General features: G+C 35.5%; 3 protein-coding genes across 11 annotated transcripts; 2 read left to right on the top strand and 1 right to left on the bottom strand.

Moving 5' to 3' along the window:
* Positions 1 to 21,316: 21,316 nt before the first annotated feature.
* Positions 21,317 to 29,732, top strand: LOC100818452 (carnosine N-methyltransferase). 9 transcript variants are annotated; one of them, XM_014766361.3, is made up of 19 exons: positions 21,326 to 21,593; positions 21,989 to 22,112; positions 22,738 to 22,810; positions 23,832 to 23,875; positions 24,729 to 24,771; positions 24,882 to 25,070; positions 25,189 to 25,305; positions 25,993 to 26,070; positions 26,432 to 26,476; positions 26,589 to 26,668; positions 26,750 to 26,833; positions 26,925 to 26,981; positions 27,134 to 27,247; positions 27,822 to 27,895; positions 28,664 to 28,761; positions 28,898 to 28,957; positions 29,038 to 29,106; positions 29,187 to 29,240; positions 29,536 to 29,732. In XM_014766361.3, exons 2-19 carry the CDS (start codon positions 22,018 to 22,020, stop codon positions 29,602 to 29,604), a joined length of 1,443 nt encoding a protein of 480 aa, XP_014621847.1. In that variant the 5' UTR covers positions 21,326 to 21,593; positions 21,989 to 22,017; the 3' UTR covers positions 29,605 to 29,732. The 9 variants fall into 9 exon arrangements, 8 of the variants coding, with proteins under 8 accessions (XP_014621847.1, XP_014621846.1, XP_040863819.1 ...); XM_014766360.3 differs by having other exon boundaries at positions 21,329 to 21,593; positions 24,852 to 25,070; XM_041007885.1 differs by having other exon boundaries at positions 21,335 to 21,593; positions 26,769 to 26,833; positions 26,915 to 26,981.
* Positions 29,733 to 32,340: 2,608 nt separating this feature from the next.
* LOC100787960 (protein QUIRKY) lies at positions 32,341 to 35,780 on the top strand. The gene has a single exon (XM_003542119.5). It carries the CDS (start codon positions 32,601 to 32,603, stop codon positions 35,628 to 35,630), a length of 3,030 nt encoding a protein of 1,009 aa, XP_003542167.1. The 5' UTR covers positions 32,341 to 32,600; the 3' UTR covers positions 35,631 to 35,780.
* A 13,016-nt stretch (positions 35,781 to 48,796) lies between these two features.
* On the bottom strand, positions 48,797 to 57,801 carry LOC100786898 (heat shock 70 kDa protein 17). Its single transcript, XM_003542117.5, has 13 exons — positions 56,434 to 57,801; positions 55,022 to 55,181; positions 53,809 to 54,054; positions 53,539 to 53,675; positions 53,073 to 53,409; positions 52,784 to 52,945; positions 52,114 to 52,188; positions 51,935 to 52,035; positions 51,777 to 51,846; positions 50,578 to 50,634; positions 50,420 to 50,481; positions 49,523 to 49,595; positions 48,797 to 49,418 (listed from the first exon to the last, which is right to left on the bottom strand). Exons 1-13 carry the CDS (start codon positions 57,420 to 57,422, stop codon positions 49,212 to 49,214), a joined length of 2,676 nt encoding a protein of 891 aa, XP_003542165.1. The 5' UTR covers positions 57,423 to 57,801; the 3' UTR covers positions 48,797 to 49,211.
* Positions 57,802 to 72,089: the final 14,288 nt, after the last annotated feature.

Genomic DNA, 72,089 nt, shown 5'->3' with positions numbered 1-72,089 from the left:
TTGATGTAGAAGCAAAGCTTCATGGTGAATCAAAGGTGATTCAAAGGTGTTTTGATGATAACAATGATGATGACAAAGGTGATGACAAAAAGCTCAAAGATCAATCAAAGAACAACTCAAGTGAATCAAGAACAATTCAAGAGTTCAAGAATCAAGAAGAATTCAAGACTCAAGAAGAAAGCCTAGAATCAAGAATCAAGATTCAAGGTTCAAGATCTCAAGAATCAAGATCAAGATTCAAGACTCAAGATTTAAGAATCAAGAGAAGGTTCAATCAAGATAAGTATGAAATTTTTTTTTCTCAAAACTTTGAATAACACATGAATTTTTGACAAAACCTTTTACCAAAGAGTTTTTACTCTCTGGTAATCGATTACCATATTGTTGTAATCAATTACCATTAGCAAAATGAGTTTGAAAAAGTTTTCAAACTGAATTTACAACGTTCCAATTATTTTCAAAAAGCTGTAATCGATTACAATGTTTTGGTAATCGATTACCAGTGCCCTTGAACGTTGAAATTCAAATTCAAAGGTGAAGAGTCACATCCTTTCACTTAAAAGCTTTGTGTAATCGATTAAACTAATTTGGTAATCGATTACCAGAGACTATTTGTGAAAAAATCAAAAGATGTAACTCTTCAAAAGGTTTTTGACTTTTTCAAATTTGTTTTAAGTTTTTCTAAAAGTTATAACTCTTCAAAATGGTCTTCTTGACCAGACATGAAGAGTCTATAAAAGCAAGGCTTTGATTTGCTTTTCAAGATACTTTTTGCTTTTCCAATCAATCCTTTACAAGCCTTGAATCTCTTAGAACTTCTTCTTCTTCTTTGTACCAAAAGCTTTCTGAAGTTTTCTGGTTTTCCAAACCTTGAAAACTTGTGCTATTCATCTTTTCATTCTCTTCTCCCTTTGCCAAAAAGAATTCGCCAAGGACTAACCGCCTGAATTCTTTTTGTGTCTCTCTTCTCCCTTTTCCAAAAGAACAAAGGACTAACCACCTGAATTCTTTTGTGTCTCCCTTCTCCCTTGTCAAATAATTCAAAACGACATAGTCTGAGAATTCTTTTGATTCTTCCCTTTCCCTAATACAAAAGTGTTCAAAGGATTAACCGCCTGAGAATTCTTTTGTATCCTCATTCACAAAGTATCAAAGGTTTAACAGCCTGAGATCTTTGTCTCAACACATTGGAGGGTATATCCTTTGTGGTACAAGTAGAGGGTACATCTACTTGGGTTTGACTGAGAACAAGAGAGGGTACATCTCTTGTGGATCAGTTCTAGTGGAGGGTACATCCACTAGGTTCAAAGAGAACAAGGGGGGGTACATTCCTTGTGGATCTTTGCTTGTAAAAGGATTTTTACAAGGTTGAAAGAAATCTCAAGGACCGCAGGTCGCTTGGGGACTGGATGTAGGCACGGGTTGTTGCCGAACCAGTATAAAACTCTTATGTGTTTGTTTTCTTCTTCCCTACTCTTTTACTTTCCGCTGTGCATTTAATTTCCGCTTTTACTTTCTGTTAAGTTTCTTTTCTACTCCTCATTCTCTTAACAATTTAGTAAAAGCCTTAAAAGAGTAATTTTTTAATTGGTAAAGGTTTAGGAATAATTAATTCAACCCCCCCCCTTCTCAATTATTCTGAGGCCACTCGTTCCAACAGTTGAGATGATGTTGTTTTATGATTAGAGTTGACTTTATGTTGAAATCATTAGATTCACATTTATATGAGTTTTTTGTTAGTTGTTTGCAAGAATTCAAAATATTGGAATGTTTTGCTATGCTTATTGAACTATATGTGGGCGAAATATAATAAATCACACTAGAAGGAGGGTTTGAATAATGTAATGGAAGTGGTTTATAAACAAAACAGTTTACTAGGACTATTGTCCAGTGACAAATAACATTACTAGGATCAACGCATACAATATTTGTTTGTTGTTAGTCTTTATGGCGTATTGACAACTGGTGATGCAAATCTTACTAAATAAGGCAAGATCTTCACGATTCCAACAATGGATTGATTTTGAATAGATCCTTTCTAAATCTATCTCAATCATGCTAGATTCAAAATGTTAGTTTAAATCAAGTAATAAAGAACAATCTAAAACAGACAGATTATAGTATGAACGAATCCACTCGTTATTGTACTACACTAATAAAAAATAGAAATATTTATGTAAGTATTTAAGAGTCCTTTTGGACGTGTGGTAAAAGCATATTGGATGATCCACTATTTTTTATTGTTTGTTCTAGTAGCAATGCATTGGACGCTAGATATTACTTTTAAGAAACGGGTATAGAATTGTAGAGTGGACGATAATCATAAACATAGCCGAAGTATAAAACGTTATTACCATAATGTTTCCATATGACGTGTCTTGTACTTTTGCATGTAAATCATTAGTAATCATAAATTTTTATCTTTTTTATTCATAAAAAACAAATGGAGTGAATGGATCGTCTAGTTGTAACAGTGGATTCATAAGTGTGATGAACATATGAATGGTGAATCTATGATATTATAACCTCTTATGGTGTTGAGATTGGTGAATGAATTTTTGATGATGTATGATATTGATTTGAATGATCATAACATGCATGAATTGATGAATGACATTGCATGTAAGTAAGCACGTAAGTTAAAGGTGCTAAGAAGGCCTTCAACTAGTGTTGGAGGTTATTGTGGTGGCTAACGCCGAATGGGCCTATAGAATGAATGGAAGGGTGAATCTCTAGATAGATTAAGGTCTTTGAAAGCTTTATCGAAGTAAGCCACTACTCACGCTCATCAATTTTTGATAAAATCGCACTTCCTTCGCAAGGTTAATTCCAGTCTCCCCAAATGGTCAGATCATAGAGTACGACTATGTTAAGGGATGTGCTTGGGTTAACTACTCGAGAGGTGAAATCTTCCGGGAGTAAAGAGTTAGCTTGGCATAACATAATAGATAGACATGTGCATTGATAATTGTGACTTGAGAATGATGTGTTACTTGATGAGTCATGGAAATATTGTGCTATTTGATTATTGATAGATTGATGATGATGATGGCAATATGATAGGAAAACCATCTATAATGGCCTAACTAATGAGATAACCATTTATAATGAGGTGAAACCTTCTCTTAGGTTGGCCATGGCAATATGATAGGAAAACCATCTATAATGGCCTAACTAATGAGATAACCCTCACCCACCTTGGAACAAAGTTTGTGTTGCATCCTCAAACACCTTCACAGGTGGCCAAAGATCAACTAACTATGAAAGATATGAGGGATGAGGAAGAAAAACTAGAAAAACAAAAGAAAAAGAAGGATAGTAAGGCCTTGTCTTCAAAGGCCAAGGGGAAGGAAAAAGAGGAAAGGATTCCTCCAAGAATATTGTTAAGAAGGAAAACCATTTTGCAACAAAAGGTGATATCAAAAGAGCACTTCTTCTTAAACAATCCTTCTACCTTTTCTTGTCAAGGGAAACATCCCTTAGCATTGCCATACCTCTTGAGCTTAAGGTTATTCCACAAGTAAAGGAGTTGTTGAATGAGGGTTTGGTTCATAAGAGCTTAAATCCTTGTGCTTTGTTGGTGCCCAAAATAGGTATTATGAGGCACCAAATCCCTATGATAGGTGGTATGATGAATGTGTTGAGTGGTGCAACCCTCTTTTGTAAAATCACCAATGCATCCAACATCTTCATGATTCACATACATAGGGACTCATTAGGTAGGTTTGTTCTTATTTTTAGTTTCAATACAAACTTAGGTGCTCATATGGGACACCTTAGGTTTGTTGTACTTTTTGGTAGGAATAATCAATATGAAAATACAGAAAAATGTATTTTTTATTGCATTACTTTCCTTAATTTTTTAAATAAAGATCAAGGGGTTCTCATGGACCCTAGGAGAATAAAGGTCATTCCTGAGTGGCCTACTCCACCAAGTATAAGGAAAATTTAGGACTTCCATGACTTAACAAACTTTTACAAAAGGTTTGTCCCATATTTTTCTATACTTGTAGCACAGCTCATTGAGTTGGTGAGGAACCATGTTCCCTCATGGGAAGATTCCCAGGAAAGGGATTTTCAGACCTTACCCTACTCTAACATACCAAATACCACTAATATATATGTTTTTATTCTTTTTACAGGTGTTGAGGGAAGAAGCCTAGAGCTTCAAGAACCGCTGGATTTAAGGTCAAATCCTTTTCAAGGGGGGGGAATGATGCAATCCTACCCCCTAAGGGCATTGGATAGAAGACTCCAAGAAGATTGGGCCAGAGATGCAAGAGAAGGCCCTAGGGTTCTCATGAGCCTTAGGGTAGATTTTGGGCCCATGGGCTAAGTATGAGTCCACTTATCTTTGTACATATTAGATTAAGGTTTCATTATTTTTGGGCCTTGTATTTAGGGCTCCATAGTGTAGGGAGGGTACCCTAGTAATGTAGGATTTTTCAGCCCTTGCATTTTAGCGCACCTAGACTAGTTTTTGTATTAGGGGTAGTTTTGTAATTTCAAAAGCATTAAGTGCACTATTTGATGTGTGTGTTGGGAGATAAACTTAATTGAATTGGGAGAAACCCAATCCGATTAAATTTTGGACCATCTTAAGGGGGAGGTGAGCATTTACTTGCTACACCCCATTGCCACATCATATAGTCACACTTTGTGCATGTCCTTCATGCTTTACATGTCTCATGACACCTAAGCACACTTAGTGGAGAATCTTGGACTTGATCTTGGGTTAGTGGGCTGAACCATAGCTAAAACTCACTAATCATAATTAGTGGAATTTTGGCTCCAAAATATGGCTCCACAAATTCAATTTCAAATTCATGTGAAATTTGAATAGAAATTCAAATTTCCCTCCAATATTGTGTGACACTTAGGCTATAAATAGAGGTCATGTGTGTGCATTTTTTCAATTTTGATCATTTGAGAATTACACTTCAAAGTTCAGACATCATTTGAGACATAAAATTTCGTACTCATTCTCTCCCTCTTCCTCCACTCATCTTCTCCTACCTTCAAGCTCTTATCCATGGCTTCCTATGGTGGTGAGATTCTTCTTGATTCATCTTTTCCTAGAAGTGGCGTCTCCCATAATTTTTCTTCCATCTCCATTCCGCTGCCATTGATCTTCAATAAGCAAAGGATTCCATTAATGAAGAAGATCCAAGGCCTACAAGCTCCACATGGAGCTACGTCACCTTGTTAGTGGGCTTATTTTGGTAAGCTTACCCTTGCATTTTTTTTGAACTATGATGATTGTGTCATTTGATATGGGAGCAGATTATGATGTAACTTCTAAGGAGTATGTCACTTGTGGTTTATATGGACTTGGTGGTGGACCTAAGGACGAGATCCAACCCTTGGCCTTTTATTTATGTTTTGTCTTAGTGGGGACCGACTTAAGATTTATATATATTCATGGATCTATATTGTATTTATTCCCTTAATGAGACCTTTGAGATTCGTTTATGATGTTTTGATGATGTAGTGCCTTGGGGCACACGTACCTTTATAATTTAAGACTTGAGGATCCTTTTATGGGTAAAGTTTATATGAGATGCTTGTATTCATGAAAAATTTACTCGTATTTTCATTAATTAAACTAATTCAAGAGTTTTAAAGGAACTAAAAATTAATTTTTCCATGTTAAAGTTTTAATGTTTCAGGTAATGGAATATGGGGTCATTACACATCTCAATAAAAAAATTATTTTTACTTCCTTAATCAGTGGTCTTAGAACAATGATTAGTATTTGCAACAAAAATAAATTACAAAATACTTAGAACTTTGGGTTTTGATTCAAATTCAGTAAGAAAAGCAATATGTCTATGTTAATGCGGGTTGAGTTTTATTTGTGCTAGATTAAAGTGTTGACCTAATTTTTTGACAATTCAAATAAGAGTTTAATGGCTATTAAGTTAATAAATACTCTTGGTAAAAAAAATTAATAAATACTTCCTCTGTTTTATTGATAAAATTCAAATTAAAGTGATGTTTATTTTCTGTTATAAGATTCAATCCATATTGTCCTTTACATTAGTTATTTTTAAACTAAAATACCCCTAATTAATTGTATTAAAAAAATTAATTAAAAGAGAGAGAGTCCATACCAAAAAAAAAGAAGAAAGAAAGAAGAATATTAATGACATGTATAGTTTTGAAAAAATATTAAAAAAAAATTAAGATTAATTTATTGATATTAACTAAATCAATCAATTTTCTTAATCCTAATAAATTAATTAAGTCTTATAAATAAGAATAAAGAGACTACAAGAGTTTAACAAAAGAGTTAATAAATCTTTTTTTGTCAAATACCAATAAAATAATACTAACTATTAATAATCAGAGGAAGTATTTAATATTACTCACAAACTACATAATTAATATAAAATATTCTCATTTAATATCTATGTCGAGAATAGTTGTGAAATAAATCATAATTATCTATGTCATATTTAATTAGGATAAATGTGAAAGAAAAGAATTAATGAGACTTGGTGTAAAACATTAATAGTTTCTGAACAAGAACAAGAATTCAATATAAAAGTTTTGGTTTGAAGGGAGTAAAATTTTTTACATTATTAATCAATTAATCAAAAATCATTATTCCTATGACTTTTAAGATAATCTTTATCTTTATATATATAAAAGAAGTAGGTAGGAATAGTTGTTGAAATATATTTTTGGTAAGTAAATGAAAGAAAAAAAAATAGGCTTTAATTGGCTTTAATTAGAAATGCTAAAAGTAAATGAAAGTTATGTGTTACAATTTTATTATTATCAATACCATGTTTTAATTCTATTTAATGATTCAAATGTTTTTAATTTGTAAGGCTAGACTTTCAATGATTATCATTGTGGTGGTAATGACTATTAAATACATATTAAATATATTATTGATGGTAGAATACCTATAAAATACCTATAAGCAACCGTTGTTGGTCCCTAAGTTTCATACTCAAAAAATTTAATACACCATGTGAGTGGAAGCTTAGAAGAATCAAGAACGGTAACTTTTCACAATTGTAATGGTTAATAGTAATTTCGAATCAATTTTTTCCGTTTTATTTCTATTATGTACTTTTTAATTAGTTCCAAAAATGCAACGAATATCAAGTTTTTCTAACATTTAGAAAATATAACAAACTCTCTCTCCCTCTCTTTTTATATTATATATGTCATATCATATGTCGAATATTATAATAACTATTATATCTATAATTATATTATTATTTAATTGTAATATATATATATATAATGGAAATTTTATATACTGAGTGATACTTTTTGTAAAATAGTTTTATTGCACTATTAATTCAAACAATGATTAATCCATATATAATAATAATAATAATAATAATAATAATAATAATAATAATAATAATAATAATAATAATAATAATAATAATATTTAAACACCATTTTTCAACTTCATAACCGTCAAAACAAGTAAATTACTTTTTTGTCCTGCAAAGAAAGCCAAAATTGTTCGGTTCCATGGGGTGTACCCACCAATAAAATCTGTTGTCTCCCCTGTTACCAAGTTGATTTCAGGAAATGATGCATCTTCTTGGGATTGAAATGCCCAGAGATGTTTGCATTGCATAGTACCCGGATTGCAATAAAATACAATTCTTTAACATACCATGTAACTCTTGGTCCCTAGGCAAATAAAAAATATATTAGTCATATCATATCACAATGATTGTATATTTCTCTCCAACAGGAGAGTGGCTAATATATTTTTTTCTAACACATATGTCATTATTAATTGAAATTTATTGCAATCTATAAAATTAAGAAAATATCACTAGATTAATGTGAGATCCACAAAATTTTATAATTTTTCATAAATTTTAATCAATAAAAAGATATACTAAAAAGGTGTGATAAAAAAATGCTTTTAGTTTTGGACTAATATGCTGAGTAAGGCACAATTAATATTGGTTGGTGTTAGGACTTTCTGCAACTGTATCAATTGTCATGGTAGGTTTCATATTTATAAAAGAGTTCGTCTCCACAGAGACTTGAGTTTACTTAATTCATTCGGATAAAGATAATCAGTTTAATAGTTATATACAAATTTAATTGAATGTCATTGGTTTTGGTTTGATTAACTAAAGACAACTTAAACTAAAAGAAAAGTAAGAATAACAGATTTAGGAAAATAACAGAAATACAGAAATAACGAAATTTAGTGCGTCAAAAATACGTAAATTATGGAAATAATAATAGTGACTTTAAATTAATTTAAGAAAACATAGGATTGAATTTCATCATTCATACCCTTAGTATTCTAATAAGATTAACATGTATAAATCATTTTCTAACATTACTGATGCATACATAGTTATCCTAAGTCGATTCCTCGCACTTGGAACCTAAGAATATTTACTAAATATCAATCCCTCGCATATGCAGTAAATATCCCAACATTACAATTATATTCTCGTGCTTTTTACAATCAAACACGTTATGCTCTATTCCTAGTGTCGCAACCTACTTCACGACGGGATGACAAAAGCAAAATAAATAAAATTGCCTCAATCATTTCCAAATATGCATGTGAATTAGGAAGCATCAATAATAATCAAGCCAAGGCTATTGTGCAAGCAATCAATGGGGCAAAACACACCAAATGATTATGATGATGGATGACTCAAATTCTCACAAAGGTAAACTTATCACTTCCAAATTGAGCTTTCAAAACTATCATGACATGTAGAGGAAAAACAAGGACTTCAAATCACAAAATGTCAAGAGACTTTTATTTTCAAAACAATTACCCATTTCTTGAACATATCCTATAATTCAAAGAAAAACATGCAAAGTTGTACATGCAAACAGAATTGACCTAAAATATTAAACTAGGAACCCAACACAACTAACAAAATTAACAAAACCAACAAAACTAGCAAAACCAAAGAACACTCTCCCCATACTTAAACAACACATTGTTCTCAATGTAGCACAATTAAAAGATTAAAAGCAAGTAAACCATCAAATAGAATCGGACAAATGTAATAAAAGTAAATAAGGAGATAGGAAAAGAAAAACTCCCTAAGTCATGGTGGAGGAAGAGTAGGGTGGAGTAAGGAAGTCTCTTCCACCACTACGTCCACTAAAGAAGGGTTTGTGAGGAATGGTTTAAGTCGGTGTCCATTGACCTTGAAGCTCTTGTTTGTGGAGTCGCTTTTGATCTCAACTATACCATAAGGAAAAACATTAGTAACAACAAAAGGACCAATCCACTTAGACCTCAACTTACCACTCATGAGTCTAAGCCTAGAATTATACAATAACACTTTTTGCCCAACCATGAAGTCCTTCTAAATTATCATGCTATCATGGAACTTCTTGGTCTTTTCTTTGTAGAACTTGGCATTCTCATACGCTTCTAGGCGGGTCTCATCTAACTCACTCAGTTGCAACTTTCTTTCCTCACCAGCTTGATCCATAGAAAAGTTGCAGGTCTTCACTGCCCAGTATGCTTTGTGCTCAATCTCCACTGGAAGATGACATGCCTTTCCAAAACCCGATAAGGAGACATTCCTATGGGTGCTTTGTAGGCAGTCCGATGTGCCCAAAGAGCATCATCAAGCCTGGTACTCCAATCTTTCCTGCTTGGCTGCACAATCTTCTCTAAAATTCTCTTGATCTCCCTATTAGAAATTTCTGCCTGTCCATTGGTTTGGGGGTGGTATGGTGTGGATACCATGTGTACAACACCGTACTTTTTAAGCAAGGCATGCATTGATTTGTTGCAAAAATGGGTTCCTTTATCACTAACGATTGCTTTAGGTACTCCAAACCTGCAAAACAGATTAGATCTGACAAAATCTGCAACAACCTTAGCATCATTAGTTCTAGTGGGCTTGACTTCCACCCATTTTGAAAACATAATCAACTGCAAGGAGAATGTAAACATAACCAAAAGAGACAGGAAAAGGGCCCATGAAATCTATGCCCCAACATCAAACACCTCACAGAATAGCATAGGTTGCTGAGGCATTTGTTGTCGCCATGTAAGTGCACTTCCTACTCTCTGACACTGCTCACAAGTGCTACAAATCTTCCACGCATCTTTAAAGATGGTGGGCCAATAAAAGCCACAGTCAAGCACTTTGCGAGCTGTCCTTTGAACACCCAGATGACCTCCTGGTGCGGAAGAATGATAGAATCGCAGGACTGAGTCAGTTTCATGATCTGGAATGCATCGTCTAATGACCTGATCACAGCACAATTTCCACAAGTAGGGGTCATCCCAGATAAAATGCTTAGCATCACTTTTAATTTTATCTTTTTGAGCTTTAGATGCTAGGGGAGGAAAAACAGAAGCAACTAAATAATTGACAATGTTAGCAAACCATGGAGTAGAAAGAGAATCAGAAATACTATACAATATATACAAATGATCATCCGAGAAATCATCCCAAATGGGTGAATCTTCATCAGACACACATTCGATCCGCCTCAAATGATTAGCAACTAAATTTTGTGCTCCTATCACGGATCTCCAAGTCAAACTCTTGGAGCCAGAGCATCCCTCAGATCAATCTATGGTTTGAATCAGCCTTCTTCAACAAGTACTTTAGAGCTGCATGGTCAGTATAAACAATAATGCGAGTACCAAGCAAATAAGAACGAAATTTTTCAAGAGCAAAAACTATGGCTAGTAGCTCTTTCTCAGTAGTAGTATAATTCGCTTGGGCAGCATCTAAAGTCCTAGAAGCATAATATATCACCCTAGGCAATTTATCAATTTTCTGAGCAAGGACAGCCCCCAATACATAATTTGATGCATCACACATAAGCTCAAAAGGGGCTGTCCAGTCGGGTGCCTGGATGATGAGGGTGGTAGTCAGTGCTCTTTTGAGGCAATCAAAAGCATCTTTGCATTTATCATTAAAGTCAAACTCCACCTCCTTTTGCAACAAGTTGGATAGTGGAAGGGCTACTTTGCTAAAATCTCTTATAAAGCGCCAGTAGAATCCTGCATGACCAAGAAAAGATCGCACCTCTCGCACGCAATAGGGGTAAGGCAATTGTGAAATAACAGAAACTTTTGCAGGATCTACTTCAATGCCTTTATTGGAAATAATGTGGCTTAAAACTATACCTTGCTCAACCATAAAATGACATTTTTCAAAATTTAGAACAAGGTTAGTTTCAGTGCATCTATGCAAAACCTTTTCTAGACTATCCAAACAAATATCAAAAGAGGATCCATATACAATGAAATCATCCATAAACACCTCTATGCAATTTTCTAAAAAATCACTAAAAATACTGATCATGCACCTCTGGAAGGTACCAGGGGCATTGCACGGTATAGGCAAAAGTGCCAAAGGGGCAGGTGAATGTGGTCTTTTCCTGATCCTCAGGAGCAATAGTGATTTTCATATAACCAGAAAAACCATCAAGGAAACAATAGTGAGATTTACCTGCCAGGCGTTCAAGCATATGGTCAATGAATGGCAAGGGAAAATGGTCCTTTTTGGTAACCTAGTTCAGCCTCCTATAATCGATGCAGACTCTCTAACTGTTCTGCACCCGAGTAGGAATCAACTCCTCCTTCTCATTTTTTATGAAGGTAAGGCCGGTTTTCTTCGGGACTACCGGGACGAGACTCACCCATTGGCTATCGGAGATACGATAAATGATTCCAACTTGCAGAAGCTTGGTTACCTCCTTCTTCACTACATCAAGAATCACCGGGTTGAGTCTTCTCTGTGGTTGTCTTACTGGTTTAGCCTCATCCTCTAAATTTATCCGACTCCACTTTTCCTCTTCTTCTTCTTCTTCTGCATTTTTCTCTCTGGTTTCAGGCTGTTGGATCTGTTTTCCTCTTTCCCTGCATGGCTATTTATAGAAAAAGCCATTTAGTGCAAGGAAAACTCGCTCAAGCAAGCTGCTTGCTTAGGGCTGAAGCTTGCCCAGGCGAATGGCTTGCTTAGGGCTAAAGTTTTCTCTTAGCCCAGGCGAGCTAGATGCTAGCCTTGGCGAATTTAGGGTCAGAAATCTTCACAAAAAGACCATTTTGCCCTTCCTTTTAGCTTTGTTTCTGGATCTAACAAACAAACAGCCATCAAAACCTACAAAATCACGGATGAATCTTTCATATTTAAACAACAATATTAGTAAATGTCAATATATAGTTACAACTAGTTTTAAGGGTAGTTTATAAGAAAACTATTACAATTAAAGGATAAGTGCTAACAATTTAATCCCAAAAATAACTGAAATTTGGCACTTATCAGTTGGCTCTAAGCTTTTAAAACAATTCATATCATACATCAAATTGTTGAAGCCCAATAATTAAACTCAGTCAATTTTATCACTGATCGAGGTCGTACCCGAATCAAATAAATATTAAAAATGCAGTATCTAGGAAGTGATCATAGGTCGTCTCCCAACGAGCAATGGTCAACCAAATGTTCATAACAGATAGTAATAAAACAGTAACGAATTCGGGGGGGGGGGGGGGTTGTCTGTTTTTGTAAATTAAACAGCAAGCAAATTTGAATTAGAAAATAACAGAATTAGAACATGTTGTTTCCCCTTGATTCACAAGCAAGTCTCTTATCCTAGGTTACGAGAATTTATCCTTAATCAGTTCAACCACTTAATCCAACCCTAAATTAAATTACTAAGCGAAAATTAACATAAGGCTGTCATTATGTGATTAAGCAACACATACACCAATTAATCATGAACGAAATTGATCATTAAGCATGAACGTAAATTAAGCGCAGAGACAATTAATCAAGCACTAAGCATGCATGGATTAATAGCAACAAATACAAATTAATTGGTGAAGAGGAAAAACTGATCAGAATTTAATAGTAATAACAAAAACTCAAAGAGAGTTGTGTTTGATCCTCAAGAGAAAACAACACTGGAGACTTAGCCTTCCATTAATCAGCAGAAAACGAAATTGCAATTGGAAGCAGAAAACGAAATTGCAGATTGAAGCAAAAAACGAAATTGCAGAAAACGAATTTTATTGCTACGTGAACAGTGCACATGAACAGTAAAAACTGGAATTGCAAACCCTAAAATTATTCTCCTCCCAAAAAAAACTCTAAACTAAAACCCTGGTACTGTTATATAGGTCCTCAGCCCCAAAGCTTACAAATCTGTTTTAAGTCCAAGCCCATAAATAAAATAAAATCTGGACAAGATAAGATTGGATGAAATAAAATCTGGATAAGATAAGATTAGATTGGATGAAATAAAATCTGGATAAGATAAGATTTGATAAAATAAAATTGTTTGCTCTCTTCAAGTCCAAGCCCAATTGCTTATAATTCTCCTAAAATTAAATTAAAAACACCCAAATGATAAAAAAGTGCATAATTAATTTGACAATTAAGGCTAATCAGTAATTAAAATGGTGACAAAAAGGGTTAAGAAATAGGAGAAAACAATGACACATCAAATCCCCCCACACTTAGCCTTTTGCACTCCTGGGAAAAATTAAAAAAAAAAAGCAAGGAATAAATCTAGAGACATTAAAGAGAAACAAACAAACACAAAAACAATTACATATTTCTCAATGAATCTCAAGGAATGAAAGGAATGGGCAATATCCAACACGTAGAGAGTTAAAGAATCAAGACAGTCATGAAAATCATCCAAGCATCTCAAACATGGCAAGATAGTCAATCAGCTCAAGAATGAAAAGTGATAAAGCCTCATAAGATATGCACTTTATCTCTCAAGTGTCTAGGCTACTGTTTACTGTCAGAGCACCCATGAAAACAAACACCACATAGACTTGGCAAAACTCTAAAATCGACAACCAAACTCGCCAAACACATACACATAAGGATCAAAAGGTCTTTTAAGGTTGTAATGGGGCCAAGGACAAGGTAGAGGAAAGTATGGGACAAGTAGCTAAAACCCAAAGGAATATAGGAGCAATGGGGAATAAGTGGAAACTAAGTAAAAGTAGTAAACCCCAAAACCAAAATTAAAAATTAAGCATAAAAAGTAACTCAAAACAAAATCAACCAAGTCCTTAAACCAATCCAAGTCTTCAAACCAAGTCCTCAAACCAATCCAAGTCTTCAAACCAAGACTTCATTTATTCAACTTCATTCTCTTTTTTTCTATTTTTTTTCATTTTATTTTTGTTTTTTGTTTTTTTGTTTTTTTTTAACGTGAACAGTAGCATTTGAAAGCATTTGAAAAAATAAAGCAACAATTAGGCAATATATGTATATACATCAAGCATGACCAAAATACATCATCAAGCATGGCCAACAAAAACATATCATCCAATGAAACATACCCCCCCACACTTATTCCCAAAACAATTCCAAAGCTCCAAAATTCCTTAAGGGTAGGGTGAGATCATGGTTTTTCACTTAAGGCTTGTAATGAGCTTCAAAACAAAGAAAGGGGAACATAGGCTCAAAGGGGCTATCAAAGGAATTAATTCAAGGTAGGCCCATTTGGCTTGAGGCTTATAAGAACAAAGTGCCTAAATCATCTCCCAACATACATGTGAAGCAAGAAGTATCAACAAGAGTCAAGCCAAGGCTATTGTGCAAGCAATCAATGGGGCAAAACACACCGAATAAAATAGATGATGATGGCTTAAATTCTCACCAAGGGTAAATCTATCACTTCCAATTCGAACTTTCAAAACTAACTTTACATGCAGAGAAAAACAAGGATTTCAATTCACAAAATGCCAAGAAACTCCTATTTCAAAAACAATTACCCATTACTTGTACATAACCTATAATTCAAAGGGAAACATGCAATGTTGTACATAAAACATAAAACCAAAATAATAAAATTAACCTAGAAAACCTAAAAAAAATAAACTAGAAAATCCAACAAAATCAACAAAATTAAAGAACAATCCCCCCCCCCCACACACACACACTTAAACAACACATTGTCCTCAATGTAGCACAATCACAAGATCAAGAGCAATCAAAACAATCAATAAAATTGGACAAGTGCAATAAAAGTAAAGAAGGAGATAGAAAAATAAAACTCCCTAAGTCATGGAGGAAGAGAAGTAGGGTGAAGTAAGGAGGTCTCCTCCACCACTACATCCACTAAGGAGGGATTTGTGAGGAATGGTTTCAGCCAGTGTCCGTTGACCTTGAAGCTCTTATCTGTGGATTCACTTTTGATCTCAGTTGTACCATAAGAAAAAACATTAGTCACCACAAAAGGACCAATCCACTTTGACCTCAACTTACAACTCATGAGTCCGAGCCTAGAGTTATACAATAAAACTTTCAGTCCAACCATGAAGTCTTTCTTAGCTATCAAGCTGTCATGGAACTTCTTGGTCTTCTCCTTGTAGAATTTGGAATTCTCATAGGCTTCTAAATGGATCTCATCTAGCTCACTTAGTTGCAACTTCCTTTCCTCTCCAGCCTGATCAATAGAGAAGTTGCAGGTCTTTTCTGTTTGGCTGCACAATCTTCTCCAAGATCCTTTTTATCTCCCTGTTTGAAATCTCAGACTACCCATTAGTTTGGGGGTGGTAAGGTGTGGAAATTTTGTGCACGACCCCATACTTTTTTAGTAAGGCATACATGGATCTGCTACAAAAATGGGTGCCTTGATCACTAACAATGGCTCTAGGGACTCCAAACCTGCAAAACAAATTAGATCTAACAAAATCCACAACAACCTTAGCATTGTTAGTTCTGGTGGGTCTGGCTTCCACCCATTTTGAAACATAATCAACAGCAAGGAGAATATAAACAAAACCAAAAGAGACAGGGAAAGGCCCCTTAAAATCTATACCCCAGACATCAAACACCTCACAAAATAACATGGGTTGTTGAGACATTTGTTGTCTCCATGAAAGTGAGCCACCTGCTCTCTGACAAGGCTCACAAGTGCTACAGATTCTCCACGCATCCCTGAAGATGGTGGGCCAATAGAAACCGTAGTTAAGCACCTTGCGAGCTATCCTCTGTATGCCAAGATGGTCACCTGGTGCGGAAGAATGACAGAATTACAGGACTGAGTTAATCTCATGGTCTAGAATGGATCTCCTAATAACCTAGTCACTGCACAACTTTCACAAATAGGGATCATCCCATATATAATGCTTAGCATCACTCTTAATTTTATCATTTTGAGCTTTAGATGCTAAGGGAGGAAAAATAAAAGCAACCAAATAATTCACAATATTAGCAAACCAAGGAGTGAGGAAGGAATCAGAAATCTTATACAGAATGTACAAATGGTCATCTGGAAAATCATCCCGAATGGGTGAGTACTCAGACGCACGCTCAATCCTACTCATGCGGAATGAACAGTGTGCATGAACAGTAAAAACTGGAATTCTCAAATCTTAGAATTATTCTCCTCTCCGAAAAACTCTCTAAACTAAAACCCTGGTGCTGTTATATAGGTCCTTAGCCCCAAAGCTTACAAATCTATTTTAAGTCCAAGCCCATAAATAAAATAAAATCTGGACAAGATAAGATAACATTGGATGAAATAAAATATGGATAAGATAAGATTAGATTGGATGAAATAAAATCTGGATAAGATAAGATTTGATAAAATAAAATTGTCTATTCTCTTCAAGTCCAAGCCCAATTCCGGATTCAAGCTCAATTGCTTATAATTCTCCTGAAATTAAATTAAAAACACAAAATTAGTCAAGTAGGCCCAAATGATAAAACTGCATAATTAATTTGACAATTAAGACTAATCAGTAATTAAAATGGTGACAAAAAGGGTTAAGAAATAGGAAAAAATAATGACACATCACCCTCTATAATAGTCGCTAAGTTTTTCACTTAAACTCTTGTAAGAGTCATGACTACTATAGGAGACATGTTTTTCTCTTTTCATTTCTTTCATTATTTTTCTTCTTTCTTCCTCTCTTTCATCTTGACTTATTTCTTCCACTCTTTTTTTTCCTTTTTCTTTTCTCTCTTGTTTTTATTTCCATAATTTAAGGGATCTCATTTCATCTAATATCTTATACAAGGGGTCCTTAGGAGTAAAACCCTCACCATTAACACTAGATGAAGAATGAAGACTCATGTTGGTTCCTAAGTTGTGGTTTTTTCTTGTTGGGGGTTTGAAAACAAAAGGTAAAAGAAACTATAGTTGAAACTAGCCAAAATAAACACTAAAAGAGGTGTGAAAGATAAGGTAAATATTAATTGGTAAAAAGCAAGCTATCTAGGCGGTTTGACAATGGAAGGTAAAGGAAATTTAAAGCAAGCTAGACGGTTTCCTATGTAAAGGCTTGGATGACCCTTTGGAGGTCCCAACTAGCTCTTCACTTAGCCTACACGATTTACACTAAGCTATTACACACAAATAGATTTTTGGGTGGTCTCTTGGAGGCTCCCAATACACCCCTGAAGAATGTCCAAATACAAGGAATTGCAATAGAAAAAAAAAATCAGCACTCAATTATTCTATTACAACAAATTTAACAAAGCAAATAAGGTCTTCAAATTTGTCTTCAATGCTTGTTTGTTTTCTCAAGTGTTTCACTCAAAATTTGGTGAGGCTTTGGTTTCTTCAAATCCAATGGTGTTCCTAGGATGGTTAATCTCCAAGACTAAAAAATATTCCTTCAATCAACGCACCAATTTCCTCTTACAATCCTTATTGTAGGCAACACTTAAACACAAAAAAAAAAAAAGACAAGCAAGAAACCAAAAGATGAAATGAAAGCTAAACCAAAAGGAAATTTAACGTGACATTAATTCAATGAGATTCAAGAAAAAATAAAGCAAAAGGACAACACCACAAGCCAAGGTGGAACACAAAGGAAGTCCTAGAATGGCACTAGATTAAATTGACAAATTAAAAACAAGACTCAAAGCAAAATTCTAGTTATGTCAATTTAGCAACACATCTAAAAGATGAACAACTCCAAGGAGTCAAATAGGCTTGTAATACAACTCAAAATAATGAACAATTTTCAAGCAAATAAAGCATACACATTTTTTTAAAATTTTTTTGTTCTTGTTTTGGACGTGCATTTTAATGTTAATCTTTATCACCTTTTTTTGCTCATTTCTTTTTTGTTTTTGTTCATTATTTTTCCATTATTTTCGTCTAGATGTTTATTTTATCCAGTTAAAATTTTAGCTCAAAACTCAAAGTATTCAAGCCATGGTGGAGTTAAGAAGACAATGTGCCAAAATTAATAGCAACCAGAATTTCAACCTAGAAATCAAGAGTAGTGTTTATGTTGCTTAAGGCTTGGATAGCTACAATTTGTGTTTGCTTATGCTCAATTGTCTTGAATAACACAATTCAAGAGAGCTTAAGACTTATTTTGAACAAGTGTAGATCTAAGATTTAATCAGTTTATTTTTTTGAATCTCAAAGAATATTTTTTTGAATTGGTAATCGATTACCAGGTTCATGTAATCAATTACCATAGGGTTTGTAAAGTGGCATATTGAAAATTTTGAATTGATGAACCAACGACACAAAATAATTTGAATTTTGATTTGTGTAATCAATTACTATAGTGGTGTAATTGATTACCAGCAAAGAGATTTTAGAAAAATTGTTGAAAAGTCACAACTCTTCAAAATATAACTGTGTAATCGATTTCCAGAATCATGTAATTGATTACCAGTGAAAAAATTTCAGAAAAACCTTTTGAAAAGACACATCTCTTCTAGTTGTTTTTGAACAAGCACAATGGGCCTATATATGTGTGTGTGTGTGTGTGTGTGTGTCTTTACTTCGAAAAAGAGAGAGAATTCTCAGAGAACTTAATTGTCAAAATCTCTCTAAACAACTTGGCCAAACACTTGCAAAATTATTGAGAATTCTACTAGGATTTTCAAATTGTATCATCTGCTCTAAAAAAGAGAAATCAATTTGTTCATCTTATAAAACTAAGTTGTAATCAAGAGATTGTTTGTCTCTTGACGTGTGAGAAACTTGAACACAAGGGTGAGGGATCCCAAGGTGTGTTCAAAGATTGTAAAGGATTTACAAGGATAGTGGAAAAATCTCAAGTGGGTTACTTGAGGACTAGACGTAGGCACGGGAAGTGACCGAACCAGTATAAATCGAGTTTGCAATTCTCCCTTCCCTTATCTTATTTATTTAATTACAATTTACTTTGTCTTGCACATTTAAAAGAACATTATTAAATTGATTGCTTCTTCTTCTTCTTCTAGATTTTGAATCTATTATAAATCATTTAAAAAGGGGATTAAAACTTGTTAGTCAGAAATAATTAAGACTTAATTCACCCCCCCTCTTAAGTTATTGATGCCACTTGTTCAACCACATGCTTTGAATGTGGTAAGCAATGCCATATTAAATCTGAGTGTCCTATCTACCTTAGAAAACATGATGAAAAGAAAGGAAAGAAGGATAGAAAACAAAAGAAAGCCTACATAGCATGGGAATATAGTGCATCAACAACTTCCAGTTCTTCAAGTGATGAAGAAATTGTCAACATGTGCTTAATGGCAAAGTCCAGACCATGGAGGATAGATCTGTTTGATCCTCGACATAGGGCCTCTTCATGCTGATCGTTTTCCGGTAAAATTTGTCATTATGTTGGTTCCCGTATGCATGATTGTCATAACTCTTGGGGCTGGGGACTATCTTACTTGACCTCACAATAGGAGCTAAAATGTTTCTGTCCAACAATGACCGAATAATATCTCTCCTATTCACGTTAGTCTTTTTCTTCTATTTGTTCTAAATGGGGTAGCCAAGATGGAGGTACCTACAAAAGACACTCTGATGTTCAAGTCAGGGTTCAGTTGAGAGCAATTTGTACGAATAGTCAAATAAGTATGCAGTTCCTATGAATTGAACAATGTTTTTACTTGGAGTTTCCCCCTTTTTATCCAAACCTTTGTGGGCCTTCATGTCCCTAAGTTGGGGTTAGGCGGTCAAAACCTTTCATTTTCCTTAATTAAACCGTCCTACTTTATCAAATGTTTAACTACCTTGTTCGTGGGATGGTAAGGATTTTCTCGTGCTGAGTGTGTATTTGGTGGGGTCGAACAAGCGATATTGACCTTGTCGAATACCTATCCGGTATAGTTATATTATGAAGTTAAAATTTCTAAATAAACATTAATTAAATCTAATTAGTCAATATATTTATTATAAAATACTATTTGGATTCTATGTTTAATAACTCTATATACTTATTTGTTGATTTATATTTGTATGATAATGTTAATTCTTTTTACATGAACCTAAAACAAAATGTATTAAAATTATTTTTTAAATATATTTTTATTATACTTTTAAATTACTTCGTTAATAATATTATAAATTAAATAAGTTTTACTTTTTTAATGATAAAAATCACAAATATAATAAATATATGAAAAATATTTTCGTTCAATGATTTTTTCTAAAAAAACAATTAAGTGTAATACAACTAAATTGTCTTTTCTTATTAAATATTCTATTTGCATCTAATTTAATTATATTTTACATTTGAAATTGTTCAAAATATTGTTTATAAACTATAATGTTATAAAATAAATATGTTTTTTTTACAATATAGCTGTAAGATAATTGAATTATTTTACCATTTATTTTATAAATTTAAAAAATATTTAAATCTAACAAAAGTTAAACTATTTTATATTTTTTACATAATAAATTTTGCATACAATTTTATATATATTTAAATGAAATTAAAAATATATGAGCCTATAACTAAATATGTTTTCTCTTTTTGAATACTCTTTCAATCTTTGTGATAGTTTGAAGAACTTAATTACCTAATTATGTTTATCTCAATAAAAATATTTAATTTTATAAACATATGTGTTTCAAACATATCAGCTAATGACCTTGCATCACATGAGTATCATACTAGTTTGGGAAGTAGTAAAGAATTAAATTATGTTTTATTTTATAAATTATGAAATTATAATTTAAACTAAATTATACAGAATGGTATTTTTATTTATGTAATTATTTTTTCTTAAAACTAAATAAAAAATTATATAGGATTTTAAACTTATAATCATTACTCAAATATTTTTATTTTTAAAATATTTGAATATTAATTAACTATTTTTTTATATTTTAGTTAATAATACAATTTAAATTTACGTGTCACAATTATTATATATATTATATATAATTTTTTGAATATTAGAATAAATATTATATATGATTAAATTATAGTTATATTAATATATAATTTTAATTATGTTCACAATTATTATTAAATATATTTGATATTTTTCCTACAAAGTTAACTTTTTTGCTATAAAACAGAAAACCGAAGGACGGTTTTTTGCACCTCTAATTAAACCAGTACAATTCAGCCGGTTGTTTCTAAACACCAGCGACCCGGGTCGGGTTGAGCATGTTTTTTGTTTTTAGAAAAAAAATCAAAACGACCTCCAAAAAGCTTGAAACGGTGCATTTTTGTGTTTTACACTTCTGCGACTGAGACTGTTGTGCCTTCACATTCGTTCAACTCACAGCAGCAGCGAACCCTAGACGTGAACGGCTGAACCTCGCCGTCGCACGCCGTCTACGGAGGCGGAGGCAAGCTGTCGTGTCTTAACTTGCGCTGTTCGTCGCCGTCGCCGTCACATGCCCTCTAAATAGCTGAATCTAAGGTAATGATAGTTTGATATTTGATAATTTTTTCTTCATTCCTATATTGGCTGAACATATATCACAGAATTTATCTACAATAATTTTTTTTTGGTTCATATCGATTGTACAATGAAAATCTCTGCAACTATAGCAGAAATATGTACAAACATAAAGTTTATCCATAACTTCAATACAAATGGTAGTGCTACAGGCACTCAAAGCCTCAAAAGACAACAGAACAGGGAAGAATTCATGAACTCTCAATAAGATTGAAACGACAAAGTGAAATGTTCCTTGCCAAAAAAGTATTTATTTTAAAAAATCCAATCCATGCCCACCCTTAGGACCTTAAATGATTGGGTCGAAGTGTATTTTATTACTTATATATTTATTTATTTATTCTCGTTCCTGGCAGGGGTCGAAGTGTTCATAGATTAAGGAGTGATGGAAGAGGCAGAGGAGGATCAGCGTCGTCGTTTGAAGCTTGAAGAGGCCCTTGAAATCCAATCCCTCAGGCGCATCATTAGTGCTTACCTCAAGTAATTGTTCCTTCTCTTTTTCTGTTTCTCTTCAATTCTTTGTACTATGGAAATCACCATTCAACAATCTAAGCCAAGATGAAGTCTTGTTTTTATTTTTATTCAATTCAGGATGCCCAGATATATATAAAAAAAAAGTGGAGGAGTTTTAATTTTTTAGTTTTGTTTTTACTCCTGTTTTTATTTTATTTTATTTTCTTGTGTTGAGAGAAAATAAACATATACTTGACTCTGATCATATAAAAATATAGTTTTTTTTTTTTTTTTTTTTAAATTTGTGTGGAAAAGTTATTTAATTTTATGGATTATACAGAAGAGGGAGTGATGAATCGTTGTTCAATTCTCTGGTTTGAGATGTCTGGTGGAAATAATGCTTTTATTTTTCAATTTTACTTTTAAAAGTCTAAATTTCCAATGCACATTCAGCCATTAGTGTGTAAAGCCGCCAGAACACTGTTGAATTCTTTAGCTGTATTGGTAATGATTGTTATATGTTGTTCGTTTATTATATTTTAGTGTGGTAATACATGTTTCTTTGTTTTTTGTTTCTTTCATAATATTTTTAACAAAATGATAACCCTAGTAAAACTTAAGTGTAATCTTTCATTGACTTGTTCTGATCCAGTTATCCTGATGCCGCAGAAGAGGATGTTAGAAGAAATGAGAGGTCTTATAGGAAGCTTCCACCTTCCCATAAGGTATTTTTGTTCTCTGCTTTTGCTTGATATTCTGCTAGGCACAATGTTGATGTTTGGTTGTTCAGTTTCCTTTTTCTGACACTATCTGACTTGTTATGAACTGTGGCACAAGTCTAGGGCCTCGGAATAGGACCAAGGCTTTAAATTGCTGCCATGGTTATGGTCGTGGTTTTATCACTATCCTTGATAATGTGGGAAATTGAGGACAAATGTGGCTGCAATTGTGGTCATGGAGAGTCCTAAAACCTTGATGTTGCAGCTGAAATTGCGGTCGCAGACTGTTTCTTATAACCTTGAATAGGACAAAACTTGGATGCAGTTTTTTAGGTGATTTTGGTGTTGTTCTTCAATCTGAATTAGAGTTTCTCCTCAGTAACCTATGCTAATCTTTATGCCAACCTTTATTACACAAATTATTGAGTGAGGTGAAACTCCACTTTTGATTGGAGAATAGTGCTAAAAGCATCTAAAGAAATGCATCTAAGTTTTGTCCCATAGAATAATGATATTTCCTTGGTATGGCAGTTATTTCTGGCTTGTGTCTTCCTAAGCTTGAGCAAGATGGATACTCTTTGGCCAATTCAGACCGTATGGATTGAGATTCTTGAGGTTTTGTTTGTCAGTCACTGTTAATAATGCTAAAGAGAAGCAAAATGACAAACACCTAATGGATCTCTTTGATGGGTTGCCACTTGGTTTTGGTGCTGTCCAAATTTCAATATATGTGGTTATTGACACAGTGATAAAGAGATGGGTTGAAACCTGCTTTCTTGTCATATGCAAATAGAGATAATATGGACAGATTGATGGAATTGTGTGAATTATCAATCTAAAACTGCATATATTTTTTTCTTTGTGCAGGATTTATTGCAGAAATTATTAACTCCAATCTATCAGTGTCTAACATTCTAATGTACATAGTTTCCTCAGTTCTTTAGTTGCTGTCTTGTAATTTCTTCTAGCACTTTCTGTTCATTTTATATTGCCTTGTTTACTGAGCCCTTTTTTTGTGTGTTTGTAGGCTTTGTTATCCCAGTATCCTCAAAAGTTTCAAAGATTACGCTGGTACATTATACTTGCTTTTTTTTTCTTTGCTTTATAATTTCTCTCACTTTTTATAATCTTATAAAGAAAGAAAAAATGTTGAGATTTCTGAATTTGGTTGATTTGAACTTCTTCCTGCATTACTACTTTCATAGATAATTTTTGTTCCCTAACAGAAAAAGCACTTTGGGAGGATTAAATAATTTTAGTTTTTGGCATCAAATTAGAAAAGAAAGTCATTTTAGTCTTTTTTTATATATATAGTTATAGTTATAACACAACAGTTTTCTGTATATGCTTCTCTTCTCTCTTTCTGAACAATATACAAAAAAATATGACATTGTGATAATTGAATAATTTTTCCTTGGACTCTGTTTACTTGTTAAAACAAAGCATGCTTTCTTCTAGAAGAACAGAATCTTGGGCTAAACAAAGATGTTCTAACCTTTTAATGAGGCATATAGTGGTTTTGGTGGATGTGTTGTCTGTGCTTTCTCATGATTGGTTATCTTATGCATTGCTTAAACTTAGGATTCTTTTACCATGATAATCTTTGATATCCCTGGTATATTTTTTGGCAAATGTGGGAGTTTTCTTAAAATCACTTACCAGTTTACCTTCTTAATAAAGAGCTCAATTGGAATGAAAAAATGTTCATGTTCAGAGGAAAATTATAATTTTAACAAGCACAATTCAAAGTGGAGGGGAAAATTAGAAAGGTCTTTTTTTTTTTTGCTCTCATTTTCATGTTCTTAGTGATTTTACTTGCTATAAAATGATTAATTGGACATGAAATGAATGCATATGGGTGTCATAGCATGTTCTAGCAGTTAATAATGGATATTGTGGTTTGTTCTGCTTTCCATTGGTGCAGGTGTATCTCAATGAATACTCATTTCATATTCAGCATGCTTCAAGTCAGAATCAACTCTTTCTGTGGCTTATTTGTTTTCTGTTTTACGGTCATATTTGATATTTGATATAATGAACATTTTAGGCATTTGAACCTCCACTTGACATGAGCCAGGATGCAGATTTTAGTGAAGATCCTCATCCCGAATCTGCCCAAAAAGATCATTTAGTTTCTGAAGGGATTAGTGCTTGTTCATGTGAGTCAGCCCCTGTGAGAATAACATGTTCTGTATCCGATCAACATTGTTGTGTGGAAGGTAGCAATCATACATGCAGATCACAAGCACAAATGCATTCCAATGAGGTTTTTGCAGCACTGTGACTCCATGTCCTTTTTGATTTAGTAGATAAGAATTATGATGTTTCATTGGTTCTATCATTGTTTTTTTCATTTAGAAATTTGACTCTGTAGATAACAACAGGAGGTGGGCATTGAGAGTCGCCATCAGTCAAATACTGGGAACCATTCTCCAAGGTTGATACATACTAAAGAAACTAGGGAATATTGTGGAAGTCCTATTGCTGATTCCAAGGGCAATGTAATTCCTTGACTGTTTTAATATTGTAAATCTTTTCATATTTTAGAATCACTATTTAAGTTGGTTGTAAGTTGTGCAAATTCCTTGTGGTTAGTTGATGTTAATGCTTTGATATTTCTTGAAAAAAGTAAATAATGTTGATACACTTCAAAGTAATTGGATAAAGTCAAAACTTCACTTTACTGCTGGTGATGTCTTCCTGCACTTTAGCACCATGAGACGTTTTTAAATATAATATCTGTTAGGTTCATTAAAGCATGTCCTGATATGTTGGGACTTCTCTTTCATCCTCCCATCCTCAATATCTCAAATGTCCTTGCAAACAATCAAAGTGTATTCATAACAATTAAGTCAATGACAACTGAGACATTGCCTGGAAACAGTAATAACTAGCTTTCAAATCTCATTTGAGTCATCTGTCATTTACTTGAACTTTATGGAAAGTTGAAATACAATGTACTATTCTGGTTGGACATTTGAGTTGTAAAGAAATAACTCTTCCATAGTATCTTTTAATGTGTCAATTCTATGTCAATTTCAAACTTCATAGCAATCTTTAGATATGTAAACTGTCTTTTCTAACAGAATTAATCTTTGGTATATACTAATAATTGTGTTTTGCAGTATTAGTTTTACTCTATATGCAACCATACTTATCTAGAGCCCTTTTTAATATCTTTATTTCAGGTACCAGACACCTCATCACAGCAACAATGGTTGGCTCCATCTTTAAAATTGAATGTTCCTTTAGTTGATGCAGATAAGGTATATTTATGTTTTCAGCATCATTCTTTTCAGTTGTTAATTGTTCCAATGCAGGATTATGGAAAGGTTTGGGTTTTAATGGGCAGTAAACAAAGTTAAAGAAATAGGGCAGATGAGAAAGAAAATAAACTTCCACTTGACACTATGGTTTGGTTCCATCAGAGTAGGAGAGTAGCTTGCTGCAATAATTCACAAATTTGTCTTCTTATCTTCTATCAAGAGAAAGCATTAGTGTTGTATAACTTAACCTTGTATTATGCTCTGTATTTTTCATTTTTCTCTTAGTAAAAGAATTCTTGTGAAGTGGGGCTTTTATGTGGTTTTTTTGCTTATATTTATTTTGTTATTGCTTTTACCTCAGGTGCGATGTATAATAAGGAACATAGTTAGGGACTGGGCAGCCGAGGTACTGCCTGTTAATTTATTGCTTTGTTTTTTAATACGAACTTTCATTTTGTTCATCATGAAAAACTTGATTGTTTACCCACTTTTTCGCTTTTGCAAATGTGTCTTATTAGGGTAAAAAAGAACGTGATCAGTGCTACAATCCTATACTTGAAGAGCTTAATATGCTATTCCCTAATCGCAGTAAAGAGAGGTAGAACTTAATGTCTTGATACTGGCAGAAATTTCTTACTTGGTTTGAAGATTGTATGCACAATTTGTTTTTCACTAAAAGCATGGAATTTCTTAAACAGTCCACCTGCATGTTTAGTTCCTGGTGCTGGACTTGGTCGGCTTGCCCTGGAGATTTCATGTTTAGGTGCTTATAAATTAACAGGCTTACATAGCTATTATGTATAGTATACTTCTATTATAACTGATACATCATATTATGATGCAGGATTTATCAGTCAGGGAAATGAATTTTCATACTACATGATGATATGCTCAAGCTTTATTCTTAACCAGTAAGAATAAGGGTTATCTCTTTCATGTTGATCTTGTTAGTGTTACAATGATTACTTGTTTGTTTTGAAGTCACAAAGTGTTGATTGCTGTTCTGATTTTTTGGTCTTTTTGCTTTTTGTTCTCAATCAATTGGCTTGATGGAACATTTAAGTTCCCAAACTGCTGGTGAGTGGACAATTTATCCTTGGATTCACAGCAATTGCAATTCATTATCAGACAGTGATCAACTTCGTCCTGTTTCAATACCAGATATTCATCCAGCCAGGTATATACATTGATTTTTTTAATAAAAGAAAATTTATTAGTTAGTATAAAAAAGGGTTGCAAAAGGGAACCATAATAATTGTTAGAGATGTATATAAAATCATTCATGTGTCTTCATCTAACAACTTAAGCTTTTGGGGTAGGTGGTTCATGATATAGTATCAGAACCTCTGACCAAGTGGTCCGGTGTTTGATCCTTGCAGCTCCATTCCTTTAATAAAAGGTTGAATTTCAACACATGGTAGGTGGGCTTGTGCATTATCTACTCTTCTAGGCTTCAAGCCTGAAAGTCTCATACATGAGGGGCTGTGTTAGAGATGTAATAAAAAATCATTTATGTTTATTCACCTAACATCTTAAGATTTTGATATAATTAGTTACAATGAAACAAAAATTGCTGTTAAAGTATTGGATTATCTTGTTCTACTAGGCTCAAAAAGTAAGACCTGGTCAAATATGTTCTTGTTATCCAATACAGTGAACAGAGAACATTAGTAACTTGTAGAAATACTAAAGTATCAGTAGATCTTATGGTATGATAATCTTATAATCATAATATTCTTGGACTGGAGCAGTGCAGGAATTACTGAAGGTTTTTCCATGTGTGGAGGTGACTTTGTTGAAGTTTACAGTGATTCCAGCCAAATTGGTAGGAGAAACTATCTACAGCTATATATATACATACATACATACATATATATATATATATATATATATATATATATATATATATATATATTTTAATCAACGATATTATGTCAGTAGCTCTTAAAGAGTAAACTTAAAGTATCAAGAGTGTTATGGTTCTATTCATTATGTGTCTGCTTTGTGCTTTGTTGATTCATCATGTTAAATTAAGCAACACATACAATACAAACTATGAATATGGAATGTTACGATGCTACAGTGATTGGAAAATGAGCTGCTTCAAATGCTTGAACTTGTATAGGGTCATTGAGTTGATGAAATTGAATGATATATTTTGAATTTTCAATCTATACATTAATCGTAATACATATAATGTGATATGGCCACTTTTTAGTGTATGCAGCTGGAGTAACCTCTACTGCTTTAAACTAACATGTTGCTGATTCAGAACCTAATTAATAATTGTCCTCTAAAATAGTTAAAATTTAAACCCTGACAGTTAGGGTTTGAACAGAGGATGACTGCCGCATAGTTCTCTAGTCAATTGTTGGTAAGTTTTTAAATGCAACAGGCTCAGGGAGCATGACACATGGATCACCCCTACGCTGTCTGGAGATACTATTAAAAAGTTAATTGATCTTGCACAAACTGAGCTTGACATTATAATTCCTACTCTGCCATCTATATCTAATTATCTATACTAAATCTGATATATAACACGCTATCTCTAGTATAGTAATCTCTAACGAGACTTAAAATGGCCATGCAGGTGCTTGGGATGCAGTTGTAACTTGTTTCTTTATCGATACTGCTCATAATATTGTTGAGTACATTGAAATAATTTCAAAAATTTTGAAAGATGGGGGAGTAAGTTCTTGAATCCAAACCTTCAGATAGATACCATGTATATACTTTCTTTCCTGTTGTAGTCTGTTCCATTTGCTTGTTGCCATTTCCATTTAACTTTTGTAGTTCATAGTGGGTGACATTGATATTATGACAGGTTTGGATAAATTTGGGACCTCTACTTTATCACTTTGCAGATATGTATGGACAGGATGATGTATGACTCCTTTTCTTTTCACATACTATATCACATCACATGTTTGGTGGGTACTATCTTACTCTGGTCATTGTCTGTAGGAAATGTCCATTGAATTGAGTTTGGAAGATGTTAAGAGGGTTGCATTTCATTATGGATTTGAATTTGAGGTAATCTCTTTTTGGACAATGTCCCATTTTACTTATGCAAGTGACTAATCATATTTGCATTATCTGGTCATGGGTTGCAGAATGAAAGAACTATTGAGACAACTTACACCGCAAATTCTAGATCAATGATGCAAGTAAGCTCCCAACTGTACGCAAGTGCTCATCTACTTGCACCCTGTTTTTTCCTTTCTTTCAACATTCATCTACAGTCTAGCGGTTCTTAAATCCCTAGCATACCTGTGCCATAAGTTTATAGTCGGTTGTTTCAATTCAGAAATTCCAAACTGCTTTATACAAATATAGCTACTGATTTATATTTGGTTATTCAATGTACTAATGCTTTATATGTGATTCATAGCAAATCATTAAAACTGAATCTACTGAAAGCTTTTGTTGAATTTGCTAAAATGGTTGTTATCCTCTTTGCAGAATCGTTACTTTGCTGCATTTTGGACAATGAGAAAAAAATCTGCTGCAGTGCAGCAGCAAGTGCCCTGAGAATAGCTGATTCAATTATTGTGATATAAAGTACAAATTAGCTCTCTTTTACTTGGTCATGCCTTGTACTTTTCCTTGTTGGAGTGAGGAACTTTCCTTAATTCATGAAATCCTGACAATTTTTCCAACATTGGGAAGTTAATTTGCTTTTGGTTAACAATTGCATATCATGAATGTTTTTGATAATCATATGCTTGCCAAATAGTATATGCATATCATGAATGTTTTTGATAATCATATGCTTGCCAGATAGTATATGCATTATTGGATACTGTACGAGAAAACTTGAGTGTGGGTTGAAGGTTGAACAGTCCCTTGCTGTGACACAAGCAGGAGCATTATTATGTCAAAGATGCACTTGTGATTTTTATTCTTTTGTAGTTTTCTTTGAATTTCTTAAAACAGAAGGTTTTCATATTGGAAATTCATTTGGCAAGGTTAGAAGCAAAGTTTGATATTTGTGGAAGAAGCCAGGAAGCTGTTACAGTGGAATATGTATTAAGTGGTTATGATTTTTTAAGGAATGAAAGGCAAAATAACAAAGTAAGCTCAATATGCAAGAAGACTATGAGAATCAAATGAGATTTTATCTGTTTTTGTTAAATAAACCATCGAAGCAAAAAGCATTTCATCCATGTTTCCTTAACTTAATGTTTCAGTCTTGTTTCTGAAACACACTCTTTTTGGACCTTCTAAAAGTTTCTTTGGCTACAATGCTTGACATTTGGGGTTTAATGCCGCAAGGAAAGATAAGGGATCCATTTCCTTTCACAAAATGAGACGCCAGGATCATGAATTTTTTACTGATGCCACGGTGCTGTTAACCTCTTTAGCATTACCCAAAAACTTAGACAGTGGAGCTGAATTTAATCATTTGATAAAATTAAATTTGTGATCATCTGAAACAGAGGAACCACTTCATAGCACCATCTAGGGTGATGGTGTGAAATAAGTTGTTTATGAGGGATGTGTATAGAATGACGTATTAGTTTGACAGAATCTTCCATACTAAGAAAAACCACAAAAAGTGAATGCAAAATTGCCAAAAAATCACTTCTAGCTTTAGTCATTCACGAAGTAGCAATTCTATTGATATATTTTTATCAATTTGGTGGTACCTTGAAGGAGCTCCATTTTTGTTACTTGTAATTGGCTGGCCTGGTTAAACTCATCTAGTGTTTGGATTATTCAACCCCGTGAATTTTTGCTTTTGATACTCTATGATTCTATATTTCAATAGGTCCATCAAATCATTTATTAAACTTTTAATTGTTGACAACATGTATGTATGTATCTTTTAGGTTTTTACTTATCATACTTTGGGGATGATTTTATTCCAAAAAATTCTTAAGAAACCAATCTTACGGTCGGTTGTGTTGGAGAGGGAGCAAGTATGATCAAGAAAGAATAAGATGTGGTAGTAAATTATAGTTTGATATATCAATTTTATCGAACTTAACATAGAAAGCGTGTCCTTTACAACCCACTAGCATGTAGAAAACACACAGCCACAGTTGGTGCAATTGATGAGACCAAGAATTCAGGATCCCTACTCCCTAGGGTTGTGTGAGAAAAGGTGCAGGTAGTGTCATGTCTTCGTCAAAAATTGCAAATAATTATACTAAAGCTGTATCCAGTGATGAGGAGAACCAAAAAAGTGTTTGTTTCCCATCTCTAATTTGTTGGTCACAACATTCCCGCGTCATTTTATTAGTTCAAGGGTCGGCCAAAAAGCAAAGGCTAAGTTTGACAAAGAATCTTCTCTACTAAGAAAAACCACAAAAAGTGAAAGCAAGATTATATTTCTATTGTTATATCTTTATACAAAAATTGGTGCCGTAATCTAATTACAAATTATTATATGAATAAAAATATGAAATTTTTTAATAAATAATTTAAAAGTTATGAAGATTTAAAATTAATTGACCATGTAAAAAAATTATGCTTGCAATAAATTAAAATTATATTATATTATAATGTTTTTTTTTATCACTTCTCATAACTTTAATCATCTTATTTTACAAGTTTCTATGTCTCCTTTCGATGTATTAAAAAGTATACGAATATAATTTCTTCAAATCCCTAACATGGAAAGCAAAAAGAAAACAATAATAAAATTAGAGTGACAGACAAAAAGATCCCAAAAGCTTCAAATGTCTAAAGGTTCTTGCAGATTGATCAAGATAGGCACCCTCTTTAATACCATTTTCTTACCATCCTCTGGCTTCCACTCCACACTTACATATTCTAACCATACAACTAAGAATTCCAATATATTTAATTACTAAGAATCACACACTGTCACTTTCTAAACTTGTTTTTATTGATCCAGTAAAAAAAAAAAAAACTTGTTTTAGTTTATATTAATTTTTATGTATTTTAACATTTTGAAAAGTGTTTTTATGCATTTAATTATTTACAGTACATGATAAATCAGAATAATCACTAAGATGAAATAGTTAAATGCCTCACATAATTTCTAAGAGACGAAAAATAAAAACTATTTCAAAAACTTAAATTTCATAAATATATATATATATATATATATATATATATATATATATATATATATATATATATAAACAAAAGACTTTTATTGAATAAATTTGTATTGTGAAAAAAAAAAAGCTGCCCCGCCACAGCAGGCGGGTTGCTTCCTCTGACGTCGCCGGGGAGCTCTTGGTGAGGAGACCTCAGGATAAGTTGCTAAACCAAAGGGGAGGGGAGATAAATAAAATAAAGTTGTTATAAATATATATATATGCATGGTTTCGTAATAAAAAAGAACCTCCTTTTCTACGTTATTCTCATTTTTCCTATATAAGTAGCTTCTCTAAACTGAATGCATCCTTCTTTCTCCATCGTTTCCAAGCCCTGATCTCAACCTCCCACCAGAGACAAATTAAAGCGACATGAGATAAATACACACATACAGCAGCCTAAACGAACCGTTTTGAAGCTAACTCATCGCTAGCTGCGCTAGTTGGAAAAAAAAAATGGGCAGTGTTCGAAAACTGATCGTGGAGGTAGTGGACGCTCACAACCTCGTCCCTAAGGACGGCCACGGAACCTCCAGCCCCTACGTGGTGGTCGACTTCCACGGCCAGCGGAGGAAGACGCGGACCGCGGTCCGTGACTTGAACCCGGTCTGGAAAGAAACGCTGTCGTTTAATGTAGACAATGTTAACTCCCAGTCGTCTCAAATCTTCGGCGACACGCTCGAGCTCGACGTTTACCACGACAAGTCCTACGGCTCCACCCGCAGACACAACTCCCTCGGCCGAATCCGCCTCAGCTCCGCCCAGTTCGTCAACAAAGGCGAGGAGGCTTTGGTGTACTACGTCCTGGAGAAGAAGTACCTTCTCAGCATGATCCAAGGTGAAATCGGTTTGAAAATCTACTACGTCGACGAGGAGAAGGTTCTTAAAATAGAGGAAGCACCGCCGCCCCCACCACCACCGCAGAAGGAAGCAGAGATTACTGAACCGGAGAAAGTGGAAGAAACACCTCCACCACAACCACCAGAAGGTGAGAAACCTAAAGAAGAAGAAATGAAGGAAAAAGAGAAAGAAAACGCTGAACCTCCTCCTCCTCCAGCTCCAGCTGCTGCAACTGAAAAACCACCACCTGAAGCTGAACAGGATTATCAACCGTTGGATCCGTTGTTAGATGTGAAGGCAGCGTCTGTGTCGAGGTCGAATTCGGAAATAAGATTCAACGGAACCAATAACGGTCCTGCACCTCCTCAACCAATGAGAAGGTCTGCATCAACGGCGAGTTTTGCAGCATCAGAGGCGTCGAGTGAAACTAGCAGCATGATGACGATGATGGAACGGTCGTCGTTTGATCTTGTGGAGAAGATGCACTACCTCTTCGTCCACGTCGTCAAAGCCCGCTACTTACCCACCAACGGAAACCCCGTCGTCAAAATCGCCGTTTCGGGGCAGCACCACGTCACGTCCATGCCCGCGCGCAAGTCCACCGTGTTATTCGAATGGAATCAGACCTTCGCATTCGCACGCGACGCACCTGATTCCTCCTCCGTGCTGGAGGTCTCTGCGTGGGACCCCCAAGCTTCCGAGGCTCTGCTCGGTGGTGTGTGCTTTGACGTCAACGAGATTCCCGTGCGGGACCCACCGGACAGCCCTCTGGCCCCACAGTGGTACAGATTGGAAGGCGGAGGGGCCCTCCACGGCGACCTCATGATCGCCACGTGGATGGGAACGCAAGCCGACGAATCATTTCCCGACGCGTGGAAGAGTGACACGTTTGCTCATGTGAACTCCAGAGCCAAAGTTTACCAGTCACCGAAACTGTGGTACCTGAGAGCCACTCTTCTCGAAGCTCAAGACGTTTTTCTTCTGCCATTAACCTCATCCAAGGAATCGTGTTTTCGAGTAAAGGCCAAACTCGGATTCCAGGTGCTGAAATCCAAAACGGTGGTTACTCGTAACGGCACCGTTTCATGGAACAACGAAGACTTCATTTTTGTGGTGGCAGAGCCCGTGAGCGACCACCTCATGTTCACTTTAGAAAACCGACAACCTGACGCGCCGGTGACAATTGGAGTCCTCAGAATACCTTTACTCGCTATTGAGAGAAGGGTCGATGACCGGAGCGTGGCGTCGCGGTGGTTCACCTTCGATAACGAGAGCGACGACAAAGCAAGCAGCAGGCCCAGGGTGCACCTGCGGTTATGCTTCGACGGCGGGTATCACGTGATGGACGAGGCGGCTCACGTTTGCAGCGACTACCGCCCCACGGCAAGGCAGCTCTGGAAGCCACCGGTTGGCACGGTCGAGCTCGGCATCATTGGCTGCAAGAACCTGCTACCGATGAAGACGGTGAACGGTAAGAGCTCCATGGACGCGTACTGCGTGGCCAAGTACGGTAGCAAGTGGGTTCGCACGAGAACCGTTTCGGATAACATGGAACCCAAGTGGAATGAACAGTACACGTGGAAGGTTTACGATCCTTCCACCGTTCTCACCATCGGAGTATTCGACAGCTCCCTCCTCGACATGGATAATGACAAAAATACCCTCATAGGAAAAGTACGCGTGCGTATCTCCACGCTGCATACAGGGAGAGTGTATAAAAACACTTACCCGTTGTTGGTGCTGAGTCCGGTTTCGGGGCTGAAGAAAATGGGGGAGATTGAGATAGCGATAAGGTTCGTTCGGACGACTCAACGGCTAGATTTCCTCCACGTGTACTCGCAGCCGATGCTGCCGTTGATGCACCATGTCAAGCCGCTGGGGGTGGTGCAGCAGGAGGCGCTGCGGAACACCACGGTGAGGATGGTGGCGGGACACCTGTCCAGGGCAGAACCGCCGCTGAGGAAGGAGGTGGTGTTCTACATGCTGGACGCGGACTCACACAACTTCAGCATGAGGAAAGTGCGCGCCAACTGGTATAGGATCATAAACGTCATCGCGGCCGTGGTAGATATTGTACGGTGGATAGAGCACACGCGGGGATGGAGGAATCCAACCGCAACCATATTGGTGCACGCGCTGTTAGTGATGTTGGTGTGGTTCCCTGATTTAATCATTCCCACGTTCTGTTTCTACGTTTTTGCTGTAGGTGCGTGGAACTACAGGTTTAGGGCGCGTGACCCACTTCCGCATTTCGACCCCAAGATATCTTTGGCAGAGGTTGTGGATAGGGAGGAGCTTGATGAGGAGTTTGACACTGTGCCCAGTAACAAAGCGAGTGAGGTGGTGCGAGTGCGGTATGACAGGTTGAGGGCGCTGGGGGCGCGCGTGCAGACGGTGCTGGGGGATTTGGCGACGCAAGGGGAGCGCGTCCAGGCGCTGGTGACGTGGCGGGACCCACGCGCCACGGGAATATTTGTGTTCTTGTGCTTGACTGTGGCGTTCATGCTGTATCTTGTGCCTTCAAAGATGGTGGCGATGGCTTTCGGGTTTTACTATCTCAGGCACCCTATCTTCCGTGATCGCCTGCCCTCGCCGGCGCTGAACTTCTTCAGAAGGTTGCCTTCATTGTCTGATCGAATCATGTAGTTTTTTTTTATGATGTGGTAAAAGCAACGAGGGTCAAGTTGAAATGCATATATATATATATATATATAGAGAGAGAGAGAGAGAGATAGATAAGAAACATGATTTTTCGATTTTTAGTATTAATTATTGAATGAAATGCTGAGGTTTTGATTTTTCTTTTCTTTTATGTGTGAATGCTGAATATTATTAATGCAAAGGAAAAGAAAATTAGACATGACGATGGAACGAGAATGGATGTTGTCTCATACAGGTTGGGTATCGAATTAGAAAAATAGTTTTTTTTTAAAAATATATTGAAAATCTTATCATTAAAAATTTTGAAAATTTACATATGAATAATGATATTAAAGTTTTTTTAGAACAACTAAAAGTGAATATACCTTCATTATCATATTTGATCTCATCAGTAAAAGTTGATTCTTCAATTGCTCTAGAACCTATAAATAATAATTATAAAATAATAAATAACAAGTTATAAGTTTTAAAATATAAGCAATTCATAAAGTATCACATAAGCATTTAGAATTTCACTTGCATTCTTTGAATTTCATAACTAACTTTTAGAACACATCAAAGCTTCTAAAGTAGTATAATGAAGTCGACCACGATGAGGAGTTAATATCTGACCTCCAATACTAAATGTTGATTCAAAAGCTACCGTGGAGATCAAAATAGCTAACACATCCCTTGCAATTGTTTGTAGTGTTGGATACTTTAGCTCATTCAATTTTCATCACATTAAGATATCAAAATATGAACTTCTTGGTAAAACTTCCTCCTCTAAGTAGTGATCCAACTTTGTTTTCATAGTTGAAGTTCTTGCCTTTTTCTTTCTTTCAATGTATCTATCATAATCACACAATTTACTCTTTCCATCACTAACCACATCTAGCGATTAAAAAGAACTAGTAAAATCTTCATGCTTTTTGGTTTGATATTCTGAAACCAAATCATAACACAAGTTTCGGATCCTATTAACTTGTGGAAAAAAATCCATGGGGTAATTTGATTCAAAGTAAAACTCAAGTAACTCGATTTTGTATCTTGGATCTAAAACAGTAGCAACTCCCATGATCACATGAATAACACTCCAATAAGAATCAAATTTTTCTAACATCTTTTCTGCCATTTTTTGAATCACTTCATTTGGGGAATTGACCCATTCAGATAAAACCATCTTGATCTCACAAATTTGAGGAAAATAAATGTTAGCAATTGGATATTTTGTGTCAGAAATCATTTTTGTATTATCATTAAATATGGTCAACCTCTTACACACTTTCTTTGCAAATTCCCATTGTGAATCACTTGGAAAACAAGAGTATTGAGTTTCACGCTGCTTTAATCTGGAAAACACATCTTTATATGATATTGCAACATCAAGCATCTTGTAAGTTGAATTCCATCTAGTTGGACAATCTAAACTCAACTTTTTGGTGCAAGGGATTCACAATTGTTTAGCAGTTTCTTGAAATTTTTCCAACCTTTTAGGTGTTGCAATCCAATATATGCTACACTATCTCAAATTTTTTCCACTCCATCCTTCACAACTCCTAAACCATCTTTTACTATCAAATTTAAGATATGTGCACAACAACGCATGTGAAGAAACTCTCCTTAATTAAAGTGCCTAATTGCAATTTATCCTTAATTTTTTCAATCATGCAATCATTTGTACTTCAACAACAATCTATTATTTTAAAAACCAAAGCAATTAATATAGATTAAAATGTGAATTTTATCATGCTAAACATTGTGGGAGTAAATAATTTTACAACTCAAGAAATTAAATGTGCCATTACAAATTTACATGCAAAAAACACATCTTTTGGATATGTGTAACTACCTCTCATAATAAAGATTTCAGAAAATTTAATCCAAAAATAGAAAATCATGAGTGAAATCGTTGAATGCCACTAAGACCTATGATATATATAGAAATTCAATCTTTATATAAGATTGTTACCCCTGTGTGAGCTTGCATAGCTTTTAACACAAACATCCATGCCTGTATGTAGGTCATGAGCTTGTATAGCTTTGCTAAATGCAACAAATCCCAAATACTCAGTAACATGATACCTTCCAGCTATTACAAAATTTAAAACAACATGGAAATTCTTGTCCTCCTCAAAGCCAGTTCTGAGCAACAAAAACTAAGTTTAAGAAAGAGTATAAAGGTTAAAAAAGGGAGAACATAGAAACAAACAAGAAATCATACTTTACAACATAACAAAAAAAATCACTACAATCCCATTAAGATCCTTTTACACAAGGCAAAAATAAAATGCTTAAAAAGTTTTGCAGTCATTAGCACATACATTTACCATGAAGGAAAAAGAACCTCATTGTTTCAACAATATCTTTGAAAGAGGTCTCATTATAGGGAAATGCATGTTATATTCTCTCATGTACTTATTTCTTGAAATATAAGAATAAAAATTAAGAATTAAAGCAACTTTAGGAATTCACAACAATCACCAACTAGTTTGCAGCATAGGATTACTCTATCACAATTGAGCATAATATCATCAATTTAAATCAAATAATAAAGGACTAAATTAGGATATTCTATAGCACAAGATTATAGTAAATTAATATTTAAGTGAAAGTAAAATATATTGCAATAATTAAAAAAAAACACCAAAACCGAATCCATAGTCCAACGATTACAACAAATAAAGAAAAGGAGGGAAAAAAAAGGATTACTTCAACTCTAATTCAAAATCAACATCAAAAGAGAAAATACAAAGGAAAGTGCATATTATGCATAACAACATTTAAACGCTTGGATTTGGAATTTGAAAGGCACGCACCTGAACGTAGCTTCCGTGGAATAGAGTTCAAAAACTGTGAAATCATTGAAAAGAGAGAAAGAGAAGGCAACAAAATCATAAACGTGAGAAAAAGGTCCATTAATTAAAAATAATAATGGGAGATATAAAGTTTATCTAGTGGTAAAGAGAAAAAGGGGAGGGAGGAGAGGTTGCAGGTTCCAATCCCAACTAACAAAAACTAATAAGAAAACATACATTCTTATGAAGCTTGAATTTGTTGGTGGTGGTAATGACGGTCGAAACACAGAGGTAGAGAGTGACTAAGTGAGAGAGGTAGAGAGACGAGTGAGGAAGCACAACGCAACATAGCAGACAACTTTTAGGTTTTAGGAATTAGCCATTATATATAGGGTTTTTTATATTATTTCTTAAGTGGAAGGGTGGATTCAGGGTTGAGGTCAAGGCGAATATTAGTAATCTTATACCCGTACCCGTCCCTGCTTTTGATTATCGAGGAAAAACTGAACTCGAATCCATACCTGGTCAACTCGGGTATTATCCGTCAAAGTCAGGATAGATTCGGACTGGTACCCATGGGTATGGGTTTTATTGCAATGTCTAAAGCAAATACTGCATCCCTAGTAATGGTTTGGTCCACTAGGCAGGGACCTCCTCTATCCAGCAACTATCATGAAAAGAAAAGAATAAATAAGTCATACAATGAGCAACATTATATCCCATTCTCTTAGGAAAAATAAGAGGAAATCTCAAAAGCTCTATGCAATCTTCAACAATCCCATGGAAGATGGACCTACCCAGAAGCTCTTTTTCCTACTAATGTTGTTAAAGCAACAAATTGTTAGCCATCACAACTTGGTCTACGTCAATCCTAAGGCCAAGGGGAGAGACAAACCAAATTTTTTGCACTCCAGTACATTTCATAAGGGCATGGGCTACATCCTCCACTTCCACACCACACATTGGACACTTGGGTTCCAAATCAATCTTCTTTATCAAGTTTGAGCAAACTAAGAGAATATTCTGACAAGATCTCCAAATAAAATTCTTGCACTTCAGAGAGCATTGCCTTTCCAAACATGTTTCTAAATCAACTCCTCGTTGTGTATAGATGAGGACTCAGTTGGGTTGTATATGTTATTTGTCACCTGATTTGACCAAACACACTCCATTTGCATTGTATTTCCAGTACCATTAGTCCTCATTATTCTATAGACTCATCGGTATTGAACAGATGGTCAACATTGTGGCTTTTGAAAAAAAAAATAGTTTTCCATGATCCCATGCTCTCTCATTTTCTAGCAAAAGCTCACTCACTCTTAGGTCCTTGTCTAATGTTTTTCCCTATGGTGCAGTTGAGATTAAAAATAAGCTATCAACAAAGTCTTAAAAGTGAATGATCATCAACTCAAGCTTTTTCATGAGACTCAAGTGGAAGAGGAGTTTGTGGCAAACCTCTGTTTGGTCTTGCCAATTTTATGTGATGATGTGCCTTGAATGGAACTTGAGGAGTTTTTTTCTCCCTTCTTTTATATGTTGTATCTTTGTTTGCATTTCATTGCATGCTTACATTGAGGACAATGTGCACTTCAAGTGTGGGGGGAAGGGTTTAGAAAAGGAAAAAAAATTGTTTTTTGTTTTCTCTGTTTGTTGTTTTCTGTTTCTGTATTAGTTTTTGTTTACTGTATCTATTTGTTGTTTTCTTATCTATTTCCTATTGTTTCCTATTTTCAATGTTTATTTTTGTTTTTGTTGTTGTTTCTATCTTATGTTTTGTTGTATTTGTTTTGTTTTACTATTATGTATTGTTCTTACATAAAATAAAAAATAGAAATAAAAATGAAGATTTAGCAGTTTTTAGTATTCCGATGTTTTTGATGAATTTAGGCACTTTTTCATGTTTCTCATAGGATTTCTAAGTTGTATAAATTGTGCGAGATGCACCATTTTTAGTTGAAAGGTTTCATGTTTGATGTGAACCATTGTTGCAATTGTTGAAGTGATAAGTAGGCTTGGAAAATAAAATTTAAGTGGATCATGTCTGATAGAATTATGCCTTGTGAGTTTTTGGGCCTTTGCAGACGGATTGCCCAATTTCATTCATGTTCTTTGATGTGTGATTTTACCCTTGTGCTAGATTACTCTAGGTTTTGCCTTGTTTTTCTTGTTATTCCTTGTTTTACATGCATTGATTGAGATTATTTAGGTCTTCTTTCTTTTAGATACTAGCCAAATAAACCTGCCTTGCATTGATATCCATTATCATCCTCTTTGAGCCTTTAACACCTTTCATTTTGTAGCTCATTTCAAGCTAAAAAGTGGAAAACCATGTTGTCCTAAACTTTATGGAGAAAAAGGGCTTTGGAATTGTTTTGGGAGTGGGTTTCAAACAAGTGTGGGGGATTTTTAATTTATTTTTCATGTATGTTCCTTTATTTTTGTCATTTCATTTTCTTTTGATTTGTTGAAAAAAACAAAAGCAAAGAGAAAAAGAAAAATAAAAAGCAAAAAAAAAAAAAGAATGAGAAAAAGAAAAAACAAAAAGAAAAGAAAGAAAGAAAGTGTACTAAACAAAGAAGAAGAAAGAAAAAATGCAATAAAGTTTGTTGTGATTCTTTTTCATTCTTGTGAGTTCTTTATATTTTCATTTTTTTGTTCTCCACTTTGTTTTCTTTATTTCTACCCCTCTTTTTGCATGTTTGCTTACTCCTCATTGCCCTTTTTTTCTCTTAGTTTTAGCCTAAATATCCTTCTCATATTCACCCTCACCTAAGTCATACATTACAGCCCCATAAAAGCCCTTTAGATCTTTTGATGCATGTGTTGTTCAAGTTGAATGGATTAAAGTCATGTCAAAATTTGGGTGTGCCAGTGCATGTGGTGCTTGAGTGTAAACACAAACCCATACACATTTGGTGAGGTTGAATGTTGTTCTTTGAGAGATTTCTATCACCTTGGCGCATTCTTAAATTTGACTTAATTGCTTTTTGTAACATCCTATTTTTTCGTAAATAAATCTAAAAAGCTTTTTAGTAAAAATAAATAAATAAATAAATAAATATAAAGAAAATAATAGGTTGAGTACCCTAGGTACAAATTGATATTTTAAGTCAGGTGTTTTCTTTTTGCCTCATTTTCATTTTTCTCTTTTCTCCCCTCAAAACCCTCTTTTTCCCATAGACCACCAAATATGTCTCAGAAAAATGATGATCTTGGACTCATTCACCATTGGATCATCGTGAAATTTAAGCACCAGGTTTGCAACCCAATTCTTAGCATTTTCACCGTTGGGAATTTCCATATCATGTCAGAGATGAGAGAAATACCCTTCTTACCTTAGCTTTCTCTTTTCCCGCAGAAACTCGTAACAGTCTCAGTAAACCTACGATCCCGGTTTTGTTAACCGTTGAATTTTCATGAAATTTGGATATGTTGTTCAAAATGATATTTCGAACACTTTCGCCGTTGGGATTTGCGAGATAATATTCGCAGTGGGAGAAAAAGAAATCACATGAATATAATACAAATGGAGACTTCAATCCCTTCTCATTCTCTCTAACGTTTGGGAACCCTATCAGAGCAACCAGAGGAATCTCAGGAACTTGTTAGAGATTTATTTATCGTTGTCGGAAGACACGTGAGCCCACTTAGAGGTAAAGGATGAGTTATTCACAATTGGGGGTTAGTGAGAACATGTGTAGGGATCCTTAGAGGATTAAATTGGGGTTTTATTTTGGGATATTTATTAAATTGCAATTTTTCCTTTATGATTATAAATAAAATATTGATGTTTTGATGAGAATTGCTTGATAAATTGTGCTCTTGATATTTGTATATTTTGACCTATGATTTTCATATAATTGTGTAATATTATTTGATGGGTTTTAGTCCCCAGGTTGTTGTGATAGTCTTTTGTATAAATTGTTATATTGAGGATATGAAATGATGATTCAAATTATGAGTATGTGGTGGATTGAACATGTGATGAATGACGGAATACACGTATATTGTGAGAACCCGACGAGTTAAAATGATTTTGAAAATAATTGAGTAGTTGTGTGTATTGCATAGTTCATAGGTAAAGTGTGTATGATTCATGAGGTGTGATAATATGTTATTTTGAGATTATAACATTGTGATTGAAATCGACTATATGTGATAAATTGAGTATGCAGGTGATTGAGATGTTGTGTGCATTGAGTTGTAAACTGTGGATTGTACAATCACACGACTATAAGACCATTTAAAGGCGACGAGTTAATGTTAAGTTCCTTTAAGGGCGACGAGTTAATGCTGAGACCCTTTAAGGGCGACAAGTTAATGCTAAGACCCTTAAAGGGTGACGAGTTAAAAATATTTGAGAACAATTGAGGAGTCGTGTGTTTTGTACAGTTCATAGATAAAGTCTGTGTGCTAAAATGTTTTCTGGGTTGGACCTGAATCAAGAGGGAGGGGCCCTGACGGACTCTTCGGAGTGTAGGCCTTGGGGGTCACCCGGTTTGAGTGTTCCTTTAATCCTGTGCCAATCCCACATGGTTGGAGCATTCTCGCAAAACACTATGACCCTGACTGGTCTCCCTATGATATTATCTAGTGAGAGTGACTTGACTTGCTAGTGTGTAGTTTGTCTTGTCATGTACTCCTAGGCACCCGAAGAGGTTTTTCACTTACATGGTACCACATTGCATATAGGATTGAGTCTTAGTGTATCTGCTACATAACGCTTGTGTATTGTTTTATATTGATTGATTTGATGATATTGTGTTTTGATTATTGAGTATGCGAATGTTGTAAAAAGGAATGAGATGTGTGGTGAAATAACGTGAGTTATGCTCAAGTAAATTGTATTTTTTTATATAATATTTATATCTATAGGTTGTTTTATTTTTCTCTATTAGTTAGGAATGTGATAACTCACTCCCTATGTGTTGTTTGTGTTTGGATCCTGTGATGATCTTGAACCTTGTGTTTGGGGGAGCAGATGGCTAGGTGAAGTGCTTTAAGGAACCTTGTGCTGAAGGATGTCGGGACACAATGCTCTGATAGGATGTGACAGTGGGGCATAAGTTTTATATTAATTGCATGATGTTAGTCTATTTTATTTTATCTCACTGATTTAACAAAATATTTTTATAAATTTTGATGGCCTTATTTTGAACCGAATATATTTTAATAAGTTTTAATTGATAATAGTGAAGTGAATGTGAATCTTTTACCCGTGTGAATTTGGTTACCGATATTTTTATATATTTTATTTATTTATATATATGTCGGGGTAGAGGGTGTCACACTTTTCTGCTTTCCATTTTGTGATCATGTGTTCATGAATTGCTTGTTACCTTGATACCATTCCTCCATTTTTCATCTTTATCACTTTTGTGTGTAACGACCCGCCTTGTCGCTACGATATCATCACTCTAAACCGCGAGAATTTCAATTTTTAAATGAAAACACCGTTAATTTGCTTATGAAAAATTAAAGTAAAATTTTTTCACGATATACATTCCCAAATAACGCACCATTACTTAAATGAATACATATATATATATATATATATATATATATAGTAACTTAGTACACATCATTCACATAATGGAAAGTAAATTTGTTCATACATATAATTAAGTTTGTGATTTACATCCTCAATTCAACAAAAAGAATTATGGAATCAACTATGGAGGAGTTGATTAACAAAACACAACTCTCTCCCAAAATAATCCCAACGTCATCACGTCGGCTCGGCAGCTCCACAAAAGAATCTCACTTCTCATACTCTAGTGTTGTCATTCTGCTCTTATGAACAAAGGTTCGCGATCATCACAGGTACCAACCACACGGTACAAAATTGTGAGGGGTGAGTTCATTATAAAAGAAATTAATACAAAAAAAATCAAATAACCACAATTAGTAAGAAAACATTATCAAATACCATAAACATACACAAACATCCATTAGTCCAACATACACTCAACAAGTAGTCATCATCCGTCTATAGTTCCAATCAATCATGCTCAGTATGTTACATGCACCTGACCTCAACTTTCAAATGCAATATGGTACCATCCCCAAGGAAATAGCCTAAGCATGTCCACACAACACTCTCACTTAGGAAAACTAGGCAGTAAGTGTCGAGGTCACCCTGTCATGCACAAGCAACTCCCCTCCCATGGTGATCAGCCTGAGTCTCAAGGGAGTTCCAAACCGAGTGGCATGCCCCTAAGTACAAATATTTTTCCTCATGAAAAACTACGAGTACTTACTGACAAAGTTTGTACTATTTCCATTCAATATGAAGTATGAAACATGAGCATCATCAATGCACTGACTATGGATAATTAAAGATTCTAAGCCATCCGCTTCTCTCTCCAGGAATTCTTAAAACTCTTTAAAACATTATCTCCTCCTCTAGGGATATCCAACATGGTCACCACACCCCCCATGTACATACACAACATACATCATCACAATAACATCATCAACATCAACATCATCTCATCTCAACATCACAAGCAATCACATTCCACATACATACATACATATAAATTCATGTCCGGGATTCACATTTCCCAGGCCTTCAGGCAACATAAACCTCATACAATAACAATAACAATCTATAATACCACGAGACTCATATACTTTTTTTAAGGAAAATTCTAAATTAATGAGGAAAACTATAGTATTCAAAACAAACTCTTATGCCCATTTAAAATTTAATAAAGAAGTAAATAGAAGAACAAATATAAAATTTTGGACAGAGTCTCCTCTATATTTAAGACTTTTCCCAAAAATTCCAATCAATACAACAACAACATCATTGACAATTTCTATATCAGTAACAAACCTATCACATCCCATTAATTAAAAACACAGTTTTTCTTGAAAACCATCATGCACATCAATAACAAATATATCACATCCCATTAGTTAAAAACACAATTTTTCTTGAAAACCAGGATGCACATCAATAACAAATATATCACATCCCATTAGTTAAAAACACAGTTTTTCTTGAAAATCAGCATCCACAGGGACAAGCATACATCCCCATAATTGGGTTCCTTGGCCCCAACTATGGTATCAAAAGTTGTAAACAAACAATAAACTCCCTTCACCTATCATGAGCTCTACGTCAGTTTCTTTTTGCGTCACCTAGAGACCTCTCTCGTTTACGTTCGTCAGTCTAAATGCAAGGTTCTATATACCAAATTGAATGAAATTTAGTATAGATTTCAGAAACAAGGGTTAATGACAACATTCGGGGTCAAATACCTCTGTCAAAACATAAAGGACTGAGGGGTGTTTTGGATTTTACTAAAAGGAGACATCATTTTAAAATTTCGATCACACCAATGTGACCAAGATTTAGTGAAGGTCACAAAAATAACATCAATCTTATAAAAAGATAACTTTTACAATGTCTCATTTTCAAGAGTTTTTCAAAGGAAGTGTAAAAACTAACAAGGAGAAGGCTTAGAATCATGGTTACCTCGAAGAAACCGTGAAGGAAGGATTGGAGGCTTCGTTCTCTACCGAATCCTCGAGTTGAGTGTTAAAGATTCCGCTCCGACCAAACTGTTCTTCTCCATGCGGTGATCTGACGACAAGTAAAGGCGGCTCGTGGCGGTCACAGGTGGTCAGTGGTGGTGGAGGAGGAGCTTGGGGGTGTTGGGGGAGGGTTTAGGGGAAGAGAAGGAGGAAGAAGATTGTTGTTTTACACTATTGGACGTATTTGTAGCCTGCAACACTCGCCCAAACGAGTTTGGCTCGCCTGGGCTAGCTGATCCATAGCTTAAATTTTCTGCTTCGGTAAAAAAATCATGTCTCATACTAAAGATGTTATATTACAAATCCCAACGGTCTGAATGTGGAGAATTGTCTTAGAAACCTCCAGACAAAATTTGAAAATTATTCAACGGTTAACGAATCCGGGATGATGATTTTACTAAAATAGGTTTAGGTAAAATTTAAAATCTCATAATTTCAACTTAGTTCAACAAAACTCCACATAACTCAACATCCACATCAAGAAATTCACACATGACTAATTCAAGTCATACCTCAACTCATTCAAGTTAACCATGTAGTCAAATAACACAATAAATACAATTAAACATCAATTTATAATTAGTAATATCTTAGGGTGTTACATTGTGCATTGTTAGGATCCATTGAAAAATATGTGCGCCTTGTTCGTACCTTTCTTTTAGTTTGTGGTTTTACTTTTGCTTGATATTTCTTAGTCTTTCTTTTAGTTTTTCCCTGGAGTGCAAAAGATAAATGTGAGGGAATTTGATAAAGCATTTTTAGTTTATTATTTTTCTATTCTTCTGAGCTTATTTGACTTTTCTTTGACTCTTATTTTCTCGCATTAGCTCAGTTTTGGTCTTAGGAAAATAATTAGACTTAATTGGTAATTGTTGCTTATTTTCAGACTTTGTGCTTAATTTACCTATCTATCTTATGCAAAACCTATAGGATGCTACATAACTCAAAATGGAGAATATGAGTAGTCCCTAGAAAGCCAAGGGAAAAAGCTACAAATTTGTCAGAGAGGGCCAATTTTTCTGTTTTGAGGGTCATTTTGGGTTTGAAAATCAGAGCCTCTGTACTTGGATTTTGGGCTGCAAATTTTGGGCTTTTGCATTATGTAATTAACTTATTAGAGAGATTAGTTGGACCTAATCAGAGGCCATCCATTACTTCTGACTAGTTAGAGTATATATTAGTTTACTTAGTGTATTTTCAGAGTTAGTTAGAATCATTTGGCACAAAACACACTTTTAGAAACTTCTAATGCAAGTTTTGATCAAACTCTTCTCTCTCTTTTTCTCTCACTTGTTCTTCATATTTCTTCATCTCTTCAACTCTGTTCATTTCTTCTCTTGTTCAATCTTCCATTGATGATGACTATAGAAGACTAAACAACTAATCAATCCAAGAATCCAGTTCAAGCAATGATGGATTTGAGTTTTGGTTAAGTATTTCGAATTATGTTGTAAATGTTCATCTTCTTCTCCAATCCTAAAGACATTTAGGATTGAAAATGAATTAGGTAATTGATTTATTTTCTAATTTGAATCCTAATTACAGATTAATTGGATGATACTTCAATCTGATTTGTGATCTCAATGTAATTAAGGATGAATTCGATTGAATTACCTCTAATTAGATTAATTGAACCTTCATAATATATATATATATATATATATATATATATATATATATATATATATATATATATATTATCTTGTTTTAAATTTACTGTGGATACCACCATAGTTGGTTTTTCGAATTACCATGCCAACTGATAACAACACTATTTACGAACTCCTTTTAGAAATTAGTTTATTAACTGAGATTATCATCTCATTATAAGTGTTGTTTTCAGAGAACGAGGAAGAAGCTATCGAAATCGAGCAGACTTGAAGGCATAGTTTTCCATAGTTACATTTATTTAGTTAGGTTAGTACTTGATGCCAAATATGATTACTTTCGTTATATTTTTAGCATTCATTTAGTTTAGATGCCTATATTTTGATGATAATATTTTTTTTATGTAAAGACTCATTTATTTGATTATACATGAGATATTTTCAAACTATTATAATTTTGGGTTTTCATATTCTTTTTAGTATAGTTTACTATGGATTGTTACTGTAATGAAAAATGTTACACATTTAATACCCCAATCGAATTACACCAGAATGAAAATGATCTAGAAAATGCAAATATAATATTGTACGGTTGAAAATAATTTAAAAGAATTCATTAGCATTACCTATATCAACAATATATATTTACTTTTTGATAACTTATCACTTAATAACTACATGATTAAGTGTAGAACTCTCCAATGTCCAAACCTTAAAATAGGATTTAGGCTTTGTTAGTCCCAAGTTTCATCACATTATTCCAAATTGTATTTACTTATCAGGTGAAAAAGAAAAATGATAAAATAAAATCAGTGTAGTAAATCATAGAACAAATCATACGATCTTTAAAAAAATATGAAAATCAATTTTTTATATATAATATATCATATATTAATTATATTTTACATTGTCTTGTGTTAGGTTACAAATGTGAGGTGAAGTCCGACATTAGGTAGAAGTAGAAAGATTGAACACCATATAAGTGAGAAGAAAACCCATAAACTTGAACCTTAAGGTTTTGGGTTAGAGTGTGATGTCAGGTCTGGTATCAGAGCCGATGGTTCGACCAGGTTCCGACTCAAACGAGTATGCAAGTACTGCAAGTGGCCATGACTATACTCGGTGCTAATCTAGTTATAAATAAAATCATGCACTGCTTAACACTATGAGAAAACTTAATTTTTTTTTTTTTGACAGAATGAGAAAACTTGAAAATTAAAAATAAGATAAGATGTATCTGCTAAATTAATTAAAAACAAAAATCGTTTAGAACTACGAGTCACTCAAGCAAAATTCCTATATGTTCTGAGCAAATCAAATCTCGTGAGTTTTTCTTTTTTTTTCTTCCCCTATCACATTGTGTTTCGGCAAATACAAGCTTTCATATGACTGCAAATTACAAGTTGCCCCCTTAAATATAAAAGGGTAATAAATCATCTACTACAGTAGTAGCCATCTAACCTCAAAATTTTAGAACTCAACCAGCAAATGTTGCCTCAACTCTATTCTCCTGCTCGCCGAGAACCGACACTGCCTCCTTTTCACCTATTAATTCTACCATTACCAGTCTACATCTCTGACTATAAAAACGTTGCAGGTAGATGATTCAAACCGGCCTAACATGTATGCCAGGTTAATCATAGCTCATCATGACCTTCAGTTTGCTCAGTTACCGTCTCTTCGCTTGTGCCTTCTGAACTGTTAACGGATGAATCACTTGAAGAGGAACTATCAGCTGAGTTAGAATCAGAATTCTCTGTATTCTGCTCACTGCTTTCGGTTTCATTTTTTACGGGCTTCTGAACCTTAGGTTTGGGCTTGGGAATTCTATTAATACTGGCAACCTGTAAATGTACAGTCAACAAGAAATGGCACTGTTTTCTTAGACCTGTAAAATCACATGCGATTACAGAGTCTTTTGAATTAGACAAGTAGAAGAGACGGGTACCTTGGTTTGCAGATCAAGCACCTTCAGATATACTTCTTCAGATGTAAATGCTGGCTTACTGAATCCAGAAGTCCTTCAAAACAAGTACAGAATAAGAAATTAATAACCAGTTAGGCAGTTACATTAAAACTGTTGTATGCACATAGCAATTTCCTCAGTGATCAAACTCAAGTTGGCAGTCAGCAGAGTGGAAAAGTGATACTTTACAAAGCTAGACGGTCCATTTTCTAAATATTCACAAGTGCATAAATGAAATATGATCTCAAAAAAGGGAAATAATCTAAAACTTTGAAGCCATCAACGTTATGCTTCAGATCCATTGGTCATCCTGAAATCATTTACACAGTCCTTACAGAGAGCAAAGGGAGGGAGGGAGGCTCACCCTCAAAAAAACATCTTAAGGAATTTTTTATCTAGAAAATGAATATATTAGACAATGAAACCTTGCAGGGAACAATCATTAAAGCTCAAAACAAGTGGAATCTAGGCTATCTTAATATTTTAATAGACTGGTTTTATTATTCAAGAATTCCACAGATTCTTGGGTAGCACAATCCGCTGTGCATCACATACACGTCCTGTTGGCAGAAGTGACGTTCATATGCAGACTAATATTCCATTATGTAGTTCATTGTCATTGATCATATTTTGTGCTATACAAGCTAACAGTAGCAGATGAAAGGAAACCATTTTCAAAGATAACTTAGATTCATAACCATTAAGATTGCACTTTTCAAGGAATATCATACCCAATTAAAGAAAAATAGAGGTAAATGTTTATACAGGCAGCCGCTCATGAAGATACTTTTTTTGACTCTAGCAAAGTCCACACAATATTGAAAAGACAAGGTGAAAAAAAACTTCAATAACAACTAAATTACTATGATAAGAACTTACTTTGTTTGCTCAGCTTCTTTCTCATCCAACCAATTCTTCAATTTTTCAGAACTTTTTATGACCTTGCAAGTTAGGTACCAAAAGACAATGAATTTTCTGAAGGTAACACATCAGCTTTAATAGATTCAAAGCTATTGAAATCAAGTTAAACCAAGTACCTCGTCTACTCGTTCTTGTGGAAGCCAAGACTTCTTTGCTTTCCACTCCTCAACAATCTGCAAATGTCATAAATGTTTCACATTAGAAAATAACTGGCTGAAGATGAATAGATAATTTTATAAATCACAATATACAATATACTGCTTCAGACATCTTTCAGCAAATCAATTGCTCGTGGTACATGTTTGGTTCACCTAACTAATGCCTTTTCATTGTTTTTTGATTATATGATTTCATGAAGTGGTGTGAATGTGTCCATATGTTTTTCTATGAATGGGCACATGAGTGCTGACATGATGAAAACTGGATAAACAACAGATAACCACTTGAATGAAAGTTGCCTGTTGTATCAGATTTGAACCTTGTCCTAGTCGATACCTAATATCTCTAGTTCTCAACAAGGGCAACAGATGACCAATCTCTACATTCTTTCAAATGAAAGAAGTTGAATTAATGTACGAGAAATAATAAAGAGACAGTATTGTTATCATATTACAGTTCCTATTGATCCAACTTATGTTTACAACAATAAACTACCCATCTATCAAAGGGATTAGCAAAAACAACTATGTCCACCAAAACCTAATTTCACTAGTAATGTGTTTAGATAGAGAAATTTAAGTTAGTAATCCAATTTAAGTGAGAATTTAAATTTTTTTGCATTAAAATATATTCCTTGCATAGTGTATTTAAAATTTTAGTAACGTGAAAATATTTTCTTTATATAAAATTATAGAATTTCAAATTCAACCAAAAAAGTAAGAATTTGAATACATTCTCACTTTCTCTTTCTATCTATCTCTTCTCCCCTCCTCCCCGTTTCCCATCTCTATCTCCTCTATCTATCTCCCCCCCCCCCCCCTCCTTGCTTGTTGAAATGAAATTTTGCATATGATGGAAATTGAGTTACCCTATCTAAACTAAGAATTAGAAATTTAAAAAATATGTATTGCTTTATCCAAGCAAAGCATTTAAAAAACAAGGAAATTTTAATAAAAGCAATTCAAATTTAAGGCATTTCTCAAATTCCTTGAAATCTTAAAAGTCTTCATCCAAACACAACCTAGGAGTGATTAGCTACAAGGATCAATCGACATAATTCAACCCTACCAAAAACCAATTTTCGGCTTCAAAAAGAACATTAAGAAAATAAAAAACACTAAAGCACCACTTTACATGTAATGATTGTTGATGATACCTGTTTCAACTCATCAATGTATTTATTAGCATGCTCAACTGCTGCTGGCCGAGCTGTAAGCTCTTTTAACCTGAAACAAATGTTAACCAATTCAGAACAAACTTTACCACAAAAATGCATGCAGAAAGAAATTAATAGTTATACTGAATATAACATACCTGAAGAAAATTGGATCTCCAACAGCTTTTAACTGATCTAGACGCTCTTGAAACTCTGTGGCATTGGCATCTTCACCATCTGTATACAACCAATCTTGCACCTGACAGAATGCAAAAAGCTTAAGTCAATATTCTTATCAATAACATTTCTTTTCAGTTGCCCAAACAAAAGGGTTAACCTGATCAAGCTTCTCAATGAAGGACTGGCGTTCCTCACTTGTAGAAACTTTTTCAAACTCCTCAAGAGTTTCAATCTGATAAAAAGATGAGAAGCATAAATAACAAATTGAATAAAATAGCCATATTAACAATTAGAAAAACAAATAGTTAAATTAGTCCATTTTAAACATTCCAAAATGAAAAACAACAGGCATAATGTTTATACAGCCAGTTAACCTATAAAATAGTTTTAGAAGCATCATTCCTAAATCCCACTCTCCCAAATCCCAATACAAATACATGGCAATCAGAAAAACACTCCAACCAAATTCAGATGAAGCTATATGCAAGGACAAGAATAAAAAGGAAGATCAATGGATGGGGCATTATTATCTCAAGTTAATTTGGCAGGAGGCTAGGAAACTTTGGGTTTAAAAAAATGCTCATCCCCATTCTTTCATTTCTTAATTCTCTTCTGATAGATTTTTCTCTCAAAAACAATAATCAAGACCAAGAGTTAAAATCCCTCAGTATAAAGTTAGACATAGTCAACTAATTAAAGGTCAATCTTTTAAATGAATCTCTGAAAGAAAATTGGAAATATTTAAAGGATAAATATTTACCCATCACATAATAGATTAAGGCTGTTAACATAACAAAAATCATAAAACATATAGTTTTTCTACCAACCTTTTCCTTAGTTGTATATATATATCCTTCTAAATTATTTTTTAACTCAGCTGTTCTTTTTCTGTCTGCATCTTTTTTATCTAGTACTTGTAGTTTTCTTTTGGCTTCAGCAAGAAAATCTTGTGATAGAGACATTCCAAATCCAGTTATCTTCTCTACAATCTGTCACCAGCAAAAGGCAAAAACAGCAAAGAAGCAAGAAAATTATATTAGAAGAACTTGTTTCATTCCCAAAAATCACCAGCCAGTTTAAATAGTCACAAAATAAAGGTGGCCAGTTAGCTTTCACCTTTAATGGTACCCTAAAGGTCCGCTTTTTCAGCTTTTTCTCTGTAGCAGGCTCAGCAGCAGCTTGCTCCTCTGAACTAATGTTGGATGTCTTATTAATCCCACTATCAGTTTGCACGCTTTCGTTGTTTTCTTCAGAACTATTACCCGCAGCAGATTCAGCTGAAACATTTGATGAAACGGTTGAATTCTCTATGGTCAAATTCTTTCTAGGAACTTCCACCCACTCTGTTATTTCAATAACAGCATCAGCCCGATCCAGTGAAAGAATTCCACTTCTACTAAGAGAAAAATGTATGTTTGTCTTGATGGGGGATGACAGATTCCGAGATGAGTATCTAGAATAACAGAGGAGAAACATAAATAGGAGGGCATTAGAGTTTCTAAATTTTACATGAAAAGCAATTCTTCAAGGGGCTTAAGGAAGCAATATGCCCACAAAACTTCAGCAAGTTTTTTATCCTTACTTCTCACTTGCATCTGTCAAACCAGATATCTGGTATCGAGCAATTTCAGGAGAGGTAACACCAGGAGGCAAATGATTCTCACTTTCATAAGCAAGTGAAACTTCAAAATCCTTGTTATGATTAATGGATCTAAACATCTGGTGAGTAAAAAATGCTACAACAGATTAATAAAATTGGAGAATAAAATTGATAAATTCATAATAGAATTGATAAATTCATTCTTCATATAATATGTAGTCACATTCAGCATTGAATCATCAATTGATTTACCTTACTCGGGACCTTCTTCATTCGTGGCACAAGTAGCTGCCTAGAGCTTTCATCTTTTAAAAGATCAGGACCATTCAACTCAACCACAAATCCATATAAGGAACCATCAATCATTCCTAGTTTGCGGTTCAATTTGATTCCATCACTTAAATTTGCAGCATGCAGAGCTGCGCCAAGAACTATTGCTTCATCAGCATCAAGATGCCTATCAAGTTCTTTTCTCCTGAGGAATTCTTGAAGCTTAGCCTGTAATAATATGAACAGAGTATCAATAAACAGACCTCTATACATTAATGCTGAGTAAAATACATCTGTGAAAGTAAAGCTCAAACACTATATCAAACAATTCTTAGACAAAATATAGTGCTGCAATTTCATTTAACAATAAATAGATACCAAATATAAGTTGATAACTATGTCATGGATTCTTGATATTCAAACTTAGTTATATTCAGATTTGAAATAAAGAGGTTATGAAACTTAATTATATTCATGCTGCCAATCTCTTCGTTGAAATCTTTACGCTAACATTAGAGCAATCAGTTGAGCTCTTCCTTTTTCTTCATTATTCAAATCAATATTATAAAAAAAGGTAGCAAACATATGTGCATAACTTCATATAAAATAAAGTCAAGCTTGGACAGCATGAATAACTTAGATTGACAGTATACATTATAGAATTGTTGAAGTTCAAGTGAACGGAAAATGAGAGAAAAAGGACAGAAAACTGAGACAGTCTGAAATGCTCTCAGTATAGCTGTATTTCTGGTGCAAAAAAACAAAGTCTTGTATGCTGAGTGCAACTCTAAATGTACAGGAAACAGTTGCAACTGAATCAGTTCAGTTGAACAGAGTTGTAACAAAACATTTTGACCAATATCTAACTGAACAGTGGAATTGATCAGTTAGATACTTCTGTTAAATAACAGATGAATGTGCACAAGCTGCATTTAACAGCTAACAATATACTAGCAGAGCAACTGCAGTATACAGACAGCATACAACTACCAGATACAGATACAGTTGTATACTGAAATAAGAAACATTAATTTTTCGAAACTAGGCTTATCATGTACATAACAGATGATATATACAGTAAACATATGTTGCTGACTCTCAAGCATGGAGTTCAATATTTTACAAATATCTGCAGATCAAATCCCACACTTCCCAAAGTGCACATTGTCAAAGAAGGAAAATAGATTATTCAAACCTGTAATTTTGGCACTCTGGTGGCACCTCCAATCAACTCCACTGCATATATTTGTTCCAATGACAGGCCAGAATTCTCAAGCACCTCTTTCACAGGTAAGAGCGATTTTTCCCAAATGTCTTCACAAAGCTCTTCAAATTTCTCACGGGTTATTGTGCTCCTGTAAGAAAAGGAGCCTTGTGTGAAGGAATCTTAAGCATTATATGCAGTAATCATAACTTGATAATCAAGTAAAATTTTATTTTCCTTGTCATTTTTATTTAGATTAGTCAATGCATTTCACTTGACAAGATTGAGCATATAAGGGAATTTCATTCTTTAGATGTATTTCTTGACTTCCCCTGTTCAGATTTCTTCATCATTTGAAAACAGCAACTTCCTTCAGATTGATCTCTACCATAAGATTTAAGATGCTAGCCAATCCTATCTATTAACCAATATGCAGCGCTGTCTTTAAGGTTATATGTAACTCAACTCCTAAGACTGATGCCCCTTTCTCAACTCTCAGCCAGCCAGTAAAACTTAAGGCTCCTTCTTGTTAATTAATTGCAAACAACTAACCACTTAAGAAACTACTAGTTTGACATATGAAAGCTAAACTATTTTTTTTTAATGGAAAATACAGTTATCAACAATTCCTTTTTCTATAATTTTCCCAACTATTTTTTACCCAATGAAAATTCTAGAACATGTTTTTACTAAAGGGTTGGAGCAGGTCATATCACAATTTCTCAAGACTGATGCCACTTAACCAACTCTCAGGCAGTCGGTTCAAGCAAAGGCAACAGTCTTCTTGCTACCTTCCTTTGCTGCTGTAATTATTTTACAGGGAAACTATGATGCATGGGTATTCCTATACAATTCCAATACCCATACTGGATATGTTTCCAACACCCGTACTTATTAGATACATACCCAATAATCTTATCACTGACATAAAACTTAGCCCATACAAAAACAGTAAGTTTTATTACTGAGTGGTTTAGTATGCTACTAAATGAGACTAAATGCTAATTCACTCCCATCAAAAATCATTTTGAAAAGACAAAACATCCCTCCCCCCAATACAAAAAATGTGCTCCTAGAAAAAATATCAGTTGAATTGGCTTTTTCAAAAAAAGAAAAAGTGCAAAATTCTTTTAGATTAAATATTTCCCATATTAGTCTGCCATGATAATATGCTATAAAAATTGGTTGTTGTTTTCCTTGCCGTTCTTGTTCATAATATTAATAAAGTATTAATAAGCTAAAGAGGATGGTAAAGTACACACTGTACAATAAGGTTGCACCATGATCTACACATTACAAACTACCAACTTTTGTTCAGTCCAATAGAGAAATAACATACAAATTCATAAAAATCAGGAATGCTGAAGAAGCTGATGAGAAATACAATTTTAAAATCCACGTACCTGAAGTCGACGTCATCATGAAGCGATTCAACTGAAATAGGAGCTGCTGTGTTAGCACTAAGTATCTCTTTAGTCCTTTTAACCTGTTTCTTCAACTTAGCCATAGCCTTGGGGAACTTCCTGACATCGATTCCACCTCCAACCTGCGCATTGAACTGATCCGCAAAATACTCCACCAACCGCAGCTCCATGTGCTGGCCACCGAGCTCCGGATCCCAGCGCACGTCCTTCACCTGAAACTGATTCACCGACACGCTCTTCCCGTACTCCTTCCCCTTGTACGCCGAGAAGTAAACGAGCGCCGCGTGGGTGCTGCTCGCGCCCATGTCGTAGAAGATCACGTGCCGAGACTCGTTGGAGAAGTCCTTGTCGATCCCGTACTGCAGCGCCGCGCCGGAATGCTCGTTTATCAGAGACAAAACGTTAATCCCCGCTAACTGCGCCGCGGCAAGCAGCCCTCTCCGCTCCGCCTGCCCCATGTACGGCGGCACCGCGATCACCGCGTCCTTTATCTGAATCTTTGCGTGAAACTCTGCCAAATTCACCGTGTAACCTAACACCATGGCAACCAGCTCCTCGGGGGAATAAACAGCGTCGTCGTTTTCGCTTTGGAAACTCACGCCGCCTCGTGAATCTTCCTTTGCATCGAATGGCAAGTACATTGAGTCGAGAATCCTCTGCGCGGAGGCGTAGGGTTTGGCGATGAGGTCGCGCATTTGGGAATAGACCTTCTGCGGGTAGCGCGCGGCGAGGCCGGCGGCCTCCTCTCCGAGGAGGCGGTCGCCGTCATGGAAGGAGACCAGCGCCGGCGATTTGCGTTTGGACATCTCGTTGATCGCGACGGAGATCGGGGATTGGCCGGGCTTGAGGTTCACCACCGCCACCTTCACCGATTCGGAGCCTAGATCTACGCTGAAGACCGCGGATTGCGACGGAGAGAACAGGAGCGCGACGGAGAACAGCGCCATCAGCGCCACCTTCGACGCCATTTTTATGGCGTTTGGCCGCCGAGAAAGTGAGGGAAAAGTATGTGAATGTGTTTGTTTTGCGGGAAAATGGAAGAGAGCGTGGTGGTGGTGGTGGTGGTGGTGAGTTTAATAAGAGCAAATGAAATCAACAATAAAAATATTTTAAATAATAATGACTGAAACCAAACGAGTGTCGTTTTGCTTTTCTTGAAGCCTTCGAGTGTATTTTACGGAGGAGAAGAAGGTGTGACAGAGTGAAGGAGGGTTTAGCCAGTGAAACAAAGACACGTGGAAGAATGCACACGTGGCAAAGATTGAGATGGTGTGTGGTGTTGTTCTTGAGTCCTCCTCCAACCCTTGTGCTGAAGGTTCTCGCTGAGTCAAGAGTCTAGCAAATGCAGTAAATGACGCTTCTAACCTTAGAGAGTATGTGCTCACATCAATCTATATATATATATATAAAGATATTAAATTATGTTAGAATAATTTTCAAAATTATTATATTATTTTTATAATTTAGTGTATATTAATTATTTATTATAATAAATTATGATTATATATATTTTTATTAAATGCAATCTATGAGAACAGTTATTATATGATGTTTCATATATTTACTTTAGTTACACTAATCTAAAATGACAATAACCATAATTGAATTAAAATTAAATTAAATATTGTATTGTATCACTCATAGACTTGACACGCGATAGGTCTCAATCATTTCTTGTAAGTTAATGTATCGTGCAATCATGAACTCAACACGTATTTGACACATGATGGACCCCAATGATCTCTTACAAACCCAGCATGACATATAGAGGAGCGGTTGGACAACAAAACTCTGAGTATGATGCAACCTCCTCAACGTCAAATGTGTATCTATAGAACCATACATTATACTCATCCCACATATAGACACCTCAAAGAACCACTGACTTGCTTGTCGGAGTCCCTTTTGTAAGTACCTACCCCCATTTCATCGCCGGAGATCGAAGATTCCACTCAAAAGAAGAGGACCAAGCAGATTGGTCGGACCTCGTTGGAACTCAGTAGGAACATTTGGCGCCCGCCTTGGGACCGGGGATAATTTTTCCTACAGCCACAAGATGATAGCAACAAGGAGAGGCGATCCCAATTCGTTTGCGCACTCCACACGAGCCAAGACATCAACGATACGAGAAATTCGAGAACAAATGGAACAGCTATAGAAGAAAACGAAGGTCGATTTGGAGGCCTTAAGGCAACATGAGGTGGACATGTGACAATTAAGGGAGGAGAACGCAAACCTTATAGCTCAACTTACAATCCAACACTCACCTCCGCCACCCCCACCACCACTATCTCTACCTCGGTCCCTGTCCCTACCACCCACCTATGCCGAGACACATACCTAGGAAAGTCACACTCAACTTTACTCATGCAATCACCACAAGCAACCTTCAATCCACTCCCGACTTAGATCACTCAACATCCATAATGATGCAGTTCAGTGGCACCCTTTTATGGATGGCATCATGGATACCCCTCTACCCATCACCTGGAAACCCCTGAACATTGAATGATATGACGGTACCTCAGATCCCGTTGAACACTTGATGCATTCAGCATGCAAGTCAACTTGTATTTCAATGATGACACCGTGATATGCAAGGTCTTTCCTACCTCCCTCAAAGGGCAGGCACTAACATGGTACAAACGTCTACCCCCACAATCCATTGACTCTTTCTTCACCTTAGCCTAATGCTTCGGCGCATAATATACAACTAGCCGCCCTCACCACACCACATTCACCACTCTGGTCAACCTCTGCCAAGCTAATGATGAGTCATTGTAGTCTTTTATGGAGAGGTACGCCACTATCTCCATTAGAATTAGAGACCTCGACCCTGGTGTCACACTACCATCTAAGATCATGACACTTAAGCTAGGGTCGTTCACTAATAGCCTTTGTCGAAAGCAACCCAAATATCTAAATGAGCTTCGAGCAAAGGCAGCGGGATACATCCAGATGGAGGAGTTATTCGCCTTCCGCAACCAAGTACGTTTGGCATAGTAGAGAAAAGAGGCATTTGCGCCCCATCAAAAGCATGAACCATATTTCCATTGCGAGCTCAAGGAAATCAATCCAACTGATAACGTTCACCGACACCGACTTTGTAGGAGTCAATCCCAAGCAAGATGACCCAATGGTGATCACAGTTGGCATCGCTAATTGGGACATCAGGGAAGTCCTAATAGACAGAGGTAGCTTGACCAATATACTTTTTTGGTCCACTTTTCAAAGATTAGAAGGAAGAAAGTAGATGTTGATTTACTACACCAGCTGAGTACTCTAAGAAATGGTAAAATGCTACCAAACGATTGAGAAGCTCGCCTTGGCACTTGTGCAGGTTACAGTGAAAACCGACCACCCCCTTAACCAAGTACTCAGAAAGCTGGACCTTGTTGGACAAATGGTAGCATGATCGATAGAGCTCTCCGAGCTCGGCTTACAATTCAAACCTCGAGACCCCATCAAAGGGTAGTGCCTAGCTGATTTCCAGGTCAAGCTCCCCTCTATCGAGGACAACAACAGAGGGTGTTGAACGTTGTATGTAGACGAAGCCTCCAATAGCAAGGGCAGCAACGTGGGTGTTATCCTTGAAGGACTTGATAACATCTTCATCAAGCAATCAGTAAAATTTGATTGGAAGGCTTCAAACAACCAAGCAGAGTATGAAGCTCTCATCATGTTCCTAAAGCTAGCAATCAAGGTTGGCATAAAGAAATTTAGGTGCAGAAGTGACTCCAAGCTAGTCACCAAACAAGTTAATGAGGTATTCCAAGCTAGGGAAACACAAATGCAGAAATACTACCACTTAATCAAACAAATCTTGGAGCATTCCAAGTAAAAGGAACTGGTCCACATCAATAGAGAACAAAACGACCGAGCAGATGCTTTAGCCCGCCTAGCAGGTAATAAAAGACCAGGTCAACACCAAACATTCATCTAGGAGACCCATACCACCCCCTACCACCAACGTTACCAAGTCCTACTCAACTCGGACTGCACCCAGGGGATGGATATCCCTTATATAGGCCTACTTGGCCACCAAGGCCTTGCCCCTGAACGCAATAGAGGCCAAAAAGGTAAAACTACAAGCTTCGTACTATGTTATTATAAACAATGAAATGTCCAGGAGAGCCATCTTGAGGTCGTTGCTGAAGCGCGTTGATGAAGTACACATGGAGTACGTCTTGGATGAGGTGCACAAGGGAATATGCAGAATGCACACCGGAGGTCGGAGCATGGCAACCAGAGTCATCTATGTCGATTACTATTGGTTGCCCTAGAGGACAGATTGTGCCCAGTATGTCAAAAAAGCAAAGAATGTCAGGAATTCAGCAATGCCCACCACGCACGCACCCGAGGTGCTCCACAACATCACTTCTCCTTGGCCTTTTGGCATGTACAGAATAGACATCCTTGGACCATTCCCCATAGCCAAAGACCAAATCAAGTTCCTCCTCGTCACCATGGACTACTTCACTAAATGGATCGAAGACAAACTCCTCACAACAATCATGGCTCAAAAGGTCTAAAGGTTTACATGGAAGAACATCATTTGCAAGTATGACTTACCTCAAGCCAACGTGGTAGACAATGGAAGACAATTCATTGAAAAAGGCCACGAAGAATTCCTCAACCAGTTTGACATCAAGCATCTCACATCCTCGATAGAGCATCCCTAGACCAATAGGCAAGCAGAAGCTGTGAACAAGGTCATCCTTGCCGAACTATGCATAAGATTGTCGAAAGTCCCCAAGGGGCTATAGGTGGATGAGCTCTCAAGCTTTCTATGGGGGTACCATTGTACTCCATAGTCTACCACTCAAGAAACTCCATTCAAGTTAACCTATGATGCCAAAGCTATGATACTCGTGGAGATAAGAGAACCTTCACTCTGGAGAAGCATATTCAACACGGCCTACAACTCAAAATCTTTAGCAGTAGAGTTGGACCTGGGCGAGGTAGTCCACAATGACGCAAGGGTTCATAAAAAATCATGTAAAAGGAGAGTAGCTCGAGAATACAATTCCAAACTCAGACGGCGGAGTTGAAAGATCAACAATCTGGTTTGGAGGCTAAGGGGGTATGCTAGGAAAGACAACTTGGAAGGAAAGCTCGCACCAAATTGGGAAGGCCCATTTTGCATCACCAAATCATTGCAGAACGACGCGTACAAGCTTCAAGACATGGCAGAAAAGGTTGTCCCTAGGACCTGGAATGCAACACACTTAAGGCCCTACTATAGTTAGAACTAGGTAATGTACTTTTTTCCCTACTTCAGTATTTTTCCCACTTGTAAAAAATAAGGGTTTTTGTTGAAGAGGTTGTAATGAGACACACCCGAGTAACCTTGTAAAAGGAAGATCCCTTTCAAAGGTAAATCATTAATGGAATCCTTTTATATCGTATAATTTACATACTTTCTCATCGTTTTACTAGTTCATTTAATAAGTATGTAACGTACTACGAAAACTAGAGGTCAAATCCGAACCTTGGCCTTTTCAAACTAGCGAGAGGTCGAATCCAAACCTCTACTTCTTCAAGTGAACAACAGGTTGAGTTTAAACCTTAGGTTTTTCAAGCAAACATGAGGTCAAATCTGAACCTCGAATTTTCCAAACCTCAACTTCTTCAAGCGAACAACTAGTTGAATCCGAACCTTAGCTTTTTTCAAGCAAAAATAAGGTTGAATCCAAACCTCTGCCTTTTCAAAGCAAATGAGGTTGAAGCCGAACCTTGGCATTTTCCGGAAAACAACACAATTAATTCGTGAAAACTTGTCTTTTTCATTAAATTTTTGTTTAAACATTTCATTCAATAAAAAAGTTTCATACAACTCAACAACAATGCATCAAACATTTTCATTCAGTTTGAACTTGATTCTTACAAAACACCTTTTACATCACTCCAAACTAGAAATTCAAAAACTTATAAACTACAAACATAACAACTAAGATCACTTTGATTCTACTTCCTTCTCCTCCTCTCCCTCAGACTTAGAGCAGAGCTATGACTTTATAACAATCTCACCATCCGCAACGTCACAATTCACGTCGAGTTGCAAGGAATCGAAAGAGGGTAGAAACACTTTGATTTGATGTTGAGCCTTCTTGAATCCTCTCGGTGATTTAGGATGATCCATCTTTTGGCCTTGTCCAACTCAGTCGACAACACAAATTTAGCCTCCTCCTTCTTTAGCAACTCGCACTTCAGATCTTCAATTTTCTTCTCCAAATCAACAACTTTGTCTTCCGCAGTTGTCAAATTCTCCTCCACCATCTTCTCAAAAGTCAGCTCCTCCACCCTGACACTGATATCTTTCACTTGCTTCTCCAAGTCATCAACTTAGTCGCTCAAGGCCTTATTCTCCTCAGCCTTGCTCGACAAATAGCCAACGTGCTTGTCAAGATCCTTCTACAGCTTCCTCATCGACTCCCTACTTTTGGCCAACTCTAAGTTGAGTTCCTTGGTCTTGCCAAGCTCAAACTTCATCGACTTCAGTTGTGTGGCCATAGTTTTGGTCTTCTTGTTAGCCTTGGCTACTATCTACTTCTAGTGGTGAAAACCAGCAAGAGATGAACCAAGGAAGATCTCGGTCGCATCCAAACTCTCTACAAGACCCACATAATCCATCATATCGCGACGAATTTGGCTCAGAAAAATGCAGAAGATTGGAAAAATTATGGCCCGATCAAGTCAGCATTCCAAATGGAAACAATATTAGGAGCTATTAGAGATAGGGGGAGCAACATAAGCAACCTGAAGACTAAAGCTTGAAGCTTGGAGAAGTGCTTGAAGATGTTTGGTCTTTTACATGTGCAACTCACTTGAGAGGCATTTGTATTGATTGTTATATTAAATGTTGTATTTTAGTCCATATCATATCCTTTGTACATCATGCATCATCATGAGTGAATAAGAAGAAATTTTCTAAAGTTAGAAAAGTTTCTTCAGGAGGAAAAATTCTCTATTTTAATCGATTACATCCTTATCGTAATCGATTACACAAGTTGTCTTAAGTTTGCAGAGTTATGTCTCGTATCGATTTAATTGATTACAACCTTATTGTAATCGATTACACAGTTGTTTTGAGACAATGACTAATTTATTCAGGAGTCTCTGCTTTAATCGATTACCCAGTGATATAATCAATTACTTCTCTTTTTATAAGTGTTTCAGAAGTGAACAAGAATACTTTAATTGATTACTTTGAGTATTTAATTGATTACATTGTTCTTGCGCTATTTCCAGGTGTTAGGAAGAACACTTTAATCGATTAAAAAGATAATATAATTGATTACCTTATAGATTTAATCGATTACCTTATAGATTTAATCGATTACAGACAATTATAATTGTTTTCTCTATAAATTGCCACCTTGTGTTCTCTCTTATAACAAGTTGGAAAACAACGAAATAAGCTTTTGTTTGAGCTAAGATCACGTGTTGTTATTAGTTAAAGAAAGAAGAGAAGAAAAGTGCTTAGAAAAGTAACTCACACCTTTAAATCTTTTGATTGTGGAGATCATTTGTGATAAGTGAGTTGTGTCACTTTTTTTAGTTCAAGAAGCCACCTTATTCAGTCAAGCAAGGATTTGTGGAAAGGATTGATTAAGTTGTGTCTATCTTTGACTTTAGTTTTTCGTGTATGGTTTTAAACATCTTTTTGTTTATGCACGAATTTTTTAAGACATGCTAGAATAGGTGTTTCTAGTTTGGGCTAAGGGTATGTTTCTTTTAGGCTCTTATTCATAAAGTACCCTAGTGTTGGGTGCCTAAGTCTCTTTTTCCAGGGTGGAAACTATAGATTACTTGTGATTGCTTGTAAGGATTCTATATGCATAGTGAAAATCTAATTTTGGTTTTGGATTAGATAACTGGATTAACTTCTCTAGTGATAGAGAGTGAACCAGTATAAAAAGATCGTGTACTTCTTCTCTTGATCTGATCTTTATCTCTCATTCTAGTCTTAATAAGTTTTCCAAAGGTTCAAAAAAATATCTTTGTGAAAGAAAGAACTTTAATGATGGATCTTATGTGTAGGGAGGATTGATTCAATATTGATTGAGTTTGGTTTAACAAGTTTTGTGATACAATCCATACAAAAGAAGTTTTTATAACTTTGGTTTTAAAAGTTCATTTTGTTTTGAAAACCAATTCACCCCTCTTGGTTTGTGTGAGTACCATCATCTTTTTCAGGAGCCACAAAAAACATGATCCAGACGATGAAGTTTACCGTTATGATAATGCAGAGTAACCTTATTCTTTCGAGATACCCCTCTACTCAGGTTGTCCCCATATTTGATCGAGGTCGACTTCTGAGCGACCTTCACCATCTTCTACTTTTTGGTCACAACTGACCTCTGACCCATCTCTACTCATTTCTCTTTCTCTACCTGTTTAAATTGTTGGCCCTTGTCCAACACCTCAGCAAGCTCCTCGACTGCATTGCCTTCTCCAACTCCTTTGTCCGCCATCTCAGGACCGCCCAAATGGACGATCTCCACCTCAGCATTGCCACCTTTAACTTGTTCTTACACAGGCTTCGCCGATTTTTTTTGCAAGGTTGGACTTGGACGAATCCTTAACTCATTTCCTTTTCTTCATCTTCCCAACATATGCTTGGTCATCAACCACCAAGTTTTTCAAGTTCTTGTAGTTGTAGCCCTTCATAACTCATGCAGAAAACATAAGATAAAGCTGATCAATACTTCCCTAATTTTACAAAAAAATGGCAACATAAAAATACTCACTACTTAGAACGCTATCAATAAAACTAGAGTTCATAATATCCATAATGAGTTTACATGATATCTCCTATGGTCATTTCCTTATAATCACAATATCTTTGACTTCTTAGGCTGAAAATAGTTGGTGAGGATGAGATTTGAATTTAAAAGGGAAATGTTGCTAATAAAAAGGAAACTTAGGAGTATTCCCATCCTCTTTGAAGAACAACTCTTTTGAGTCTCCACAAGCAGGGTTGTGACGAACTCGAAAAAAGCCCGACTTGAACTTTTTCAATGATTGGGTATACAATTGGAAAATTTTTCCAAATTTGAATGCATTCAAGGAGGCCCATCCGACCTTGACACTCATCTTTAACTGATAAAAATACACGAACTTATTAACAATGGGCTCGATTTTCAAACTCATACACATAATTTGAAAGGGATGCAAAAAGGCTCAACTGTTAGGATGCAATTGCACAAAGGCAACATTCATCAGACTCAACATCTCACATTCAATATCTAAAAAGGGAAATTAAATGTTCAACTCCTTGAATACATCTTCATGCATGTACACAAAGCCGGCCTCACCTTTTGATGCTCTCATAAACACACGCTCCTCGACGCTATAGGGCTCTATGGTCAACAACTCGGCATCATTCAAGGTCGTCAAGTTGATTTCTGCAAAAACCCACTCTACCCAGAAAGGACGATAGGAGCAAACTTGCTCCCCCCTTACCACCCGCCCCTCACAATGTCATCCCTCTCTTGGTAATCTCCCTCCGTCTCAACCATCTACTTAGGAACCCCTACCCCCTAACCACTCGCCAAGAAGTCCTTTGTTCTCTCAGAATCAAATATAGATGAAGGAGACGAAAAAGACAACTCACCCTTACTCCCAAATTCCCCTATACCCCTCACCTCCCTAGCCACAAAGGACTTACCCCAAATAGGAGACCCATCCTCCATCGCAGAGGTAGACATCTAGCAAGAAGCTAAGAACAAGGCATACCTATCAATGGCAAGGGAAAGAAAGCAAGGAAAGAAGGGAACACCAAATCATGGGAAAAAACAGAGGGAGTAGAAGCAGAAGCAGAAGCAGTAAGAAAACAGGAAAAAGGAAGTGACCTCTGATCTCCACGCGTTGCCCCTTTATAAGAGGTTTGCAACCCTCCACTCAAAACCACCCATGTGCCTTTTTGTTTCTACCACCGTAAAAATGCTTCATTAAACCCTTGGTCCAAATGCCCCAAAAGTGGTTTTCGGGTTATGACCACTTTCGAGGCAACATGAGAAGCGAAGTGGCACAGGAAACAAAGTGGTAAAACCTCGCTGAAATGACATGATGTTACACTTGCCCCGTTTCGTAGCCAAAAACAACAAGACACTCGGGGGTCAACCACACAAATTCAGACACATATCATTCACTATTTGAAAAACTTTCACTATCCGAAAGCAGACATGTGAAGATGGCTCCAATTTATAACAATTTGGGTTTAATTCACACAATTATATCCGACCTCCTTAAAGCACCTTGCCCTAGCTGCTCGTGTGGGCCTGGGGGCTTGTGTACCGTACGCACCATAAACTTGGCACAAGCTCATAAAACACAGCTAGCCGGAGATCACCACATGAAACTTTATCATTAGTCAAGAATTCAGAGCTTGGTGGGCTTATGTACTGTACGACCCATAGACTCGACACGTGATGGGTCTCAACCATTTCCTATAACCCAAGGTACCGTGCGACCGTGAACCTAGCACATACTCAGAACATGATGGACCCCAATGGTCTTCTACAAACCTGACACGACACATAGAGCGGTGGTTGGCCAACGTAACTCTGAGCATGGTGCAACCTCCTCAACGTTGAACATGTATATATAGACCTAGAGGAGATAACTCTAGGTACGTTTTACTCATCCCACACATATATACATAAACACCTCAAAGCACCACTAACTTGCTCGTCGGAGTCCTTTTTGTAGGTACCTCCTCCCACTTCAATGCCAAAGATCAAAGATTCCAATCAAAAGAAGAGGACCAGGAAGCTCGGCTGGACCTCGCCAGAACTCAGTAAGAACAAATATTTATTTATTTATAGAAATAAATGGAATAATTAATCTATTGAAATCAGTCCAAATTTGATTTGCAATTAATAATTATGAATAAAAATCTGATCCCATATTTATATGTTGATAGTCAATTAACAACCTTCAAATCATAGAATAAATCAATCAAAATTATTTATTAAGTTTTGAATATTTTGTTCTTATTTTTTCTTTATGAGGATTTTCTTATTCTATGATTCATGCCCGCTCTCCCCTACTTATACATGTTTTAGGATTTGTATGGACTGGTTTATCTTTGTTTCTTTTTCTTCTTTGCCTTTTTTCTCTCTATGTTATCATTGTTGTTATTATTTGTTTATATAAATTAGTGCATAGACATTTTTTTACGTGAATTAGTGTATAGAACTTGGAAGAGATTTGGTGTTTTCAAGTTGTACAATTTGGCAGATTTTGTTTTGCATTGACAGTTTACAGCGTGGATAAGCTTTTGTTACGAAGGTTCAATCAAAAAATAAAATATAAAGAGCAAGATGAAAATATAAATTCTATTATTAGCTCAATCTTGTGATGAATAGAACTTGCTAATTCGATGCTACAGCAGGAGGTTCGAAAAATAATAGAGCTTCCTTTATAACATTGTATTATCATTTGTGTAATCTTTCTTTGTATCCGAAAATGAGGTACTGTAGGAGTTTTGTATTCACTTGACAAATGTATTCAGACTTGGATTTGGTACCTCTTGTGCTAAATCAACGAGTTTTTTTTTATTAATATATTGATTTTTGTCTTATAAATATATAGAGATTATTTTTTAACGAAAGATTACTCAATTAATATTTTTCATTGAGTGTCGGTATATAATACCAATTGTTAGTAGCTTATATTTTTTTAAGGTAAATTGATCTTATTTTTCATTCTTTGGAATGATAGAGCAAAAATGAATCTGATAACATTAAGATAAGTTGTTCTATTATTCATGTTAAATTTGATCTATTTTGAATCGTCATTTTGTTGAACTTTTTTTTATGAAATTACGTGAAAAAATTTACACATAACATCTAAATTATTTGTATTTTTTATTTGAACAAAAATAATATATGAAATCAATTTTTAAGAAAATTATTATTTATTTCTTTTTTTTAATCTTTTGATCATTATTTGTAGAAAAATAAAAATATATTAATTTTTTTAAAAGAAAATCAAAAGAGAGCATAAAAACATCACCAATGTGAAGGTGATCTTACCAAGGGTAACATCCCAAATAATAACATCTTTTTTTTAGCATATGTGTATGTAAAATTATATTTAAATATTTATTAACATATCTGCTAATACACTTATTAAAAGTTAAACTAGATAATAAATAATATATTAAAATACAAAAATAATATAAAAAAATATCTAATAAATTATAAAATATTAATTTAATACCTATGTAAGACACATCATACTAAGCTAGTATATATTATAAGGGTGTGTTTGAATGAGTCTGCCTAAAATTAATTTTGAATGAAATTGATTTTGATTAAAGTTAATTTTGGAGTGATGTTATTTATGTTTGGATGTTTTTATTATAAAAATAAATTAAAAGTAAAATTCAATATAATCTTTTTGTAAATTATCAAGAATATTCTCGTTATCATTCACCTTGATTTCCTCGGCATATATACAACGTATATGCCTAATAAAAAGCTTAACCGAAGGCTACAAATTAGGAATCAATATCCCAAAATATACGCTTAACAGAAGGCTATAAAATAGGAAGTAATATCCCAAATTATATGCTTAACAAAAGGCTATAAAATAGGAAACTATTTATCTACGTTGACTAATATATTTATAATATATTTAACACACCCCCGCAGTCGTAGCGGGAGGCTTTTGGACGCTGAGACTGTCTCGAAAATCTTCAAATAAAATTAGCGGAAGACCTTTGGTAAAAATATCCGCTAGCTGATATCGTGATGGCACATGAAGAACCCGTACGTGTCCACGTGCAACCTTCTCACGGACAAAATGGATATCCATTTCAATATGTTTGGTACGTTGATGTTGAACAGGATTCCGTGTCAAATAAATAGCACTCACATTGTCACAATACACCAGGGTAGCTTTGGGTACTAGACACTGTAACTCCAAAAGTAAGTTTCAAATCCAGCATGATTCAGAGACCACATTTGCCACACCACGATACTTGGCCTCAGCACTTGAACGAGATAACGTAGGTTGGCGTTTTGATGACCAAGATATCAAGTTATCACCCAAAAATACATAGTAACCGGAAGTAGATCATCTCGTGTCAGGGCACCCACCCCAATCTGCATCAGTGTATGAGACCAGAGTAGAAGTAGATGATGAATATAAATAAAGACCGAAATCCAATGTACCTTGAACATATCGAATAATCCTTTTGAGAGCTGACATATGATCAACCCTCGGATCATGCATATGGAGACACACTTGTTGCACGACATAAGAGATATCTGGCCGTGTAAAAGTGAGATATTGTAAAGCCCCTGCAAGACTCCGATATAGAGTAGGATCATCAAATGGAGCACCAGATGTAGCACTAACCTTTGATTTTGTGTCAACTGGGGTTTTAGATGGCTTACACGAAGTCATCCCTGCCCGCGCTATTATTTCTTCGGCATACTTGCGCTGGGAAAGAAACATACGACCCTTATGTCGAGTCACCGCAATACCAAGAAAATAATTCAGAGGGCCAAGATCCTTCATAGCAAATTTAGAGCTAAGAAGATCCATTATAAAACACCGCAGAGCATAAGAAGAAGCAATGAGAATAATGTCATCAACATATAATAAAATATAAGCCACACTGGACCCTTTGCTAAAAATGAATAAAGAATTATCACATTTGCTATTAAGGAACCCAATAGACAAAACATAATCAGCAAAATGCTTATACCAAGCCCGGGGTGCCTGCTTAAGACCATACAATGACTTGCGTAAGAGACAAACATAATCTGGATGATCACGGTCCCTATAACCCAATGGTTGATGCATAAAAACTATTTCCTGTAACTTACCATGAAGGAAATCATTTTTGACATCCAATTGATGATTTGGCCATGCCTTCGAAAGAGAAAGACTAAGAACAGTGCAGATCGTAGCGGGCTTCGCCACCGGACTAAAAGTCTCACCACAATCGATGCCAACATGTTGTGTTTTCCCATCACCTACAAGATGGGCTTTATGCCTCTCAAAAACACCATTAGATTTGACTTTATGAGTGAAAATCCACATAGAGCATCATATTCATCATCCATGACCATTTTCCAATTAGGATCACGAAGAGCCGCGATTGGATTTCGAGGCAATGGAGACCTTTCAACCGTAGTATGCATGGAATATTTTTTATTGGGTTTATATATCCCATGCTTGCTACGGGTCACGACCCTAGGCTGTTGGATAGGAGAATTAGTAGGAGAGGGATCGATTTGTGTTTGGGCAGGAGTGATTTGTGAGGAAATTAGGTCAGGAAGGGATGAGTTGGGCTCACTTGGCACGTTGGGCTGAGAAGAAGGAGTTGGAGTAGGTTGGTGAAGATGGTGAATGACATAAGGGGATAATCCTTCGTCAAGGAAATCATATGTATGGGATTTTGGGGAATGCAAACTAGCAAGCAGAAAAGTATGCTCATCAAACAAGACATGGCGACAAATAATAATTTTATGAGACGACAAATCATAACACTTGTAGCCACGATGGTGGGTTGGATACCCGAGGAAGACACAAGGAGTAGACCTTGGTTGCAACTTATTAATAGTTGTAGACGGAATGAAAGGGTAACACAAACACCCAAAAACCTGGATATGATCATAAGAAGGGACCCTTGTGTAAAGAACCTCAAGCGGAGACTTATTTCCCAACAATTTACTTGGAAGCACATTAAGAAGATAGGTTGCCATTTGGAGAGCATGATGCCAAAATGATGGAGGAAGAGATGCATGAGCAGGAAGAGTACGAGACATATTGTTTATAGTTCAAATTTTGCGTTCGGCTTTCCCGTTTTGAGAAGAAGTGTGAAGGCAAGAAAGACGTAATGACATGCCATGAGTTTGACAAAAATGCCAAAAAGAATTATTAGCAAACTCTCTACCATTATCACATTGGACTTTTTGATATTACGCTCAAATTGAGTAGAAACATGGGCTTTAAAAGTAAAAAATATGTCATACACATCAGATTTCCGACCTATAGGAAAAGTCCATAAATAGTTCTAAAAATCATCAAGAAATAAAACGTAATATCTATGTCCCAAAGAACTCAAAACGGGAGAGGTCCAAAGATCACTATGTAAAATATCAAATGGCATAGTAGTATTCAAAGAGGAAGAAACAAATGGCAACTTAATATGTTTACCAAGAACACATGAACCACAAATACTAGAACTAGAAAGTTTATTACAATCAATGCTTTTATTCTTCCTAAGCACATTGAAGATAGGAGACCCTGGGTGACCCAAACGATCATGCCAAAGCTTAGGAGAGATGGCGGCAAATGTAGAAGAGGAAGCTTGATTGTTGAGGGAATAGGAAATCAGATACAGGTCTCCGCGGCTATCACATCTCATTATTGACATCCCCGTCCAATAATCCTTCACAGAAAACCCAAAGGGATTAAACTCAACAGACACTGAATTATCTTTTGTAAACTTTCTAACAGAAACGAGATTTTTAATCAGTTTAGGAGCATAAAGAACATTGTTAAGGGAGAGGGATTGACATGGAGAAGACAAATTTGTGTGACCATAGCCAAGAATTGGAATCGTGTGACCATTACCAACAATAATATTAGTATTAGGATGATTGCTC

The sequence above is a fragment of the Glycine max genome, chromosome 13 (genome assembly GCF_000004515.6).
Source record: "Glycine max cultivar Williams 82 chromosome 13, Glycine_max_v4.0, whole genome shotgun sequence".
NCBI lineage: Eukaryota > Viridiplantae > Streptophyta > Magnoliopsida > Fabales > Fabaceae > Glycine > Glycine max.
This window is presented reverse-complemented; position numbering and strand designations above follow the sequence as displayed.

What these genes read in the sequence shown, in the direction of transcription:
- LOC100786898 (XM_003542117.5), bottom strand. Translation starts at nt 57,422, where the DNA reads ATGGCGTCGAAGGTGGCGCTGATGGCGCTGTTCTCCGTCGCGCTCCTG. An exon ending in CCAGAGTGCCAAAATTACAG is followed by an intron (nt 54,055 to 55,021) that starts GTTTGAATAATC and finishes ATATTATTACAG; the next exon opens with GCTAAGCTTCAAGAATTCCT. An exon ending in ACATTGATGAGTTGAAACAG is followed by an intron (nt 50,635 to 51,776) that starts GTATCATCAACA and finishes TGACATTTGCAG; the next exon opens with ATTGTTGAGGAGTGGAAAGC.
- LOC100787960 (XM_003542119.5), top strand. Translation starts at nt 32,601, where the DNA reads ATGGGCAGTGTTCGAAAACTGATCGTGGAGGTAGTGGACGCTCACAAC.
- LOC100818452 (XM_014766360.3), top strand. Translation starts at nt 22,018, where the DNA reads ATGGAAGAGGCAGAGGAGGATCAGCGTCGTCGTTTGAAGCTTGAAGAG. An exon ending in CCAGATATTCATCCAGCCAG is followed by an intron (nt 27,248 to 27,821) that starts GTATATACATTG and finishes GGACTGGAGCAG; the next exon opens with TGCAGGAATTACTGAAGGTT. An exon ending in ATTATGGATTTGAATTTGAG is followed by an intron (nt 29,107 to 29,186) that starts GTAATCTCTTTT and finishes CATGGGTTGCAG; the next exon opens with AATGAAAGAACTATTGAGAC.